Source organism: Eurytemora carolleeae, unplaced genomic scaffold (genome assembly GCF_000591075.1).
Source record: "Eurytemora carolleeae unplaced genomic scaffold, Eaff_2.0 scaffold548, whole genome shotgun sequence".
In the NCBI taxonomy this organism is placed as follows: domain Eukaryota; kingdom Metazoa; phylum Arthropoda; class Copepoda; order Calanoida; family Temoridae; genus Eurytemora; species Eurytemora carolleeae.
The window spans coordinates 1-72,089 of NW_019396440.1; the positions used below are offsets into that span (position 1 = coordinate 1).

The 72,089-nt window shown below is 32.1% G+C and overlaps 3 protein-coding genes and 1 long non-coding RNA gene across 4 annotated transcripts in view; 1 reads left to right on the top strand and 3 right to left on the bottom strand.

The window, feature by feature from the left end:
- Positions 1-4,529: 4,529 nt before the first annotated feature.
- Positions 4,530-37,153, top strand: LOC111703365 (potassium channel subfamily K member 1). The gene is made up of 13 exons (XM_023475284.1): positions 4,530-4,619; positions 7,837-7,937; positions 9,792-9,860; positions 11,221-11,326; positions 14,817-14,824; positions 14,902-15,087; positions 17,325-17,431; positions 22,202-22,300; positions 25,787-25,904; positions 28,586-28,660; positions 29,307-29,413; positions 34,750-34,818; positions 36,266-37,153. The coding sequence occupies exons 1-13, from the start codon at positions 4,558-4,560 to the stop codon at positions 36,371-36,373; spliced, it is 1,215 nt and encodes a 404-aa protein (XP_023331052.1). The 5' UTR covers positions 4,530-4,557; the 3' UTR covers positions 36,374-37,153.
- LOC111703369 (uncharacterized) lies at positions 19,535-19,819 on the bottom strand. The gene is made up of 2 exons (XR_002765606.1): positions 19,718-19,819; positions 19,535-19,640 (listed from the first exon to the last, which is right to left on the bottom strand). It is a non-coding gene; the product is annotated as an uncharacterized LOC111703369 (long non-coding RNA).
- Positions 37,154-41,770: 4,617 nt separating the features above from the next.
- LOC111703371 (uncharacterized) lies at positions 41,771-59,676 on the bottom strand. The gene is made up of 16 exons (XM_023475289.1): positions 59,621-59,676; positions 59,020-59,063; positions 56,559-56,642; positions 55,953-56,034; positions 53,113-53,154; positions 52,607-52,711; positions 51,013-51,080; positions 49,178-49,267; positions 48,013-48,057; positions 47,708-47,764; positions 45,980-46,062; positions 45,167-45,218; positions 44,152-44,184; positions 42,777-42,857; positions 42,671-42,706; positions 41,771-41,785 (listed from the first exon to the last, which is right to left on the bottom strand). Exons 1-16 carry the CDS (start codon positions 59,649-59,651, stop codon positions 41,774-41,776), a joined length of 945 nt encoding a protein of 314 aa, XP_023331057.1. The 5' UTR covers positions 59,652-59,676; the 3' UTR covers positions 41,771-41,773.
- A 7,524-nt stretch (positions 59,677-67,200) lies between these two features.
- LOC111703370 (serine/threonine-protein phosphatase PP1-beta catalytic subunit) overlaps positions 67,201-72,089 on the bottom strand; it is a 13,507-nt gene continuing 8,618 nt past the window's right edge. The window contains exons 7-11 of the mRNA XM_023475287.1: positions 71,328-71,429; positions 70,820-70,866; positions 69,554-69,658; positions 68,709-68,843; positions 67,201-67,804 (exon numbers count right to left, since the gene is read on the bottom strand). Coding sequence (XP_023331055.1) covers positions 67,694-67,804; positions 68,709-68,843; positions 69,554-69,658; positions 70,820-70,866; positions 71,328-71,429 — 500 coding nt within the window. The 3' untranslated portion in view covers positions 67,201-67,693. The remainder of the gene's footprint in view (positions 67,805-68,708; positions 68,844-69,553; positions 69,659-70,819; positions 70,867-71,327; positions 71,430-72,089) is intronic.

Genomic DNA, 72,089 nt, shown 5'->3' on the forward strand with positions numbered 1-72,089 from the left:
TATATTTTTTAGTTATTTTTTAGTTGTATTTTTTAGTTATATAAGTGCTCATTTAACTTCATTGTGTATACAACTAAAACTTTTGGTAAATACAAGGTTAAACGTTTCACAGAAAATTTTAGAATAATTTGCTTTCTAACAGTGGGAAAACTTTTAAATATGTAGATTGTAGATGTCATTTTGTGTGACCTGTTATTTGAAGATGCGACCAGTTTAAACCTTTTTCAGAAGGGTGAAGGAGATATTCTTATTTTTCTATTTAAACATTGGTAAAAATGTGTTCTGTCAGTTCCGATAGCATGGGGTCATCTATATATAAATTTGGCTTGTCTGTCTGTTTGTCTGTCTGTTTGTATCCAATAAACGTCAAAACGGCTGAACCGATCGGGCCCAAATTTGTTGTGGGCCATCTAGGGACCCCAGGGAAGGTTTATGAATGATTGAAATTCTAAATATTTGTCCCCATCAAAATTCGATCTTCATTAAATTTTTTAAAATTTTGAAAATCCACGAAATTGTTTGTGAAAATCCGCGAATTATTTTTGTTTTGTTTTACTATGTACACAAAGAGAACATGTTCACTATTAATTTAGAAGATGGGCGCTTCGCCCTCTAAGGCTAGTAAATTAAATTGTTTTCCATGCGATCACATCAACACGTTTTTTTTTAAATCTTAATAATGGTTACTTACTTTGAATGCTAATACATTTACGAAATATTCATAAAAAATGTTGACTTTTATGAATACCATGGTATAGGATCTAAACCTATATTTAAAAAACTACTGAAGCGCCATAGTCTAGAAAATTCCAATCAAAATGCAAGATGGCCGTCCTCTATCTTTATTAAAACGCTATTTAGATATCAATAATTTTTCAACTCCGATTTTTTTTTTAAATGACTTAATTTCAACAAGAGAAAAATAAAATTAATAAAGCACAATCTTCTTAAAAACTCTATCTTTATTGAAAACGTTATTTTATGAACAATAAAAGTCTAATCCAGCTTTTTTATTAGTAAAATGTCAATGTCTTTTACATCTGCATACTGTTATAAAAGCTGTTTTTTAAAGACTTGACAGGCATTGAAAAATAAAGTAATTGGGTCTTTGCCACAATCTTAAATTTTCCAATCCCAATATCTTTGCAACCTAAAGATATTAACCTTTGATATTTCAAATTTGGATTATCTGATTATCTAATAGAATTCATAGTTTGAAATATCTAAGGTCCACGACATTGGGTTGGGGAGTTTGTGTCTTAAAGACTCAATTCTTTTGCAGCGAATTTATACACTACCAAAAATATTTGATAAGAAACAAATCAAGCAACTTTTCAGATGATTTTTCAACATCCTTTTTATTATTCACAGTGCACACCCTGTAGATATAATTTACCCTCTGTACATTACTCACAGTGCACACCCTGTAGATATAATTTACTCTCTGTACATTATTCACAGTGCACACCCTGTAGATATAATTTACCCTCTGTACATTACTCACAGTGCACACCCTGTAGATATAATTTACCCTCTGTACATTACTCACAGTGCACACCCTGTAGATATAATTTACTCTCTGTACATTACTCACAGTGCACACCCTGTAGATATAATTTACCCTCTGTACATTACTCACAGTGCACAACCTGTAGATATAATTTACCCTCTGTACATTACTCACAGTGCACACCCTGTAGATATAATTTACTCTCTGTACATTATTCACAGTGCACACCCTGTAGATATAATTTACCCTCTGTACATTATTCACAGTGCACACCCTGTAGATATAATTTACCCTCTGTACATTATTCACAGTGCACACCCTGTAGATATAATTTACCCTCTGTACATTATTCACAGTGCACACCCTGTAGATATAATTTACCCTCTGTAAGTGTGTCCTGCATGCCTTATTTTTGCACACTGAGCCAATCATAAACTTTATTTGCGTACAGTTTACATTAGAGGTAATGTACACAAACTCTATCCCCCCGAACCTTTAGTTGACATACCTTGATTCCCCTTATCTTTTAACCATTGATAAGTCTGGGGCGAGGGATGAGAGTGTCTCCCTTTTATCTTTTTCTGTAAATCTAAAAATAGCTTTTCCTTTATGTTTATTAGTAAACATTATAATTATGTTTACAATACAAGAGCAGTTTATATATAATATATATAATATATTTACTAGTTATATATTTATCATACAACATATCTTGATCATTACACCCGACTTTATATATATGAGCGTGTATAGGGAGAGAACAGAGATAAGAGAGTTACAGAGATCGATTAACACCTATAATTAATATGCGATATTTTCCACAGCATGATCTATTGTGTACAAGTCAGGGAGCAAGGAATAGAAGGGAGAGACAACTGACGCGGTTCGCCCTACCATATGATTATACATGCTTTGCAGACGGTACTCCATTTTATATCGAGCTGTTTGGTTCTTTAGTAGGGCCCCACAGGAAAAATATGTTTTGGCTCAATTTCTTTGACCAGTTTCGCCAATACATATTTTTTTCTGTGGGGCCCTACTAAAGAAACCAAACAGCTTGATATAAAATTTTATATCAAAGAAATTTAGCCAAAACATATTTTTCCTGTGGGGCCCTACTAAAGAACCAAACAGCTCGATATAAAATGGAGTACCGTCTGCAAAGCATGTATAATCATATGGTAGGGCGAACCGCGTCAGTTGTCTCTCCCTTCTATTCCTTGCTCCCTGGTACAAGTACTGTACACTACCAATCAGGAGACATCTGTATTCAGGGATATTTAAGGTCCTTTGAATAGGGGCACCCCATGGTAAAACTGATAGGGTGGTCGATTATATACATCGCGATATGTTTACGTATCTTACAATGAACATTGTACAATTATGCCTAGATGTATATGAAGATCAATAGTTTTCATTTAATTGGTTTAAATATTTATTGGAAAAACTTGCTTTTTTCTTCCTTGTCCTTCCACACCACTTCGCCATTTCCGCCATTTAGTTCCGCCTTTTCCGCACTTCCATTAATCTTCGTCTACTCTGCCCTCTCCACCTTACCTTTTCTCTCCTCTCTTCTCTCTTCCCTCATTTTCTTCTCCGCCCTCTCTCTTTCTCCCCCCTTACCTCATTTTTCACATTCCCTTCTTTTCCACCCTTCTATCCTTCTCCACCCTCCCTCCTTCTCCGCCCTTCTCTCCTTCTCCATCCTCAGTCCTTCTCCATCCTCCCCTCATTTTCCACCTTTCTTCCTTTTCCGCCCTCTTTCATTCTCCGCCCCATTCCTTCTTTAGTGTTCCACGAATACTAAAATTTTTCAGCATCTTAAATACAAAACTTCATCTATTTTTAGAGAACAAACCTCGAAAATTGAAAACGTATGACGCACGCCGTGGTCGTGAAAAAAAAGAATGTTGATTTAAATCTAGATTAATTCTTTATTGACAGCCTTTGAATTAAATTTACTATTTTAAAAATTATTTTTTTAAAAGTTATTCAAAACAAATTAAGTGCTCAAAAAACATTTAATTGAGTTTTGTTCCTCCTTGAACATCTCTTTCTTTGCATTAAAATATAACCAATCTTAATCCAAAGTAATATTTTACAATTACATTTTTTTTATAAAAAAAAACTTAAAAATAATGATCTATTCATGTATTAAAGTACACGTAGAAATTAATATGGCAAATTAGAAGAGTTATCGGAAATGTAATTATGCAATTATTAAAAAGTTATGTTAATAACAATTTTTATATAAAACTTATATTGTGAAAAGTACTTTCACTCGTTTAACGTTACTTTCAAAAAGTTTACAATACTGATTTTAAATTTAGAGCTCTTTTAACCATTTTCTGATTGGAAAAATTTATTCTGAAAATGTGGAAAAAGAAATGCAAAGTACAATTTTGATTATATTTCGCGAAAAAATGCGCAAATATTGTACCAAAAATATGCGAAAAAAATACTCAAATTGCAAATGAAAATTGATGCAAAAGTTTCGAGCAAAAACTGCACGCATGAAAAAATGAATCAACAAGAGATTATATATATATATATATATAATTCCGCAAAATTATTTTTCGTGCAAAAAGGCGGAATAACCAAGAAAATTTGTGCCTTGTTTACGTAGCGGTTTTACTTCCATTCTTGGTTCCATTAATTTTTAAGCTTGTTTCTTTCTTTGCTAAATTATTTAGTTTATCATTTACCATGTTTTTGGGTAACGCTGTATCTCTACTATTGTTTATTAGATAATGGCAGGGGGCGGAAACGTCATGTATGTGTGTCTATACCGACGGCTAAGAACCAAGGACACGAACTAGTAATACCGAACCGAAAATGGTTTGGATTTGTTGTAAATAAGAAAAACAGGATAGATAACAGACTTTAAATGATTGTTCACTAATGATTACACAGGCACTGGCACTGGCACTGTCCCTTTAGCTTAATCCAAATTTTAAAAAATCGACAGAAAAAAGTTAAATTTTTAATGATTTATGTCAATATCTTTCACTGTAGTTTTCAGAATATTATGAGTAGGTTGTATTGATATGTCCAAAATTGTTGAGACTGATCTACTCAAGCTTGTCAAATCTGAAGCTACAGCACGCAGGTAATATATCAACTGATCTACTCAAGCTTGTCAAATCGGAAGCTACTGCACGCAGGTAATATATCAACTGATTTACTCAAGCTTGTCAAATCGGAAGCTACTGCACGCAGGTAATATATCAACTGATCTATTCAAGCTTGTCAAATATGAAGCTACAGCACGCAGGTAATATATCAACTGCTCACCTCAAGCTTGTCAAATCTGAAGCTACAACACGCAGGTAATATATCAAGTGTCATGTCCGATTCACAACGGTACCGATAAAAGCTTTCCATAGTTAATAAGAAATCCAAGTTTTAAAAATGATTATTTACAATTGTGGTTTCTCGAAAAAAGTGACTTGTGGTTTTCTTCTTTCAAATTAAACTTGTTTTTAAACTAATTTAATTTGGAAAAAGTGCGCAAATCACTTTTATAGAGGAACCCAAATTGAAATAATCAAATTTCTAAAAGAGAAAAATGGATGGCTTATTCATTCTAAATCAGAAAAAAATTTTGATTACGTTTAAATTCAAGGGTGCCGTGGATAATCGGGCATACCACTCTTAAACTTGGGGGCATTTGAAACTGCATCAACGTTCTCATTTAAAGTCAAGAGTGGTAGTTTTTAAGTAAAATTAGTAATAAAAACTGTTTTGGGCTTAATAACATATCGAATAAACTTAATATTAAACATTAAAAGGTTAATCTTCAGGTGATGTTTATCAGTTTAGATGAACTTCTTGATAAATATAAAAAGGACCAAAATAAGGTCTTTAATCAATCAATCGATTAATAAAAAATAACATCATGGGCCTTCCATCCTCCCCCCCCCCTATTCAACGCCATGTTACGAGCACTTTCCTTGCAAATCGTTTAGTATTACAAAGCATTGTAAAAACCATTAGAATTTACTTTTTATCTTTGCTGTCAGTCATGCAATTCTTCTTTCTTATGGATTTCCATAGAAATCATTGGGACGAATTATCAAGTAACCCTCGAGGAACGAAATATGAAGTAACCCTCGAGGGACGAATTATCAAGTAACCCTCGAGGGACGAAATATCAAGTAACCCTCGAGGGACGAAATATGAAGTAACCCTCGAGGGACGAATTATCAAGTAACCCTCGAGGGACGAAATATGAAGTAACCCTCGAGGGACGAAATATGAAGTAACCCTCGAGGGACAAAATATGAAGTAACCCTCGAGGGACGAAATATGAAGTAACCCTCGAGGGACGAAATATGAAGTAACCCCAGAGTTGATACACTTGAATTCACAGTTTGATTATCGATGATCTAGAATTTCTTTTTTTTCAGGCGGAAATATATTATATAGTGATTTTGCTAAATCCACGAAAAAAAATTGATGAAAGAGCAACAATTAAAATTGAAGATGGTCGCGAAGCGCCCTGGAACTGAAAGTTTTGAATGATCACACCCAGGTTTAAATTAAGCCCATGGTCCCTTAAAGCAGTATTTATGATATTCTTTTAAACGCTGAGCTTCTGTTTGTAAATTTATAGTTTATGAACAAATTTATTATAAATACAAAATCATGTTTTATTATTTATTCTTTTATTTTAAAACTTCAAAAATTCGACAGCTTGTACTTTGGGACCTCTATGGAAAAGAGTTTCCTTCTATTTTCTCTATGGTTGGAACAATAAATGGATATTGTCACAAAAGAAGAGAAATTGGAGATTGGAGAAAAATTAGATTAGTTTCTGTATATTTCATTCTATTCAGTTTATTCATGGGTGTTGGATCAATTCTTTAGACATACATTTTATAGACAGGACATTACATAGATAGGTCATTTCATAGATAGGACATTTCATAGATGGGACATTTCATAGATGGGACATTTCAAAGATAGGTCATTTCTTAGATGGGACATTTCATAGATGGGACATTTCAAAGATAGGTCATTTCATAGAAATACATCATTGACAAATATTATTAATAGAAATCACTTATCCATTACAAATTTTATCAAAATTTTAACTGGAGTGCTCGGCGTTGCCCGAGGAATTAAAAAAATTAGCCTATGTTACCCCCAGGGTACCCGTGGGTTTCCTTAACAAATGTCAGCCCATTCGGTCCAGCCATTTGGCCAGCTATAGCTGACATGTATATATGAGCGAAGAGCTTTATAAATAAAAGTTATCTATTGACAAATATGGTAAAAAATATGGTAGCATGGTAGCATTTGATAAAAATTTATAAAATTCCTGAAAGCCAAATTATTCAAATCCAGGAAATTTTATGAGAAAATTCATAAATCATTCAAACCAAACCAAACCAAACCATACCATACCATACCATACCATACCATACCATACCATACCATACCATACCATACCATACCATACCATACCATACCATACCATACCAAACCATACCAAACCATACCATACCAAACCATACCATACCATACCATACCAAACCTCAGATCAGCATCAAGATATTTATATATAAAGTTAAACTCTTTATGAGACAAAAATTAAATAAAATTAAACAAATGTAATGATTTAAAATACAAATACAAGTAAAAACCAATCGTAGAAAAATATCAAATCTCTGACCCGCTATGTAGTTGAACTTTTTGTAGAACTTTTTTTACATCTTATGTCGTCGTTATTTAATAATTTAAAAAAAACTAATTCTGAAAACGTATCCATACCCAAAGTAGGAATTTTGAACGTCGACCTTGCGCTCAAACTCAGGATTTAAGTTTAATATGTCTCAAATGAATCCGAAAGAAGTTTTCCATAACACTGCATACTCAGTTCAACTACCTTACATAGCCCATTACTCCCTTTAAAGCAAATAGCTTTATTCTAAAGTTATTAAATTACTTATAAAGTAAAATGGGTCTGTTTACATTGCACGATTGCTGTGCCTCATATTCAATTTTTTAAGTCTTAACTTGAGTTTAAAAGTAGACTTCCTACTCCAGAGTTTTCTGGTTATCACTGTATACTTTTGAAAATTTCTGCTTAGTTTCTAGAATTAACACTCAACAAGATGGAATATCTTCCACATTATTGTTCTGATAAAGGTTTTAAGGGTACCTATGTGAATTGGACTGTCCTTTTGAAATTTTAATAAAGTTCTAAAAGTAAAATATGTCTTTTTTGTGAATTCTAAAATTGCGAAAATGATTTGAAATGCATAAATGCGCCACTACCAATATCAATTTGAAATATGCGCAACTTTTGAATTTTGTTTTAGAATGAACAGTTGTGGCTGGAGACTGGTTGCTTTGCTGCTCCTCTACTTGCTCTACCTACTGCTAGGAGCAGCAGTTTTCTCAGCTATTGAAGCTCCCATAGGTAGCTTTACAGATCCCGTTTCTGGAAAATCATAAAAAATTTTGTTTTTAAAGGAACTGTACACTTCAAGGGAACTGTATACACTCAAACACTAATTTTTCCATCCATTATCTTTGCAACCTGATGATGTGTTTGATTATTAGATCTATATTTTTATATGTTTTTTTTCTTTCTTGGAAACCATGTTAATACTCTCTGTAAAACTAAAAATTTCTGTGAAATACCTCCTCTGGCTCTCCCGTCCCCCTAACGAAAAGGAAAAGAATACTAATCTTTTTTAATAGGCCTCTAGCTATTCAGCGTTGGTCTTATTCATTTTCTAATTCTTGCAAGTATCAAGATACAAATCAATTTTTATTTCTATAATGATTGTTTGGCGCTGAAATATTATATTTATTATACGTAACAGTGGCACACATTTATCTGTGGAATATTTTAAAAAGTCTTAAGCGTATTTGATGTTGTTTTACCAGTAGCGTTAAAATCAACTTTTGGAGTCAAATAGGTCATTGTACACTTCACAATAGCTGTGTTTCTTCTTCACTAGAGACTTATTAGAATCATATTAAAAGTCGTCTTCCTATGACACAGTTTATTTGGTCAAACTGTGTTACCATTTCTAAACAGAAATTTCCAAATGTTCGCTGGATGGTTTAGAAATGATGGAAAATATTGATTTGGGTAAAAAGAGTAAAATGTCGCCTATCAAAACTCAATCTTACTTTTCTAAGCGGGGGGTGCACAAGAGTGAAGGGGGGGTGGCACAACCCTCTGGCTACCCCTAAAGAATCAAAAGGGAAATTTTCTGGTCAAAAACAGGGGAAATGGTAAAAGCGACATGGTTTTATCAAAGAAAGACTCTAAATTCTAGGATTTCATTTTTTCTCAAACTTAAATTTTCTAGTCCCTATATCTTTGCAAACTGATGGTGTAAACCTTTGATATTTCAAACTAGGACAATTTAATCTAACAAAATTCATAGTCTGAAAAATCAATGTAAAATCTTTGCCAACGGGTTGGGTGTGTAAGTTTCATGATAATTATTAGATAATTATTAATTAGAATATAAATGAATAAAGTTAATTTAACACAAAGAATTGTACTGTGAATTGCAGACAGATAGATGTAACAACTTTTTAGACAGACACATAACATACAACTCCACAACATGAGTGCAAATTTACAGACAGAAAGAAAGAAATATAGACACCTTTTTAAAGAGTTATCTAATATGTGCAGATTAAAAACAAGGTGTAATTTTTGTCTATATTTAAATTTCAATATTTTTAAGTGATGTTTCAGTTTTGATTAATAGATATGGAACACTTGTTATGGGAAGATTCTGAGTTTTAAATATTCCCACATAAAATCCGCCAAAAAATGGTTATGGAAGGATATAAGTCAGAACTTCTGTAATGAGAGTCTAGGAATTATGCATGGATAGGTTGCATTTTATGCAGATCTACAGATTAATTTAATTCCTTAGCTTCGGGATCCCCCGATGGTCATACCCTGCATGGATAGCTTTAATTGAAGCTCATCTTTAAAAGAGTCCACATTGAATATCGAGATTAAGCGTTAAAGATTAACAATTCCTGCAAAAAAATTCTAGATTACATTTTCCATATTTTTCTTTTTAAAGCTAGAAGCATTTTATCAAAAAAAACGAAGAATGTGATAAAAACAACTTTCAGATACTTTTTTGGTTTGACAAAGCTCTTGCCAAAAACTCTGATTTTTTATTTCTATTGTTTTTGCAACCTGATGTCACCGTTCTGAATCTATGATTCCCCTTAAAAAAGAATTTTACATGAAAACTGTTGAATAATTTAAATCTATACTATCGTATTTTAGAAACTGAGATATTAAATGAGTTGATGGAGAAAAAGGAAGAGTTTTTGGCCTCTCATCCCTGCGTTCAAGGTAGTTTATAAAAACCTTGTTATAGGAAACTCAAACATATTGTGTGACGTCATTTATTATCTTTTTCTAAAAAAATTTAAATAGATTCTTATAAAACTGAAATTATTTAGAAAAAAGGTTTGCAAAAACATTTTTCAGTACAAATAACAAATCGGCGTTTCGCTTTACAATTTTGTATGTTTGTATGTTTCTACTCTTCGTATTTCTAAAAACACCGTTAGGTTAAAAAAGTAAAAATGAAACGAGAAACGATGATTTTTCGGTCGTTTATGAATACCATTAACATCACTAAAAATATATCTATTAAAAATAATATTGATATTATGTTTATAAGCCTTTTCAGAATTTTAAATAAAGAAAGTAAGTTTTAAGTTGTTATCCCACAAAATTGAGTGGCCATAGCAAGGTTATATGCAAGGAAAGTTATTTTAGAGGTTTACGCATGTTTTGTACTGCAGTGTACTTACTATCTCTGGTCGATAATGTAATCACAAGACGGATGTCACAGCCTGACATGGGATCCATCTTTCACATAAAAATCAATGAAACTACTGTGTGAATTATTTAAATTTAATGCTTTTATCCTCCACGGATACTAAACAAACACTGATGCATCTATTCTTGTTTACGAAATCCGCCCAGAGAGAACTGCTTTCAATTTATACGCAGAGTATACGCAACTGCAATTAACTTTCCTTGCATTAAAACCTTGGGCCGTAGTAAAGCCTTCGAAAAATCAGAACCACCATATGTACAAAACTATGAACTATGGACTATGCAAATTAAATAACAAAGCAACATCAAAAAAGTGTGTTGAAAACAAGAAAAGTATACTTATGCTAGATTAAAAACCTGCCAAAATCACTTCAGAAATTTCTAATCCATAAAAACTTTATTAGAAATAAAGTTGCAGTAAAATGACAATAATGTTGTACAAAATAGTTTTAAAAGTGGAGACATCTATGGTTGAATTAATTATTAAACTGTCCGTCTCTAATGTTCATTTGATTTTGTTTTTCATTTTGGAGATTCTCGCATCTTTAGTTTTCAAATTGAATTAAGAGTAGAATAATTATAGTACAGGCATTCAATTAAAATGTTGTATAAGTATCGATTTGACGCAAAAAATGATGAACTAAGAAATATCAAAGAAATATTAATGAATGAATGAAATAAAATATGAAAGGATCTGAATGTTGTAGGAAAAATGAATGAATAAATCTTTATAGAGAAAGTATGAATGATAAAAATTTTCTCTAAAATATAAAAAATATTAGTCTGTTTACTCTGTAGGGCGTCAAATTCAAAGAAAACTTTAGAGATCAATATTTTAAAATCTAACTTTTTATTTTGTTTTCAGAGGATGATTTGGATGATTTGTTGGATATTATTGTTTACAGCAGCAAACGAGGAGTATATGCTCCCATCAGGTTTATGTACATTTACAATGGATCCCCTCAAGAGACGTATGTACAGTGTACAAATAATATTTTCTTTAAACAGCTTTTATCTGACATCATGCAAAATTATTCATAAACCACAGAGATGACACTAAATTAAATCCCAAGATCGTAAATTTACGTCGTTATAAAAGTCACATTCTTTCTGAATGTGACTTTTAAATATATTTTAAAGTGGGATCAAATATTTTTTATTAAAAAGATATATTTTCATTTTTTAAAAAAAGATTGATGAATGCATAACCATATAGAAAGAGCTAAAGTAGTTTACAAAATCATAGAAATGATTGACAAACTCATAGAAATGATTGATAAACTCATAAAAATTATTTACAAACTCATGAAATAATTGACAAACTCATAGAAATGATTGCCAATTAAATCATAGNGTATAAAACAATGATACTATGAATAATGAACATGTATTGGTATAAAACAATGATATTATAAACAATGAACATGTATTAGTATAAAACTGTGGCGGCTATGAAAGTCGTCTTTCCTTAGAGAACTTCTCGCGGCAAGGAGAAAGAATAGGGGAGTTTCCAGAAGCCACGTAGAGACAGGATGTGATATTAAAAACATATATATTTTTCTAACTTTGTAACTTTATATTTAAAATATAGTTAGTCGTTATCAAATCCTCGTCTTATTGCTATCCGCCAAAAAACAATGATTTTATAAACAATGAACATGTATTGGTATAAAACAATGATATTATAAACAATGAACATGTATTATTATAAACAATGAACATGTATTAGTATAAAACAATGATATTATGAACAATGAACATGTATTAGTATAAAACAATGATATTATGAACAATGAACATGTATTGGTATAAAACAATGATATTATGAACAATGAACATGTATTAGTATAAAACAATGATACTATGAATAATGAACATGTATTGGTATAAAACAATTGTATTATAAACAATGAACATGTATTAGTATAAAACAATGATATTGTAAGCAATGAACATGTATTGGTATAAAACAATGATATTGTAAACATTGAACATGTATTGGTATAAAACAATGATATCATGAATAATGAACATGTATTAGTATAAAAAAATGATATTATGAACAATGAACATGTATTAGTATAAAACAATGATACTGTGAGCAATGAACAGTATTAGTATAAAACAATGATATTATGAATAATGAACATGTATTAGTATAAAACAATGATATTATGAACAATGAACATGTATTAGTATAAAACAATGATACTATGAATAATGAACATGTATTGGTATAAAACAATGATACTATGAATAATGAACATGTATTGGTATAAAACAATGATATTATGAACATGTGCTGATATGATACAATGATATTATGAACACTGAACATGTAAAGACGACTTAAAACTTTTAAGTAATAACAATCCCAGAGTTAAATTACGTGCTTTAAGTAGAAAATAATCTTTGTATAGTTTAATAAATGATTTGCCATCATAGAATCATGAACATAAGAATCGTTCAATTTAAATTCCGTACAGTCGTCTCTGAATTCTCATGCTTTGTGGGTAACCCTGTACATCCTGAAAAATCCTTGTGCTTCTGCTGACATGCAATTTATTCCACTGCCATGGTAGAACTAGTATCAAAGCTTTGATAAACTAGCTTGCATGTTCGCTAATATTTATATTATATTTTATTGTATACCACTATTTATTTTTGTAAATTATTATTCTTATATTTTGTTGTGTTATAGTGTATCATATATTTATTTCTATATATCTATATTCTTTCATTTTAAACTCTTACTACTGTAATAACTTTAAGGTCACGTGATATTCTGTAAACGTGCAGTACATTGTAAATTATAATTATCTATGTTTGTAAACTACTACGTAAAAACCATTTTTTATTTGAACTACGTTTCAAACGAATACATAGCATGGTTAGCTTAAACCCTTTTTAATACCTACAATCAACTTATACACAGGCAATTTCTCAACTTGTATAATTAAACGAGTACCACTACCAAAGCTTTCTTTCAAGCTCACTTATGCTTCTGATAACTTTATCAAACGCAGAGTCTCATTCAACTGACTTTATTTCGTAGTTCATATTAGAATTGGGTTATTTACAGCGTAATTACAAGTTATGAGCGGTTAATGTACATATACATAAAAGGCAATCATATTGTAGCTATACGTGTAACTGTGTAGCTGTTTGAGACATTGATCAATTGATTGCTAGTGTCCGTAATGACACAGATAGCTAACAAGATCGTGCCCAGTAGTAGTGGCGTTGATAGTTCACAGGATTGTAGCCGCGTGGATCATGTTCTGTTTGATATTCATAGCGGACGGATTGTACCTGAGATGGAATTTAAAGAATTTGAGCCGCGGTTTAAATCCACCAAAACCCGGTTTAAATTAAGCGCCGGCTTAAATCTTGAAACATTTGATACAATTTTAAGTGGAACCAACCATATCTAAACTACGGCTTAAATTTGGACTGGTACATATGGAAAGAACTTTTAAGAGTACGGCATTTACTACAACTATACTACAACTACTACGATGTGTACTTCTAAACTATTTTTATAGACAACATAGAAAAAAAAATTGTGAAGCGGAAATTAAGATGAGATTTCATGACATTTTTTTGGTATAGTCTTGTTATTGAATAAATGAAGCCAAATTTCAAATGACCCTCCATTCAAAGATGGCAATGCCCGGTTTAAATTGTACCTTGTAACCTTAATCTGATCAAAAATGTCGAAAATACTCTCGTTTTTATGACTCTAAAATTTTCCCCATGCTTCTTGAAAGCCGGAAATGTGCAATTAACTTTCGCAGAGAACCCAGCCCGCAAATGAAAAAAATAGTCTATAGAGAAAACACATGGATTTACACTTGATCAGACGAAGCTTATAAGGGTACCGTTGTAAATCTGGCATTTGAATCCTTGCATGAAGGATCACTTAAAACTACACTTACAGTCCCTTTACAACTTGTCCCTTTAACCATGGCGTGGTGTTTTTTTACCTGAGATGGAATTTAAAGAATTTGTGCCGCGGTTTAAATCTGCCAAAACCCGATTTGAATTAAGTGGCGGCATACATCTTGAAACATTTGATACAATTTCAAGTGGAATCAACCATATTTAAGCCGCGGCTTAAATTTAAACCGCCGCTCCAATTCTTTAAATTCGGCCACTGGTTGCCGTTGTGCTTACTTTAATTTTGTAAATTGTTGTTCCATTAAATCTCAAAATTTATCACCAATTCAACCCAATATCTTTAGATAATGTTTTAGGTTTAAAATCTTTATATTAATCTTTTTTAAATTACAGTCACGGGCAGCCGTAGTACATTTGAATTTCCGAGCCAGGTCAACCTTTCCGGTCCCAGTTTGTACTGTATCGCCCGGACATTTGATAAATAAACCAGACACTCAATAGGACTAGCCGGTGCAACAAGTTTGACGCGGTCAGACTTAGGTTAAATTTACTTTTAATAAGGGTCAGAGGTGCGTGCAGTCAGCACCTTAAAACTGGGATCGAAAGAGTAAGATGACTGTTAGGCTCAAGTTATGATTATAAAAAGAATATTTCACACGAAACAGAGCAATTGTGCAATGTTTTGATGGGAATAATAATTATTTTCAAATGTGGATTCTCATAAAATGGGATTTGTGGATTTGTGGCAGCCAAGACGGTGAACAAATTTGCTGGAATAAAACACTTTTAAGAAAGACAAACAATGATATCTTCCTCATCATAACTTTACTGGGTACTGTTGTAAGTCAGAGATGCCGCGCTGCACTTTATAAAGAGCGTGGTACTGTAAACAATGATTGATTTTTCCCGTACGTGAAAAATAACGTTCTAGTATATATATTTTAGTGTGAATGCATGTGACAGGATAATTATGCTTTTACTTAAAAAGTAAATAAATATGTTTGGAGATGAAAAATATTGGATTAATATTTAATCCTGATAACTAAATCTCTCTATCCATTGTGGACTCTTTTGATTTTCTAATTAATCCTCCTCCCTGCTGGATTCCTATCAATGAAAGTTCGCAAAAGGAATCGAGTCTTTGCCACAAACTCTGATTTTCTTATCACTATATCTTTGGATCCAAATGTTGCAGACCTTAGATATTTCAAATTATATCTCTGCAATCTGCAATGTCGGAAATCTTATTTATTTCAAACTAGGCATTCTGTCAGATCAAATAATCTAAGTTTGAATTATCAAAGGTTTACAACATCAGGTTGCTTAGATAAAGAGATTGGAACATTGGAGTTTGTTGCAAAGACTCAATTCCTTTGTCGGCTTCCATGATTGGATGTTCAGTTTCTACAATCATTACTTTGAAATGGTTGAATTTTACATAATAATGTAAAATTGATTTAATCTTAAAGGGAGTGTTCGCGAAAAGTGAAAGGGGGTATAGGCTTAATGCGATAAAAAAGCGCTTTTGATTGCTACTAATCTTACTTCTATCTGTTGCGTCTATAAGAAGAAAATTGTTAAAGACGTTTGAGACCCTTCCAACTGTGTAATAGAGAGACGAGAATTAATCAATTTTATCAATTTTATGATGTGTCTTTGATGTTGTTTTTAAGCTTATTATTTTTATCATTAGTTTGAAAATTAAGATATTAAGTGAAATGTCTGTGAACACTGCACAATTGATGTTTTTAAGTTGATTAGACTATTTGAAATCATACCTTTAATCCATCATTTCACTCTTTTTGTGGTCTAACGTAACAATTATCAATTTATTAAAATGTTTCTCAACGTTAGACCTAATAAGGGTTTGCAGCCTGTTTATATTTCACTAATAATAATACTCATGAGTTTAATGAAACTCTTAATTATAAATCTGATGATATTAATTTTATAAAACTATTTGTATGATGACAATTACAATTATAAGTTTCACAATAATTATGATTAAATCTTTCATAACAAGGATAAGTATGATTACAGGGACATGGACAAAGGCAAGGACAAGGTCATGGACAAACATAAGAAAAAGTATAATTACAGGGACAATTAAAAGGGCAAGGACAAAGATAAGAAAAGGTATAATTACAGGGACAAGCACAAGGACAAATACAAGGCCAAGGACAAGGACAAGGACAACGACAAGTAAAATCGCAGGACAAGGAAAAGATCAAGGACACGGACAAGAAAACGTAAAATGACAAGGACAAGGACAAGTACAAGGAAAAGGAAAAGAAAAACGACAAGGACAAGGACAAGGGCAAGGAGAAAAAAATGATAAGGATATATGTATGTCCAGCAGTAAACTATATTTTATAAACAAGAGGAAATGTTCTGAGCTTAGTTTAAGAAGATATATATATATAAATTTATTTGTGCAGGATATGGAGAACAATCTCCTCTATCTGAGCTTAGTTTAAGAAGATATATATAATTATATATATTTGTGCAGGATATGGAGAACAATCTTCTCTATCTGAGCTTAGTTTAAGAAGATATATATATATATAAATATATTTGTGCAGGATATGGAGAACAATCTCCTCTATCTGAACTTAGTTTAAGAAGATATATATAATTATATATATTTGTGCAGGATATGGAGAACAATCTCCTCTATCTGAGCTTAGTTTAAGAAGATATATATATATATATAAATATATTTGTGCAGGATATGGAGAACAATCTCCTCTATCTGAACTTAGTTTAAGAAGATATATACATATATAAATATATTTGTGCAGGATATGGAGAACAATCTCCTCTATCTGAACTTAGTTTAATAAGATATATATAATTATATATATTTGTGCAGGATATGGAGAATTAGAGCTTAGTTTAAGAAGATATATATATATAAATATATTTGAGCAGGATATGGAGAACAATCTCCTCTATCTTAACTTAGTTTAAGAAGATATATATAAATATATTTGAGCAGGATATAGAGAACAATCTCCTCTATCTGAACTTAGTTTAAGAAGATATATATAATTATATATATTTGTGCAGGATATGGAGAACAATCTCCTCTATCTGGACGTGGCAAGGTGTTCTGTATGTTCTACTGTATCCTAGGAATACCTTTAACCCTTCTCCTACTCTCAGCCTTAGTTCAGGTATGGAACAATTTAAAGGAAGTGTTCAAAAACAATTTAAAGGGAGTGTTCAAGAACAATTTAAAGGAAGTGTTCAAAAACAATTTAAAGGGAGTGTTCAAGAACAATTTAAAGGGAGGGTTCAAGAACAATTTAAAGGGAGTGTTCAAGAACAATTTAAAGGGAGGGTTCAAAAACAATTTAAAGGGAGGGTTCAAGAACAATTTAAAGGAAGTGTTCAAAAACTATTTAAAGGGAGTGTTCAAGAACAATTTAAGGGGAGTGTTCAATAACAATTCAAAAAGATTGTCAAGAACAATTTATAGGGAGTGTTCAAAAACAATTTAAAGGGAGGGTTCAAGAACAATTTAAAGGGAGTGTTCAAGAACAATTTAAAGGGAGGGTTCAAAAACAATTTAAAGGGAGTGTTCAAGAACAATTTAAAGGAAGTGTTAAAAACAATTTAAAGGGAGGGTTCAAGAACAATTTAAAGGGAGTGTTCAAGAACAATTTAAAGGGAGGGTTCAAGAACAATTTAAAGGAAGTGTTCAAGAACAATTTAAATGGAGGGTTCAAGAACAATTTAAAGGGAGTGTTCAAGAAAAATTTAAAGGGAGTGTTCAAGAACAATTTAAAGGGAGTGTTCAAGAACAATTTAAAGGGAGTGTTCAAGAAAAATTTAAAGGGAGTTTTCAAGAACAATTTAAAGGGAGTGTTTAAAAACAATTTAAAGGTCGAGTGTTCAAGAACAATTCTAAAACAGTTTTTAAGAACAATTTAAAGGGAGTGCAGTTAAAGAAAATGTTTAAAGGGAATGCAGTTATAACCAGAATACTTTAAAATGATCTTCGTTTTTCTTTTTAGTGAAAACTGTTCTCAGTCTTTCAGATTTTAGGGTCAAATAAGATTCTTCAGAAGTAGTGTCTTCTGTTTATGATGAAATTATAAGTCATTTTATAATACTTTTTGTTTTTTGGAAGCCCTCTCTTTAAAATGTCACCCTCTTCTTTTCCATATTTTTGGTTGAAGTGAACATTTTGCCTAACTCTAATCATGAACTAAAGCAAATGTATTTTTATAAAGTATTAAAAGAAGCATTTATATTTATTCAAAGCTTATTTCAAAGTTCTTTTTCTATTTACATTAATGATTTATTATATTTTTCTTCCCCTTAGGATATGCTGACATCTAAATAGTTTTTATTGTATAAGAGCTTAGAAAGTTTCTTTATATAAGAGGGAATTATATAATTGCATCAGCACAATGGAACTTTATCCTCTACAGTATACAACTTTATGATCTACTCATCTATGTTTTTAGATCAAACACCTCTATAATAATATAACTCATCTTTGATCACCTCTGTAATCATACACCTACATGATCTAACACCTCTATGATCTAACACTTCTATGATCTAACACCTCTATGATCAAACACCTCTATGATCTAACATCTCTATGATCTAACACCTCTATGATCTAACACCTCTTTGATCTAACACCTCTATGATCATATACCTCTATAATCTAACACCTCTATGATTTAACACCTCTATGACCATATACCTCTTTAATCTAACACCTCTATGATCATACACCTCTTTCATCTAACACCTCTTTTATCTAAATCCTCTATGAAACATCTCTATGATCTAATATCTCTCTGATCCAACGCCTCTATGATCTTACACCTCTATGAAACTTCTTTTTTAAACACCTCTATGATCTATCACCTCTATGACATAACACTTCTATGATTTAAAACCTCTTTTACCTAACACCTCTAAGAAACTCCTCAATGAAACACCTCAATGATCCTCTATAACCTAACACCTCTTAGATCTAACACCTCTTTGACCTAACACCTCTATGAAACTCCTCAATGAAATACCTCATTGATTTAAAACCGATATGATAGTACACCTCTATGACCTAACACCTCTATAATCTAACACCTCTATATGATCTAAAACCTCTGTAATATAACACCTCTAAAGTATTACACCTCTATGATCTAGCACCTCTATATTCTATCACCTCTACAATCTATCACCTCTATAATTGTTGACAGATAACAGCAACACGCTAGACAAATCCGGATAATAGGCCGGTTAGGATTCTGAAGGGGGGTGTTTATTATCCCCAGACGATTCTTTCCCGATGGCCGAACAATACACACACAACAGAGTAACCCCGTCACAGAAATTCGATAACAAAATCTTTATTTCCTAAAAAATAACATAAATTATAGGTCATGGTTACTTGTACAATGTTATAATGAATGTTAATAGTAGAAAAATCTTACGAATTATTTAAGTATGGTCGGGGTTGACTTATTTGTTGATCAGTATTGAAATACGTTTTTTAACTTCTGAAAAATTACAGTTGAATATTTAACGAAATTCACTTATGCTTCTTATGAAAATATTTTGCTTAACTTTAATGATTTCACAACAACGAAAATATTTTAAGCTCCGTCGGAGGAGGACAATGGAATTTGCGGGCTGAAAATTTGGTTTGGCTGTCTCCGACAGGAGATTCCAGTAGAAGACGACATTTTATATAGGTTTTAAAATTAATGGTTAACAATAATCTATCACCTCTATAATATTACACCTCTATTTTATACTTCTCTAAGGTCTTATCCTCTGAACTAGACTGATTAATATTCCTCTTGCATTTCTATTGCAGAACAGGGTCACTCAGTTCAACCCCTAAACCTAAATATCAGCAGTTCATGAATTTACTCCTAAACCTGTATATCTGTAGTCCCTGAATTTACCCCTAAACCTGTATATCTGCAGTCCATGAATTTACCCCTAAACCTAAACATCAGCAGTCCATGAATTTATCCCTAAACCTAATTATATTTTCAGTCCATGAATTTACCCCTAAACCTAAATATCAGCAGTTCATGAATTTACCCTAAACCTAATTATATTTGTAGTCCATGAATTTACCCCTAAACCTAAATATCAGCAGTCAATGAATTTATCCCTAAACCTAAATATCAGCAGTCCATGAATTTACCCCTAAACCTAAATATCAGCAGTCCATGAATTTACCCCTAAACCTAAATATCAGCAGTCCATGAATTTATCCCTAAACCTAAATATCAGCAGTCCATGAATTTATCCCTAAACCTAAATATCTGCAGTCCATGAATTTACCCCTAAACCTAAATATCTGCAGTCCATGAATTTACCCCTAAACCTAAATATCTTCAGTCCATGAATTTATCAATCTGAAAATGTAGAAGAAGAAAAACTGACTCACCCTGTAGGAAATATCTATTTCGGGAAATCAATTCAAAGTTTTAGATTGAAAACTTTTTTATTGGTTCTCGGAGCTAGTAACTCAGAAGAGAAAGATAATTTTATTCAACCAAAAAATTATCAATTGTTATTATTCAAGAAACGTCAAAACGGCAGAATCAAATTTTTTGGGGGAAACTCATTCGGCGAAGGCCAATCAGAATCACAGGCAGCCGTAGTACGTTTGAATTTCCAAGCCGGGTCAACCTTTCCAGTCCCAGTTTGTACTGTATCGCCCGGACATTGGGTAAATAAAGCAGACACTCAATAGGACTAGCCGGTTCAACAAGGTTGACGCGGTCAGACTTCAGGTTGAATTTACTTTTATTGAAAGGTCAGAGGTGCGTGGAATAAAAGAAATTTCAAAGACGAAATGTCGATGGAAAAAAAATCGACTTTTGACAGTGAAACAGAAAAATCAGCAAAATTTTAGTTAAATGTACGTTAGAAACATTTGTGGCGGTAAAAGCAACTTTTTCAAACAAGAATCTTTACAAGAAGAAGAGGGCGCGTCTAGCATTAAATATTTACAAACAATAAACCATAAGATGGATATTCTATCAAATATCTAAATATTAACATATTTGGTTTTCCACTGATTTTGTGAGAAAACTAACGAAAAGAAAGTCGGATAAAAAAAATATTATTATTGAAAGTTTAACAACGTTTATTTAGATATATAGAATATACAGTAATGCAAATGAATAATTATTTTTGGGCGAAATGCATAAAATGTCGCAAGGTCGTACCACTATTTCTGCATAGAATCGAAAATATTTTTTATCTTAATGTTAAAAGTTTAAGTTCCATTATCACCTAAGCTGAGATTTTAAAAGCTTAAACCCGAGTAAAACCCAGTCTTAACGTCTGCTAAAACCCAAGGCTCAAGTCAAGACCCGGGTTTTGGATGGCCTTGGGGTTTTCGCTCTTTAAGAAAATAATGTGTCTACGTAAAGTTAAAATTTTCAAAATTACATCTTCTTGTCACAGCTGATCTGACAGCAATCTGTCTGCTACAGAGAGAAAGCTTTCCAAACGGTCTCTCATTGGTCGAATCAGAACCAATCCTGACTTGGGTTCTATCTGAGCTCGAGTCTGGGCTTTACTCGTATTTATAGAGACTACTGGAACCCGCAAACAATGTTTAATATTTATAGAGACTACTACTGGAGCCGGAAAACAATGTTTAATATTTATAGAGACTACTACTGGAGCCGGCAAACAATGTTTGATAATTGTAGAGACTACTGGAGCCTGCAAACAATGTTTAATATTTATAGAGACCACTGGGGCCTGCAAACAATGTTTGATATTTGTAGAGACTACTGGAGCCTGCAAACAATGTTTAATATTTACAAAGACTACTGGAGCCTGCAAACAATGTTTGATATTTGTAGAGACTACTGGAGCCTGCAAACAATGTTTAATATTTGTAGAGACTACTGGAGCCTGCAAACAATGTTTAATATTTGTAGAGACTACTTGAGCCTGCAAACAAAGTGCTGATGTGGTTGAACTCTAAGCTGGGTCACCTCTACCAACCACTGTATATTCGACTGCTACATCTCATCATGGTAATACACACTTTTAATCAATTCTAAAAAATCAATTTTTTGTGCTTTTTTAAAAAACTTATTTTCAAACTATGCTGATATACAGGGTTACCCACAAATTATGCATATCATGTTTCATTTCTAGTGAGTAACCCTGTGTGTTCTTTTTTACACGGTTACTCACAAAGTAAGAAACTTTAATTCCGATCTGAAACTCTTAATGCCGATCAAAAAATTTTAATGCTGATCTGAAACTTTTAATGCTGATCTGAAACTTTTAATGCTGATCTGAAACTTTTAATGCTGATCTGAAACTCTGAATGCCGATCTGAAACTTTAATGCCGATCTGAAACTTTTAGTGTCCATCTAAAACTCTGAATGCCGATCTGAATCTCTTAATGTCGATCTGAAACTATTAATGCCGATCTAAAACTCTGAATGCCGATCTAAAACTCTGAATTCCGATCTGAAACTCTTCTTAATGCCGATCTGAAACTCTGAATGCCGATCTGAAACTTGAATGCCGATCTGAAGGTGGAAATTTTTATAACATTTTCTTTATACTTAATAATTTTGAATTGAAAGATGCAAGTATTTAGTTGTAAGAAGCCCTAAATTTAAGAAAAACAAATGAATAAATTACGTGAGTCGTCTAAAAAGTCTAAAAAGTCTAAAAAGTCTCATCCTTTCAGGGTAACCTTGTATGTAGTTATTTAAGTATATTCACTTGCCCGCCAAGAAAAAAAAACTATTTCGGGAACCTTCCAATCCGTTCCAGACGGTGAAAACCTTCCAATCCGTTCCAGACGGGGAAAAAATGGAAATGCTATTTCTAGAGAAAAACACATTAAATTCTACTGTGGATTCTTCAGCAGAGTAAACAAAGTTTATTTTCTTTAAGATTTATTTTTACTCGGATCAAAGTGTAGTAACAGGATGCGACAAAGTACAAAACTATTTACATTAAAAAACAGGAAGCGACAAAGTACAAAACTATTTACATTAAAAAACAGGAAGCGACAAAGTACAAAACTATTTACATAAAAAACAGATGCGACAAAGTACAAAAATATTTACATAAAAAACAGGATGCGACAAAGTACAAAACTATTTACATTAAAAAACAGGAAGCGACAAAGTACAAAACTATTTACATAAAAAACGACAAAGTACAAAAATATTTACATAAAAAACAGGATGCGACAAAGTACAAAACTATTTACATAAAAAAAACATTTTTTTGAGAAATACCTGAGGCAGCAATTTAAATAAGAAATTTAATAAATTGAGTCTTTGCCACAAACTCAAATGTTTTAATCGTTATAACTTTGCAATCCAATGTCAATAACCCTTTATATTTGAAACTATGAATTCAGGTAGATCAAATAATTTAGGTTTGAAATATCAAAGGTTTACACTATTCAGTTCTAGGGATATATTATTAAGGCTCCAGCCTTAATAAATGTTGCGCGTAATATTTTCCTTAAAGTTTAGTCTAATTTATACATAAGTAGATTTCTTAAACAAAAATACTAAATCTAAGTATGTACATTGAAAATTTTGAATTAAGACTCAGGATTAAGTTTAAATCTCGTCCCCTGGAAACTTTTGAATCCGTGGAAATAATTAAAATCCATTTTAAATCCCAGCCGGACTGGTACGAACTTAGTAAAGCTTTCATAATCCCTGTCATGCTGAGATGTCAGTGAAGCTTAAAACTTTATTTTTATTTTGTTTAGACAAAGTTGAGAAGCCCGAACAGTTTAAAATGGTTGTTGTGGTTTTATGTTGAGAACTTTGTAAAAAAAACTGAATACAGGCCGCCAACTTTAGTACTTATAATGCAGTTTAAATCTTAGTTTCCCTCTGACTTAAGTCAGTGATTAGTCCTGCAAAATTACACAGAGAAAACTAACTAAACTCTGATATTTTTATCCCTATACCTTTGAAACCCAAGTTGTCGTAGAACTTAGATATTTTTTTAAACTATGAATTATGTTATATCAAATAATTTAAGTTTAAAATATCAAAGATGTTGACCGTCAGGTTGCAAAGACATAGGGATTAGAAAATTTGAGTTTGTGGCAAAAACTCAATTCCTTTCAAAAACCTCAGTAACGTTTAAGCCTGAGACTGAAACTCGATTTTTCTTTAAAAGAAGTATTTGTCAAAACTCAAATTGAATTTTTGGGATCATGCATGGCGTGCACATTTGAATTCGCGGAGATGCAGTGAATGCTGGGTAAGCAGTGTCCGAATTTAATGAATTTACGCCGCGTCTTAAATCAAACAAAAACCGGTTACAATTGAGCGCCGGCTTAAATCTTGAAACATTGAATACAATTTTAATTGAAACCAACCATATTTGAGCAGCGGCTTAAATTTAAGCCGCCGCTCAAATTCTTTAAATTCGGTCTCAGGACAGGCAGGCTTGAAACAGTTTCGAACTCGATCAGAGTTTTTAAAAACATTTAAACATTAATTTAGGCCAATATTTAAGCAACATAATTTTGCTTTTGTTTAGAAAAACAAAAAACTATTTCCCTGTCTATGAAAAGATTAATGAAAGTTGAAACTGAGTTAAATTCCTTAAAAACACAAAGTTTGAAAACTTAAAAGTTTTATAATTTCTAAAATAGTTTTTTTGATAAATTAAAACCAGATTTAGTGGCTAGATTAAAAGGAGTGTTCTTGGGGTTTTTAAAAAGTTGGTTTATGACAAAGCATGATTAAATCATTGATGCTCGTCACGTTTATGCTTCGATTTCGACCCCATATTCTATTCGGCCAGCTAGACGACAGGTCGTGCCGAGCCAATACAATTATCGTTCAACGGTACTTTGAGAGTTAAGAACCATAGAACTGTGGAATAGGAAGACGACTGATAGTTGGACTCAAGTTTATGATTATAAATGAACATAGTGTTTATTTTCCTTGCGTTTTATATATATATGCAAACATGTTTATATATATATATATATATATATATATATATACATATATAAATATATATTTTTAACTTTAATAATTTATTTTGATTAAGGGGTACGTAAGCACAAGCTCACGGATACAAAATAGAACGATACATTCAAGAATGTAATGCAAGGAAAGTTAATTGTAGTTTCGTATACTCTGCGGACATATTGAAACCTGGTCTCTCTGGGCGGAATTTGTAAACAAGAATAGATGCATTAGTGTTCGTTTAGTATCCAAGGAAGTTAAAAGCATTAAATTTTGATAATTCACATAATAGATCCCTATGACCAGAATATTTCATTGATTATTTTTATAAAAGATGGATCCCATGTCAGGCTTCGACATCCGTCTTATGTTTACATTACCGCCCATGAGACAGTACACTGCAGTACAAAAGATGCGTGCACCTCTGAAATAACTTTCCTTGTATTAAATCCTTGGATACATTAATAAACCAATTTCCAGTTTGTTATTGAGGTCTAACACTTATTTTGTTTTGCTGTATATGTATTATATAAACATACACTTAGGTGTTCCTGATAATATTCCTTGTGTTCCTGGTAGTCCCTGCGTTCCTGTTGAATGAGCTAGAAGAAGATTGGACCTGGTTTGATTCCTTCTACTACTGTTTTATCTCCCTAACTACAGGAACAGTCAAGATTTATTTGAAAAAAAAGAATTTTAACTATTTTTAGCCAAAGGTCGGATTTAATGAAATGGTGAATCAGTTAAACTAGGTCAGGATAGTTTAAAAGTGTTACCCACTGTATTTCTCTTTTGCACTCTCAGTCATAATAGAGAAACAGTTCAACTTTATGTACATGGTTTAACTACTTCTTGCATTTCATTTATTTCGACCTCTTCAGTCTACGTAAAGAAGAAAGGATGCAGGGGAGAGGTAATTCAACTAGATACGGAGAGTTTAATAACTTCTGCTCACCAGTTCAACTGAGTCCCTCTCTATTTATAAAATTTCATCTCTGTTTCAAAGGACATTTTAAAATATTGGACAGATTTTCTCCCTCTTTTCACCACTCTTATTTTCTCAAATACATTTAAATTTTTGATGAGGATTCATGCATACGTAAACATGAAACATTCCAAAACTTTAGACATAAAACTTTAATCAAGAGAATGGTTTCTCAGGAGTTCTTTTTTACCTGAATTGTCAAGAAGATTAGATTTTACTTTAGCTTTTCCTCGGGTGGTAAGGTTATGCCAAAAATACGTTTTTTATAATTGTTTTTTTTATTTTTAAATAATGAACAGGAAGAAGAGAAAAAATGCGACTTTAAATCAAAACAAACTAAATTTGGTAAAAATAAAATTTCTAGATGGAAAAACTATTTTTTCAGTTCTACTCAAATTATTTAAACTTGAGCAAACTAGAAAAAATAAAAATTCCGGCAACATTTTTTCGCACTTAAAAATACCCATTACAATGACATAAATAGATATTTTTGCACGGAATGTGGCGCATTAGTAGGAAAACTACTCTTAAATTAGGCCAAAAAGAGTTTAATTTTACAATTCCCATATGATAGCATAACTGGAGACAGTTAAAGTCTTACTTGAATTAGCTTTTTCTTAGAATTTTTGGATGAATAAAAATATCTATTCATTGATAACTAATGAGTCTTAATTGGTTTATTATTCATAAGTAATAAATTCGTTGTGTCAGAACAGGCTGCTTAATGAAATTGTTTCAGAAAATCGAAAAACAAGATGTTTAATCAGTCGCTACATGAAAGTAACCTAATTAATTCTTTATTAGGATATATTACAAGGTTTATATTGGTTTCTTATGAATTAGCAGTACGATATATCAAGGTCATTTCCTGTAAAGAAAACAAAATATTATACTCAGGCATAAAAAACCGTGCTTTTATTTTTGAGAATGTGGGGATAAATATTTTTTTTTAGAAAATATGCACCCTTTTTTATCTTCAGTATTTAAATAGTACAATCATATATTAATAACAATACAGATAAAACACAAGATGTCGTCTTTTTAAGATTTAAGGGTTTTGTCGCTCACAATACCCCTAAGACATAAGCTCAAAAAGTTCCGCGCAGGCGGCGTTGAATTACAAGACAGAGAGTGAGCATGCGCGTAACTCCTTCGGGCCTCTGCCTCAGGGTCATTGTGAACGAAAAACCACTAAATCTTGAAAAGACGACACATAGTGTTCTATCTGTGTTGTTATTAATCTATGAGTACAATTTTGTACAATATTGAAACTCTGGCGTAAATCAGGATAAAGATTTTTTGTTCTGCTGTGTACTATCTTTGGGCGGAAAACTAAACACACAAGACGGATCTCACAGCCTGACATGGAATCTGTTTTCACAAAAGTAATTTATGAAATATTCTGGTCATAGGAAACTATTATGTGAATTATCAAAATTATCAAAATGAAATGCTTTTAACCTCCTCGGATACTAAACCAACACTGACGCATCAATTCTTGTTTACAAAGTCCGCTTAGAGAGAACTGGTTTCAATATGTACGCAGAGTATTCCCGACCGCAATTAATTTTCCTTGCATTATAACCTTGCCTCAACTAAGATATCGGAGTGTATTACAATGATTTGCAGTACTCTAACTGAAGAAATAATAGGGTTCGTTTAAGATTGTAATTTCGTTTTCCATTTCATTTTCAAGTAACCTTTATTCAAAGAGCGACAAGCTCGATTAACATCGGTTCCCATTAAAACTTTATTAAATAAAAGCTTGAAAACCCATCTTTGACCGAAAATATTAGCTTTTCCATACATTTTCTTAGTTCTCAAAATTTGAGGCTAATCGGTCAAAGGGTTCGTGAGTTATGATCGGACACACAAACAGACATCAAACAGACATAAAGACATCCTGCATCTTTAAGATATAAAGAAGGTAGACCATGTTTTCATATTTTTAGACTAACTATCTATATTCTTTATTTATTTTCAATGTCGACGCACAATTCCCATGATTCCTTAAACTAGAAAGGTTGATTTAAAAAAATATTTTTTAATCTTATTTTCTAAACATTATAATGATGGTATTAGTAAATTCTGAGAATCATTTAGAGAGAAAAACATTTGAACAAATTTTCTATTAAACCTTTCTTTATAATACAATTGTTTATTTGATCTTTCTCGGAAAAGATTGGATGGAAATGGCTTTAGAATTAAGAGTTCAATCATTCTATCATATTGGTCAAATATTTTAAACCTTAAAAATCAAAAGTGCACGCTCAAGCTCAGAAATCTTCGGAGTCCAGGGGTGCCTAGCTCCCAAAATGTAAAATATGTTTTTTAAATATAACCTTGATTCTGAGAATAGTTGGACTCGGGGATTTTATCCCTGGAGATAATTACGGACAACAGAATAGACCTCTATACAAGGCAGCCATTACAGGTATAAAAATTTATAGATGGCAGCCATTACAGGTAGATAGATAGATAGATGGCAGCTATTACTGGTAGATAGATAGATCGATCGCAGCCATTACAGGTAGATAGATATATGGCAGCCATTACAGGTAGATAGATAGATAGATGGCCGCTATTACAGGTAGATAGATAGATCGATGGCAGCCATTACAGGTTTATAGATAGATAGATGGCAGCTGTTTTAGGTAGATAGATAGATAGATGGCTGTCATAACAGGTAGATAGATGGATAGATGGCAGCTATTAATGGTAGTTAGATAGATAGATGGCAGCCATTACAGGTAGATAGATAGATAGATGGCAGCTATTACAGGTAGATAGATAGATAGATAGATAGATGGCAGCTATAACAGGTAGATAGATAGATAGATGTTAGCCATTCCAGCCTTCCAGGTAGATAAATTGCTACTGGGTCTGTTTGGTATGATGCTACTAATAATAATATATTTAGTATACCTGCTACTGGGTCTGATTGATAATGCTACTAATAAAAATATATTTAGTATACCTGCTACTGGGTCTGATTGGTATGATGCTACTAATAATAATATATTTAGTATACCTGCTACTGGGTCTGATTGGTATGATGCTACTAATAATAATATATTTAGTATACCTGCTACTGGGTCTGATTGGTATGATGCTACTGATGACAATATTCACCTCTATCCCTGAACTAGATTGCACTGTATGGTTTCTTCCCTCACTAAACTACCAGGTACAGATCAGGCTAGTTTAACCCGATCTTGGTTGGACTTTTTTTTCTAACATAGATTGGAAGGGGGTGGATTCCACCTTCACCACCTCCCCCCCCCCCCTTTGATTTGCCAATGGAGATAGGGCATTATGATACGTGTACGTCACTAGTCCAATTTTGGAAGGTCTACTCTTCTTTGAACATTCTAGATCCGAGTTTTTACACTTTACATTAAAAATCTCAATTAAGAAATACATCATTAAGAACCTTTTTATAAATTGTTAATTTTCTTAACTTTTCTAATCGAATTGGATGCATGGGATACGAAAACTATTAAAAAGAACATTAAATGCTTTAAATGCACAATTCTTGTTTGAGAGGGTAATGCCTGATTTAGAACGGTATCCTTAAAACCTCTTTTGTGTTCGTCGAGTACAGAGATGTTTGTGTAAACGTATCTTAAACCTCTTGTATGATCAGCTGCAAATTCCGCTGTGCGCTGCATTGATTTCAGACTTTACACAGTGCACATAGGAATTTTCAGAGGATCAAACAATCGGACATTCTACTCTTTGCATGGAGGGTTCCTTGAAAATACGCTTACATCACCTATAATGTCGTCTTCATATTCCAATGTTTTCTGGTTATCACCGTTTCAATCTTTAAACATTAATGAGATACTTCTAACTTCAATGTTTCAAACTGCTGCTATTTCATTTCTTATTCATGCGTAGTAAAAAACACTCTTATTATTATAATTTTTAGCGACTTTAAGTTGATTTTTAAATGAAAAACATCAACAAATTTGATTTTAAAAAGTAAGTTATAGAAAAGTAAATCTACAGGATCACCCAAAAAGAGTGAAACTGTAAAGACGTCCTGAACCGGAAATCATATTGCGTACATTGTAATATAATATGTGAACCGGAAACTATAACATACATTGTAATATAATATGCAAAATATGTAAAACCGGAAACCATATTGCGTACATTGTAATATAATATGTAAACCGGAAACCATAACGTACATTGTAATATAATATGTAAACCGGAAACCATATTGCGTACATTGTAATATAATATGTAAACCGGAAACCATATTGCGTACATTGATATAATATGTAAACCGGAAACCATATTGCGTACATTGTAATATAATATGTAAAACCGAAAACCATATTGCGTACATTGTAATATAATATGTAAATATGTAAATGAAATATTTTTTTATTATTACTAACATTAGGTGGAAAAAATAATCAAAACAGCCAAGAGCTATTTTCCACCTGATTGCTTTATACTTGTACTGTGAATATAATCATCAATTTTGTGATTGTAAACACTATCTGTATACAGATACATTTATTTTAGCAATAAACGTTATCTTATCTTATCTTATCTAAACCGGAAACCATATTGTGTACATTGTAATATAATATGTAAAACCGGAAACCATAACGTACATTGTAAACCAGAAAACTGTGGAATAGGAAGACGACATTAAAGCAATCTTTAAGTGTAATTGATGCTTTTACAATAGTTTACTAGCTTAAAAATTACATTTTTAAGTGGAATTACTAATATCTGTTTACTTGAAAACTCCCATCCAAGATACCAGAAATATATATAATTGATTATAAGAAAATTCTTATCTGACACTGCCTGGAAATAAAAGCTTTTAATTTGTTCCGAGACGAAAAAGTGACTTTTCATTTCCGGTAAAACAAGTTTTTCTTGGGTTTTCAGAATTATTTACAATTATATAAAAATGAAATCCCATGTACAGTCTAAGTACAGTCCAAGTACAGTCCCAGTACAGTCTAAGTACAGTCCAAGTACAGTCCAAGTACAGTCCCAGTACAGTCCAAGTACAGTCCAAGTACAGTCCAAGTACAGTCCAAGTACAGTCCCAGTACAGTCAAAGTACAGTCCAAGTACAGTCCCAGTACAGTCCAAGTACAGTCCCAGTACAGTCCAAGTACAGTCCCAGTACAGTCCAAGTACAGTCCAAGTACAGTCCAAGTACAGTCCAAGTACAGTCCAAGTACAGTCCCTTTTAATCCTGTATTTAGTATCTACGTCATTGTTAAGTATAAAGTATAGGAGAAGTTTCAAGAGTTTTTATCTTTACAGATTTCACAGATTATACAAGACTGTAGTTGTTAGTTTACAGATTATACAGATTAGACAAGACTGTAGTTGTTAGTTTACAGATTGTACAGATAAGACAAGACTGTAGTTGTTAGTTTACTGATTATACAGATTAGACAAGACTGTAGTTGTTAGTTTACAGATTATACAGATTATACAAGACTGTAGTTGTTAGTTTACAGATTATACAGATTAGACAAGACTATAGTTGTTAGTTTACAGATTGTACAGATTAGACAAGACTGTAGTTGTGTGTTTACATATTATACAGATTATACAAGACTGTAGTTGTTAGTTTACAGATTACACAGATTAGACAAGACTGTAGTTGTTAGTTTACAGATTACACAGATTATACAAGACTGTAGTTGTTAGTTTACAGATTTCACAGATTAGACAAGTTAAGACTGTAGTTGCTAGTTTACAGACTACACAGATTAGACAAGACTGTAACAGATTGCACAGATTAGACAAGACTGTAGTTGTTAGTTTACAGATTACACAGATTAGACAAGACTGTAGTTGTTAGTTTACAGATTTCACAGATTAGACAAGAACTGTAGTTGTTAGTTTACAGATTACACAGATTAGACAAGACTGTAGTTGTTAGTTTACAGATTTCACAGATTAGACAAGAACTGTAGTTGTTAGTTTACAGATTACACAGATTAGACAAGACTGTTGCTGTTAGTTTACAGATTACACAGATTAGACAAGACTGTAGTTGTTAGTTTACAGATTACACAGATTAGACAAGACTGTAGTTGTTAGTTTACAGATCACACAGATTAGACAAGACAGTAATCTGTATTCCTTCTGTGTAATCTGTGTTTTATTCTAAAATATAATGTCTTAAATTCTCCGAAGGAAGGGGGGATAGTGGGTAAGAGTATGAGGAGGGGTGAGGGGTAAATATCTCTAGAAACATTAAATATTTGTAAGACAGGAAAACTCTCTGAATCTACTAGGGTTTCCTCGAAATAACCATTTTTTTGAGCAAAACTTGCAGAATTTTCGCGCAAATTTTTTAATGCAAATTTTTGCGCATCTTTTGCTTTTAAAGCGCAATAAGCGCTTTTGTGCATTTTTTTAATTACTTGCGGAAAACGCAAAAATAATATTTTACGCAAATTGACCAAAATTGAGAGGTTCAGTCGATTTTCAGCACAGAATCAAACAACTGAAGGTTTATTACAAAAATTTACATAAAAACAAAATTATGATTAGGCTAATCTGAATTGGTTACTTTTGTCACAAAAACTTCAAATTGAGGGACAAAAATTAATAAAATAGAAATAAAAAATTGAAAGATGAAAATATATGTGAAGTTTTGTTTAAATGTCTGAATCTTTGTATGGTGGCAACCATAGATATTTCAAATGTTAACTACTTCTGTTGAATGCATATGATGATTAAAATAACATAGGGTTATGCTGACTGCAGAGATATAAAAAACCCTGAGCTATCAAATTTCTATACAGCCTCAACTTTGAAGTGTCTCAACGCCTTGGCTTTTGGTTGTACCCCACAAATCTTTTTTCCTTTTCTTCTAGGCTTAGACATTTTAAAAATACTACATGTCTGATTCTAGCTAGTTTTAAAGGAGTAGTTGGCAAAATACTGCTAGATTTTTGTGTGAGAGCGTGCACATCTTGATTTGAAGTGTGCCATCATGCATCAGGTTGCAAAGCTAAGTTTTGGCAAGTTATCAGTTCGCTTTTTAAGCATAGCAAAAAGTGCAATCTCATAGATAATTAATGTATACAGTCAAAACCTTTAATTAACCTTTTAATGAGAATATGTTCCGTAAAATGCGAAAACAGAATAACGCAATTTTGCGCGGAATGAAGTTTACAAATGATTGCGCAAAGCTCAATTTTTTCGAGCAAACATTTAGTGCAGTAAAAGCAAAAAAAATCGTTTTCCTTCGAAAAAATTGCGCAAAAGTTATGCATTAAAGAATTAAATTCTTTTTAAAGTTGTTTTCATGAAAAAATATATTTTAGATTCAATTCTTTGAAAGGATTGGAAAGGAATTGAGTCTTTGGAACAAAATCAAATATTTAAACCTCAATAGCTTTAGAACTCGATGTTCTAAACCTTTGATATTTCAAACTCAGATTATTTGAGCTAACAGAATTCATAGTTTGAAATATCTAAGGTCAGCAACATTTGGTTCCAAGAATATAGTGATTAGAAAATCAGAGTTTGTGGCAAAGACTCAATTCCTTTGACTGAAGAAGTAGATTAGAGTTGAAAAAAGATATTAATATATTTTAACAACTTTTACACAAATGTATTGTTGTCCTGTTATATATATCAATTTAGCTGGAACAAATAAAAAAATCGATTTTTAAAATAAAATTTACTTTTCTAACCTATGCTATTTCTTGGGTACCTCTAAGTTTCCTCAAAAATTTAAGCCCAATCAGGTCCAGCCGTTTGGCCAGCTAGCTGCAGACATAATATTTATGAGCCACGAGCTTTATTATATAGATTAATCTTACTATAGGAGGAAATAATTCATTTGGTGCACTGTCCCATTTTGCCTGTATGTAAAGATGCTGAACAACTTGTTTTAACCGCCTAGAAGTCTGTTAAGTAATCCTAAAGATCGGAAGTTTACAGGATATTGTAATTTTGTTTGAAAATTTGAATTTATTTGGAATTTCTACTTTTAAGATGTTGAGATTTATTTGGAAATAAATCATTTAAAGAATTGACATAACTCAACTACTGAATGAAGAATTCGATGTACAAATTAACTGATTAATTGATTAACTGATTAATTGATTAATTGATTAATTGATTAACTGATTAATTGATTAATTGATTAATTGATTATAATAATGTAAAACTACTTTACAAGGAAGCAGCGTAGTTTCGCTAAAACTTCGCAGAGCGGGAGGTTATTTTACTTGAATATTCCAAGGGACGTTAAATAGCATTACATTCCGCTGGGGGGGGGGGGGATCATGGGTTGGAAATATTGGTCAAAAGGTGGTAATAATAATTTTTACAACTACTTTACATAAAAGTTAAGAGAATTTTACTTAACCAAGGGTTTCCCAAGGTTCGAGGAAGTAAATTATTTTTAATTTCCCACTTCGCAGGGTGGGTGGTTATTTTTTTAATTGTCCCAAGGTAATGTAGGTAAAAAGGTGGTAAATTAACATAATGAATTTGATTTATTAATGTATCAAGGATGACCCTGAGCGCCAACGTCTGCACACTGGAAGTACAGGAACCCTGTACAGTACACAAGATGCACAGGTATAGTGTGTACAGTACACAGGATGTACAGGTAGAGTATGTACAGTACACAGAATGCACAGGTATAGTGTGTACAGTACACAGGATGCACAGGTATAGTGTGTACAGTACACAGAATGTACAGGTAGAGTATGTACAGTACACAGTTTGCTCTGGATAGTGTGCACAGAACAGTACACATGATGCACAGGTAACGTGTGTAAAGCACTAAAGATGTACAGGTAGAGTGTGTACAGTACACAGTATGCTATGGTATAGTGTGCACAGAACAAAGATGCACATGTATACTGTGTACAGTACACATGATGAACGGTATAATGTGTACAGTACACAGGATGCTCAGATATAGTCTGTACAGTACACAGGACGCTCTGGTATAGTGTGTACAGTACACAGGATGCTCAGGTATAGTGTGCACAGTACACAGGACGCTCAGGTATACTGTGTACAGTACACATGATGAACGGTAGTGTGTACAGTACACAGGATGCTCAGATATAGTATGTACAGTACACAGGACGCTCTGGTATAGTGTGTACAGTACACAGGATGCTCAGGTATAGTGTGCACAGTACACAGGACGCTCAGGTATAGTGTGTACAGTACACAGGACTCTCAGGTATAGTGTGTACAGTACTCAGGTTGCACATGTTTCGTGTAAATTACACAGAATACACAGGTATAGTGTGTACTATGTACAGTACACGGTATAGTGTGTACACTGTAAAGTACACAGGATGCACAGGTGTAGTGTGTATTATGTACAGTACAAGGTCAATACCGTATAATACCGTACATTCACCCTGTACTGTGTAGTGTGTACATTACAAAGATGTACAGGTAGATTGTGTACAGTACACAGACGCACAAGTAGAGTTAAATATTAAAATATTTTGGAAATGTCATTTTTACTGATCAAATTTCTGATCAAACTTGAGATCAAACTAAAAGTAAATATACTCTTCCTGATTAGAACAGTTTTTAAGTAGACAACTTCCATTCCAATTTTAAAGGGACTTTCAACGGATTTTCATGTGCGATTCACATTCGTAAATTTTTGTGAATAAATGAAATATTTTTGTTTTCCTGTTTGAAAATTGATTATTTTCTATACATAAGTGACACATAAAGGAAATTTTTTAAATTTAAAATTTCAAAGATAGAAAAACTATGATATCTTCCTCATTGCTACTCTGATAGAGATTTAAAAGATATCTTTACGAATAGGACATGCCACTGTTTTGGAGCCATTTGAAATTACGTATACAGTCCCTTTAAGATAAAAAAACAAGATGTTTTCTTAGCTCTTTCCCACTTTACAAAATTAAAATTGTTTTTTTTTCTCACTAAAGAAATAGAATGTGATGAGTACAAAGAGAGAAATTTATTTTATTCTTTTAGTGAAGAAAGTTTAAAGAGATTTTTTTTTTATTCGTCATATTTCTAGGAGACCCTACGAGTAGTCCGGGCCAGGTCACGAAGGGACGACGAAGCTGAATGGGACGATTCTAGATCTACCTGCGGGGACGAAACTCCGGGACATGGTCGTCCTTAGACCTGAGGACATGGTCGTCCTTAGACCTGAGGACATGGTCTTCATTAGACCTTAGGACATGGTCGTCCTTAGACCTGAGGAAATGGTCGTTCTTTGACCTGAGGACATTCGTCCTTAGATCTAAGGACATGGTCGCCCTTAGACCTTAGGATATGGTCGTCCTTTGACCTGAGAACATGGTCGTTCTTAGACCTGAGGACATGGTCGTCCGTAAACCTAAGGACATGTTCGTCCTTAGACCTGAGGACATGGTCGTCCGTAGACCTGAGGAGATTCGTCCTTACATCTAAGGACATAGTCGCCCTTAGACCTTAGGATATGGTCGTCCTTTGACTTGAGAACATGGTCGTCCTCAGACCTGAGGACATGGTCGTCCTTAAACCTAAGGACATGGTCGTCCTTAGACCTGAGGACATGGTCGTCCTTAGACCTAAGGACATAGTCGTCCTTAGACCTAAGGACATGATAAGGTGGGTTTTTGTATGGTTTATCATAGATCTGCCCCCCCAGATCTGCCCCCCCCCCATATCTAATAACGGATCGAAATAGTTATGCTTCACAATTTTTTTTTTTGTTAATCTATTATAGAAATTGAATGATGATGAAAAATTGAAAATGCGTTTTTTCTACGACTAAATATTAGAATTTTTCTATTTCTGGCTAATTTACATCACAATATTTTTCTACTTTAAATTCCCAAATATAAAGTTCAACTTTTATGTCAGAAAAAAAAATTTAGATCAATTTATTTTTTAGACAAATTTTAAGTTGCAGCTTCTAGTAAGATTTGTATACTTTTTAATTTTGCAAACGAATAATTTTGAATGAAACAAACATATCGAATCTTTTGATACCGGTAATTATCACAAATACAACGCTTCTAAAACCAAAAAACGCGAAACTATTACCTATGAATTTTCTTACAAAGAATGTTTTTCTATATATGGAATATTAGAAAATATCATTAAAAAATCCAATATCTATTTGAATTACCGTAAAGGTATTTTTTTTAATTTAAAATTTTTGAAGGAATAGAGTTGAAGGTATTATATCAATGTTTGCATAGTATACACAGATAGGACAAGAGAGTTGAAGGTATTTATATCAATGTTCCCACATAGTATACACAGATAGGACAAGAGAGTTGAAGGTATTTATATCAATGTTTGCATAGTATACACAGATAGGACAAGAGAGTTGAAGGTATTTATATCAATGTTTGCATAGTATACACAGATAGGACAAAAGAGTTGAAGGTATTTATATCAATGTTCCCATAGTATACGCAGATAGGACAAGAGAGTTGAATGTATTTATATCAATGTCCACAAAGTATACCAGATAGGACAAGAGAGTTGAAGGTATTTATATCAATGTCCACATAGTATACGCAGATAGGACAAGAGAGTTGAAGGTATTTATATCAATGTTCTCATAGTATACACAGATAGGACAAGAGAGTTGAAGGTATTTATATCAATGTTCCCATAGTATACACAGATAGGACAAGAGAGCTGAAGGTATTTATATCAATGTTTACATAGTATACACAGATAGGACAAGAGAGTTGAAGGTATTTATATCAATGTTCCCATAGTATACGCAGATAGGACAAGAGAGTTGAAGGTATTTATATCAATGTTCTCATAGTATACACAGATAGGACAAGAGAGTTTAAGGTATTTATATCAATGTTCGCATAGTATACACAGATAGGACAAGAGAGTTGAAGGTATTTATATCAATGTTCCCATAGTATACACAGATAGGACAAGACAGATAGTGTTTGTTCATGATAACATTATACAGTACAATCTCTTCTGGAATTAGTTTTGTGGATTTAATCTGACGGGAACATTTTAGTTTTAGGTTACCCTATATTTGGAGAGTGCCATGCCCGATTCTCAATGGTAAAAAATTTGAAAGATGTATTTCTAGCTTGAAAGTGTTTAATTCTCACAATTTCCTCCGTTGCTTTGTAGTAAGAAACCCGCAAGTCGCTTTTGTATAGAAAAATGATGAAAATAACGATTTTTTTAAATAAAAAACAATTTTTTTATCAGAGAAAGATTAAGGGTACCGTTGTGAATCGGACTTGCCACTCTATTCATAAGTTTAAAGTGTATTTGTAATATTTAAAACCATGTTGTAATGTGCTTAATGTTAAATGTTAGAAAACATTAAAGAAAGCGAATTGAATATATATGCATGTTAACATTTATACACAACTGAACAAATATTTCATAAAAATGTAAAACTAAATGTTTCTCTAGAGCTTGTTTGTAGATATAAATGTATGTATAGCATTTTTACATAGGTTTTATAAATGTCAAATTTCACAAATTAGGCGTTTCAGTAGTAGCACATCAGAAGCCATATCAAATCAATGTTTATTTTAATGAAGGATGTGTTTGATTTTGAAAGGAAACTAGAGGAAGGAAAAAGATGAAAAGGCCATTTTAGTTAATCTTCAAGTTTTGACTTTTGAGACAACAAGATGTTCTGAACCAAGGTTATAATGCAAGGAAACTTATTTCAGAGGTGTACGCATCTTTTGTACTGCAGTGTACTGTCTCTGGGTGGTAATGTAAACAGAAGACGGATGTCGAAGCCTGACATCTTTCACATAAAAAATCAATGAAACATTCTGGTCATAGGAAACTATTATGTGAATTTTCAAAATTATCAAAATTTAATGCTTTTAACCTCTTCGGATACTAAACGAATACTGATGCATCTATTCTTGTTTACAAATTCCGCCCAGAGAGAACTGGTTTCAATACGCAACTGCAAATAACTTTCCTTGCATTATAACCTTGGTCTGAACACTATTTTCCTTCCATGGATCAATTTTCATTATTTCTCTTAGTCACTTTTTTACTTTAAATCTGTTAAAAACAACAAAAAATAGCTGCACTATTTTTTATTTTCATGGATTGTACAGTAGTTTTTTTCCAATCGTGTTAGTGCAACTAAAGATAGAAATGGCATACTAATGTACACCCCTATATGATGTACAAAAATTGGAATTAATATTTATTTTTCGATGTAATAACGGAATTCGTGTAATAAATAATCAAAAAAACTTGTTAAAATCATTTTTTAGAATTTAAAGTAGTGAATGAAGTGATTGTATTTGCAGGGGCGGGGATTCTTTGGATTTGACCACTGAGAGATCAGTCACCCTAAACTAATCTGGAGTACACTGTCCGAATAGTTAGTGGGTTTTAGTGGAGAGTTTAGTTTATACCCCCTAGGACTCTGAGTATAGATTGTGAATTCATTCTGAGCTGGTAACTTTAGAATTAAACCATCAACCTCGATCTCTTAATCTGTATATACAAAATACTCTTTCTTTTTAGATATTTTCACCAGGTTCCTTCCAATTGCACGCAAAATTTCGAATTTCCAGGTTTCTGATTGGCTATTCAGGATCCTGTACACGCCACTCTGATTGGTTGAATTCTATAGACTTTTCTGGATACAAACTAAAGATCAAATTAATCTTGAGATTAATACAAAGAGGAGATAAAGAATTGATCTCAATATCCACAAATCTAAAGTTGTCAGCTCAGAAGCCGAATTTAAAGAACTAGGCTTTTAGATAGATCTTCTATTTAAATTGTGAACATGTTCTTTTTGTTTACATTTTAAAACAAATAAGAAAAAATTTTGCAAATCTAAAAAAAAATCGCGGATTTTCAAGAATTCAAATTTTTTTTACAAAATTAAAAACCTTTAAAACACATTTTTTAAATTTTTATCATTCATAATCCTTCCCTGTGGTCACGTGATGTCCCACAAAAATTTGAGCCCGATCGGTTCAGCCGTTTTGACGTTTATTGGATACAAACAAACAGACAAACAGACAAGCCAAATATGGATAGTTCCACTTAAAATTGTATTCAATGTTTCAGGATTTAAGCCAACGGCGCTCAATTGAAACCGGTTTTTGGCGGATTTGAGACGCGGCTCAAATTTATTAAATTCGGACTCTGTTCATTTAAAAATTCTCAAAACGCAATTTTTTTTAAAAACGGGGGAAATTGTCCAATCCCGGCACCAATGACATATTCAACATTTAATCTAATCGAAGGGGCAATGGACTAGTTTAAAATTCAAAAGTTTTCCCTCTGTTCTAAATGCTTCAGTACTCATTCATCGAGTACTATAAGTGGAATTTTACCAATTTCGTGGTCGGACTTGCTCTGGCCATATTTTCTTTAGGATCTCATTATAAAAGTAATCAAGAATTATATTTATTTTTTTAACATGGAATTGACAAAAAGTAAATGGAAATATTTTACAGTTTTTAACCTTAAGGAACTATTAACTGTTAAGGTAAAAAGAAAGGGTTATAGACAAGCCAAGAAATTTCGAGAGTTAATCGAGACCAAGAGAAATTTTTCATTTTAGCCTAAAGGGAGTGACTGGCAATGTATGGTAGTTGAACAGAAAATGTAGGATTATGGAGAAATTTTTCAGAATTCATTTAGACAAATAAAACGTTTTAATTATGTATAATTAATGAAATTTGAGCGCAAAGTCGACGTTCCAAATCATTCATTTGGGGGGAAACGTTTTGAGAATTTTTTAAATAGAATTTTCGCCTATATAGACTTACATACACTAGCTGTATTCTTGAATTTTCGAATAGCAAAGCCTATAATACCTCACAAAGTTGTTCTTAAGAGCCAGAGAGCTCTATACGTTATGTATTATTTCTTAATCCATCAAAAATAAGTTTTATTGTGAATTTCGCGCATTTAGTTTCTAGTTTCTAATCATAAACTGGACATATTGTGGATATTTAAATTTTTAAATATGTGATACTATTTTCCGTAAAAAAACACAAGACTATGACAAATTTGCAATTAGCTTTTATGAGAAATTAGATCTTTAATCTTTTATAAGGATTCAAATTTTTGGATTGAAGTATTTGTTTATATGCATGCAACGTTTTATCCTTTATTATTAGTAAAAAGAAGAATAATCATTTTTTGTAATTTTATTTTATTTACATTTTAATTTTACAAAAATTTACATTTATTTAAAAAATTTTTTTTGAGTGTGCAGATCAAACTATAAAGATAAACTTCAGTTTTTTGAGTTTCGATTTATTGTTTGCTTTTGTCATTAAAAAAGTTTAACATAAGATATGTATGAAAAAAATACAAAAATCTCTAGAATATTCAAAGTAATAAATATAAATAATTTCCTTTTACTATTATTCGAACACCCTGTCGAATATACAATGCATTAGTCTATAATCTTTATTAAAAAATAAGATAATCTTTATTGAAAACTATTGAGACACCCTGTTACAGGATATTTCATAATGAAATTAATATTAATAAATTCTTATTAAATATTCGGAAATCATTTTCTTCTTTTTTCCTCTTAATCCTCATACTAAACATATTATATATCAAAATAAATAGTAATTTTGATTATTTTAATCGGACCGTGTAGGCAAAACTTCAAGTAAACCTTTATTTATAGATATTAAGTATTTACAACGCTACGCTTAAAATCTCTTTCTGGTCAAGAATGTAATGCAAGGAAAGTTAATTGCAGTTGCGCATACTCTACGTACATATTGAAACCAGCTCTCTCTGGGCGGAATTTGTAAACAAGAATAGATGCATTTGTGTTTGTTTAGTATACGTGGAGGATAAAAGCATTTAATTTTGATAATTTTGATAATTCACATAATAGTTTCCTATGACCAGAATATTTCATTGATGATTTATGTGAAAGATGGATCCCATGTCTGGCTTCGACATCCGTCTTGTGTTTACATTACCGCCCAGTGACAGTACACTGCAGTACAAAAGATGCGTACACCTCTGAAATAACTTTCCTTGCATTAAATCCTTGTTTCTGATGAAGAATAAATACGTATTCTGTGTGGTTACTCTACTGACTGATTGCTGCAGAGACTTGTGGATGCAATTTATCAGGATTCATACTTTTGTGATTGGAAAACAACGATATCGTTCTCATTGTTACAATCTATCTATCTATCTATCTATCTATTTATCTATCTATCTATCTATCTATCTATCTATCTATCTATCTATCTATCTATCTATCTATCTATCTATCTATCTATTTATCTATCTATCTATCTATCTATTTATCTATCTATCTATCTATCTATTTATCTATCTATTTCTCTATCTATCTATCTATCTATCTATCTATCTATCTATCTATCTATCTATCTATCTATCTATCTATCTATCTATCGATCTATCAATCTATCTATCTATCTATCTATCTATAGCTATCTACCTCTATTTCGGAATCGTCATCTTTGATCGGCAAAACCTGAAATAAAATAAAAATAAAACATGAAAATCATCAAATTAGAAAATAAATTACTTTTTAGAATTTATACCTTAGTTCTCTCTTCGTCCAGGACTTGACAGATCTTTTTTCTAACTTCATACCAGAACTTACTATTCGTCACTCCAGTACCCTGTACAGTGTACTACTGTGCATATATATAATTATACAACTGTTTAGTGAACTGTGTACATATGTAATTATAAAACTGTACATTGCACCAGTGTATACATGTTGTAATCTGTAAAAAAAACTGTCTACAGCGTACACTACAGTGTTTGTACTATGTACTAATGTGCAATTATTTAATTGTACATTGTACAGTTTACATACATATGTCACAATCTGTAAAAAAATGTAAATACTATGTAAAGTGTACACTGATAGAAGACACCCTAACATTGTCTTCGGAATATCGAATATTTTGTGAGAATTCGGAACAGAAAGTTAGGTTTATCTAACATTATTTTAGCTGGACAAAACTTGTGTTAGTTAGATGTGTGAGAATTAGGATTTTTTAATGCATATAAAAGTTTCTGCTACAAAATCTAATTTTCTAATCCTTATTTCTTAGCAACCACATTGTCATAGACCTTATATATTTCAAACTATGATTTCTATTAGATCAAATACTCTTAAGTTTGAAATATCAAATGTTTACAGCCTCGGGTTGCAAAGATTTAGAGAATTTGAGTTTATGGCAAATATTCAATTCTATAAAATTCTGATCATTCGAATATTTAACTATAGAGAGAGAGAGATTTTTTTGGCTTTAACAACTTAAATAGATATAAAAAGGACAGAGGAACTGGAAACTCTTTATAAACTCTTCTTTACAATTTGATGTTTACGATTTGATGTTTACAATTTGATGTTTACAATTTGATGTTACAATTTGATGTTTACAATTTGATGTTAAAATTTGATGTTGCAATTTGATGTTACAATTTGATGTTTACAATTTGATGTTTACAATTTGATGTCGTAAATATTTGAGAAATTAAAGCGGGTTTGAATGGTTTTAACGTTTTTGAATTGAGTGCTTCAAACACAGATCTTTTTATAAAAAAAATATTAGTCATAAATCTGCGGTTTTTTCTTCAAATTGTAACTTTATACTAATCATTTCTTAAGTGACCTTTCATTTCTAGAGAAGTATGTTCGATGCGCAACGGTAATCTTTAAAGCTTTGTTGGATCATGATTGAGATTTTCAGTTTTAATTTGTTTATTAATTTGTTTATATCATGGCTTCTCTACAAAATCACTTGCGCATTTTCTCAGGGAGGAAATGATAATAATTAAACCTTATTAAAGGGTTAAAGAAAACTTATGTGAATTGTACATGCCCCTCTTTCTATGAAAGGTGACTGAAGATTACTTGAATACAGATTATAAAATTTAAAATTTAAAAAATCATTATTTCACCTCTTTCTCCTTCTTTTTCAAGAACTGCCCAACCTGGGAATAAAAATACATTTTTATTTGTAAAAATATTTCACAAAATCATTTCTATCAGTCCAGCAAAGGAAACTTTAATTACTTGCCGAAAATTGAAATTGCTCATCTCTGTATTATTGCAACTTTTAATTAATAGCTTGAAATTTCAATTATTTTAGATAGCGCCATTAAATTATATCAAAGTCTGATGCTGGAATTTTAGATGTTTTTTTTCTAAGAAAACTTGAGATAAAAAATATTATATAGATCTCTATTAAATTATCAGTGACGTGTAGGAAGCCAAACATGGAAATAGAAAAATATTTTTCTTCCAAAAAGTGCTAAATATTAAATATTAAAATACAAACTAAACAAACTATACAAACTAAAGATTAAATTAATCTTAAGATTGATATATTTTCAGATCAGGACAACTTTTTAGTTGTCTTTGATTTTCGAAAATGAAAAAGTTTCAAAGTTTTGGTTTAATACAAAAACCACTTGTAACACATAGAAAACACCAAAGATGAGAGATATACGTAGAGAATTGATTTTTTTATTATAAATCATTTTCAAGATAATGTTTTTCTAAACTTCCAGTGCATATATATATATATATTCAGTCGCGCTGTCCAATCTGGACTACACAGTGTAAAGTTGACCCAGCACATTTTATGCAAAAAATGTAGCCTGCATGGCAAGATCACAGTGTTTCAATACAACAAAACGGCGGCTTAACACTTTTTGAAACAATAATAATAATGTATTTTAAGCACGATTAAACACGATTTAACGATTAAAAACATAGATTTAACGATTTCTAAAATTTGGGTACAGTATAATTACAAAATACTTTAATTTTAAACACTTAATTCTCGAAGCACCCAAACATTTGAGGCATATATTTTTCAAAACGCCAGAAAGGTACAAAGCATCTAAACTTAAACTAAAGCTAAATAATCTAGGTGTTCTGTTTCTCTTTGGTTTTGATTAAAGTTCTAACCTCTATCATATGTTCGGTTAAAAACAGGGTGGAATCATTTTCATCAGGGAACCTAACAACAAAATAAATAATATAATACATTCATAAAAAGTTCTGCAATAACTTATCGGTTCTGAGCAGAAAACTTTAAAATGGTGGATATCAAGATTAATGCTTAATCCTCTCTTTTTGCTAATTTGAAGACTTTTTTACTCTTAGATTAACTTTTAGAGATTATAGATGCGCTCTTTAACTTTTGAAAAACCGGTTTTTAATTTTTCTGCATTTATGGTGTCATATCAATTGGACTAGTGATTGATTGAAAGAAAGTTAAGTTTTGGATTAATGTTATTAAGACTAATGTTCAAAAGGACTATAGTCCTCAAATATGATAAAATATTTTTTTTTAAATTTCTTGTTCACATAATTGAATTTATATTTGTTTAAATGCTGTAAAAGCCGGTTTGTGAACAGCTGACTTTAGTTCAATCGGATATTAGTCCAATCGATACAGCATCGAATTGTATTTGTTATCAAGCATATCTTTATTACATGTAGTAGGTAATGTGATATCCAACAAGAGTGGATTAAAAATATAATTAAAAGTTTCCACCTGGGATATTCATACTAAGCGATTAGGATTAAGGGTATCCAATTCTAAAGTTTCCAGCTCTGGTAAAACAATGACTATATCTTAATCGTATAATTGTTACGTAGAAAGAGATTGAGAGGATAAAGTTGCTATTAGGAATTCTAATCTTTAAATGGAGGGCCAATTGTGTTTACGTCTAAAATCACTTAGGTTAATAATTTGTAATTAATTGTTTATCTCACCTTGGCTTCTTGAATTTTTCAAAAATAATTTCGGCAGATTCTTTCAAGCTAGCATCTAGTACAGTACACCAGTTCTCAAACATCTGTACAACAGAAACATTAAACATCATGTACAGCAGATTCTTTCAAGCTAGCATCTAGTACAGTACTCCAGTTCTCAAACATATGTACAACAGAAACATTAAACATCATGTACAGCATATTCTTTTAAGCTAGCATATAGTACAGTACACCAGTTCTCAAACATCTGTACAACAGAAACAAACAAAAACAATCATGTACAACAGATTCTTTTGATGTTTAATCAAGTACAGTAGACCAGTTCTCAAAAATCTGTACAAGATTAAAACAAACAGAATCATTAAAAAGTAAGTAGGTTCATACAGTACATGTACAGTTGTACACATATATAATTAATCACAAATAAGGTGGAAAAATACTTCAAGCGGAAGCAAACATTCGCGCAATTCCGTGCATTTCCACACAGATTTTTTTTTCCTTTTCAATACCAAATGATGCCAGATTCCGTGCAAAAAAATCTCGCAAAACTAGTGCTGCAACTGCAACAAAATTGCACACAAAAACACATTTTACCACGTGAAAATCTCTACTTAGCGCTTATGTAGTTACCATACTACAATAGAGGATTTATTTCATTGTACAGAAGTTTTTGCCCTAAATTCGACAACATTTTTCCCTTTCAACAAAGATTTTTTAACCGGGCTATTTGCACTGTGCTGTGGAACAAAAATTTTTGCGCAAAATGCGGAATTTGATTTTTCCCTTCCGCTACTCCGAAATTGGATTTTTCCCTTCCGCTACTCCGAAATTGGATTTTTTCCCTTCCGCTACTCCGAAATTGGATTTTTCCCTTCCGCTACTCCGAAATTGGATTTTTCCCATCCGCTACTCCGAAATTGGATTTTTCCGAAATGCTGTTTTTATTTAAAAAGGAAACTCTTTGCTTTTTATGTCGGCTAGTCGGCTTGTATCATCAAATTAAATATCAAACAAATATATAAATATAATGATTTGATTCATTCTGATCCGGGCTTTGATCATTTCAAGGGCCATAAAACTTTATATTTCCTGTGATTATCATCAACATTATATTCACAATTTAATCATTTCAAATTTTGATAACTTTTGTTAAAGTCTACTGGTAAAGTTCTTAGCTGGGAGCTTTCGAATTGGATAAATAGGATTAATATAAATGCCCGATATGGACACTTTAAATTTCCTGCTTAATCCACTCTCTTGGTTTAATTTTAAAAACTTTTCAGACTACAAACTAAACAAACTATACAAACTAAAGATTAAATTAATCTTAAGATTGATATATTTTCAGATCAGGACAACTTTTTAGTTGTCTTTGATTTTCGAAAATGAAAAAGTGGCCTAGAATGTTTTCAAAAGTTTATAGTTCGCAAAGGCTTTTTAAAATGTGGTTTGTCTATTTTATTTATTGCAGATATTTAGACATTTTTTATTTCGTTTAATGAATCTGTGCTTGTGCTACTTCATATTTACGTACTATTGTTGCATGTTCAATATGTACCATGGATGAGTTTATTATGTACCAGTACAACTGCTAGTTATGTACTAATACTGATGTTCTAATAATAAACTATAAAAACTGAGCTAAACATGTACAGATCGAACTTATCGAAAACATTGAGAAATTTCGAATATTTTTTTATTATTTGCATAACTTTATATTTTTCTTACAATTTCTCTAATCTGTCCTCTCCATAACGGAAACACTTGATGGGCATCATGAACTATCTACAGATGGAAAAAAAATCATAAAAACAGAAAAGTTTTTATAAAAAATATTCATCAAATCAAACTGAAAGGAATAAAGTGTTTATCTATTAATATTTACTAGCAACGAGCAAGAAGATGAAAAACTATACTGTAAATTCGTCTTCTTTACCTTAGCCCCCCGCCCCCTCCCATCCATCCACCTCCCCAGCCCCCTCTACTAGTTGTGATAAGTACTGAATGACTTTTTAACAAATATAATTCTTTTCCTTTGTAATTGTAGACCTCCTCTCCGGACCTGCCTCTAAATGATCCTAAAAAAAGTCGTCATTTATTTTAGATTGATTTAATTGTTAATTTAAAGAAAAATTCTCTGTTTTTTAAAAATGTTTTTCAAGTTATCATTATCATAATAGTTTTGAAGTTATCATAATATTTTTCAAGTTATCATAATGTTTTTCAAGTTATCATTATCATAATAGTTTTGAAGTTATCATAATATTTTTCAAGTTATCATAATAGTATTCAAGTTATCATAATAGTTTTCAAGTTATAATAATAGTTTTCAAGTTATCATAATGTTTTTCAAATTATCATAATAGTTTTCAAGATATCACAATATTTTTCAAGTTATCATAATAGTTTTCAAGTTATCATAATAGTTTTCAAGTTATCAGAATAGTTTTCAGGTTATCATAATATTTTCAAGTTACCATATTAGTTTTCAAGTTATCATAATAGTTTTCAAGTTATCATAATAGTTTTCAAGTTATCATAATAGTTTTCAAGTTATCATAAAATTTTATCATCACAATGCAAAAGCTTTAATACTATCAATACATTAATTTAATTGATTTCATAACCATCATTCAAATCTACCTACAGGGTGTCACACAAAACATGACAATTGGTGAATAATTTAAAATGTCTTCTTCCATAATTCGTTAAGTTGTTTGACAGCTAAAAAAAGAACATATGTTATAATGTCATATTGTAGTAAAATGTATTTCAAAGTAAAATATATTTGAGTAAAAGATTTTTTCTAACAAAATTAACAGCAAAAAGTCTTTAATAACTAAACTGTACATATGGAAGAAGACAAAACTATTCTCCAACTGAACTGTCATGTTTCGTGGGACACCCTGAATACATATAGGGTGTCCCACATCATAATGGCTCTAAATTACGATTTTCGGGACTTATCAGATTCAAGTAGAATGAATCATTTTGGAAATTGTATAAAGATAATTAAAAATAATAGCTTGTAGAAAATGCTAGGTTTTTCGAGTATTATGTGCGTATTTTAGCGTTTAAGCTTGGAAATAATCCATATGATATGGGAAGCTCTGAACAACAAATTTTATGACTTTCGAATTTCAAAAGTTCTATAAATGCAGATCAGTATTGTAAAAAAACATAAAAATATTTTCTTACTTTTAGGACAAGTCTTAGCTGATTTCGTAGTCGCTTCTCTTTAACCCAGGGGGATAGAATAAACTGACGTTCCAACAATCGATCAATCACCTAGAAATAATGTTTTATAGATTTAAATCAATTTTGAAAAAAATAGATTATTTATTCGATTTGATTTTTAAGAGAACAGATGTTTTTTCACATGTTTGCCTCGTTCTCATTAACCCCTGTTAACTTTACTTTAGAATATGTGTTAAAGGGACTGTTATTGTAATTTCAGGAGATTTTTATTTTATATCCAATTCACTACGGTGCCCTTAAACCCTTTATTTGAGAGTAGATTGAAATTTGACTCAACTCTAATTAAGAGAAATCAGCTGACCTATCTATCTATCTAATAGAATGAGATTAACCTATTCCGCCCATTTAAAAGGTCCGAACTCCGGTATAAAAAAAACAAGTTTAATGTATACAAGGCTGAAATATGAAATAAAATCTGTTTGAATTATTTCTGACCAGAAGAATATATTTAGCTACAATATTAAACACGTATACAAGTAGAAAAATGTCCTTTTACGTAATTAAAAGTGAGTATTTTTTTAATTTTGGAAAGTAAAAATTTGTGTTCAAAGCTGGGAACTTTTGAATGGTGGATATCGGGATTAATGCTTGATCCACTCTTTTTCTTAATCTCTAGATTAAATAATGCTTGTTCTCCTCTTGTTACTAATCTCCAGATTAATTAACTGATCGGGATTAAGGATATTTCATTCTAAAGTTCCCAGCTCTGATGAAATAAAGCAAATATTGTTCGTAGACTGATTCTTGTAGGGATTGTATAGTGAAGACGTTATTAATGCAAGTAAGCTTCCATTTATTAAGTTGGCATATCCCAGTCACAAGGTACCCTTGAAACATTTATCTGTTTAATAATCTAATTCTGATAATTTCTTCATTGTTTGCCTACAGTCTCTTTAAAAGTGAAAATATAAACGCATATATTAATGTTTAAAGGGACTGTAGACGTAATTTCAATTGTCCTTCCATTTAAAGAGTTGCATTTACGATTCACAACGGTAAAGGAAAAGGGTTTATTTCTGACTATTTACTTCTTTGTCTCAGCTGCATAAATCTACAAATCACTTTTATAAACAACTCAACCCCATTCAGTCATCTTCATTTGCTTACATTTTCTCTTTGAATACATTGTAAAACAAAAAACAAAAATTCGCGAATATTATAAAAAAATCCTGGATTTTCAAAATTATTAAAAATCATTGTGAGGTCCCACAAAAATTTGGGCCCGATCGGTTCAGCCGTTTTGGCGTTTATTGGATACAAATAGACAAGCAGAGTAAATATTCATTATAGAGAAGATAAATGACATGAAAGAGGAGTGGATGAAAATGCTTTTTGGTAGGTTCTACATCAAAAACTACCATGCCAATTATAATTCATATTTTCCCCTGAAAGTTAAGGGCCTTATAGTGGAAAAAATATTTTTATGCATGCACATTGCACAGAGACTGCTTTTGGAGCAAAGTGTTTCTCATGAATTTTGTCAAAATCACCCAACGTAAATTTTAAACTGATGAGTGAGATCGTTTTTTCTAAAGCCTCTATTTATAGTGGACACCTTTATGATATATTCACTAATTACATTAACTATCTACATTACTTCTGTAAAATACTACCTTTTAATGGTAACCATGGACATGAAGAATGAAGATCAAGTTACTAAACGGGGATGTCCCCAAAATTCTAGGGGGTGGGATAATTACTCCCAAGGATTCTAGGGAAGTAACTCCTATAAACCCCCTTATTTACGCCACTGATCCCTGATACAATCTTATTACCATTTGAACCTCGTCTGATGGTTCCCAGGGTTCAACTTCAAGGACAGGGATATTTCCAGATTTTCCAACTAAAGTAAAACTAAATTTATAAAGAAATTATTTAGGATAATCTAGATTAAATTTGATGAAATTTACGTAAGATAATTTGTATAAAAATTTGAAGAACATTTATTTAACATTTTGGATAAAATATTTAAAGAAAATTAACTTGAGATATTTTAGATAAAAAGTGAGAAAAATTTGAAAAAAAATTATTTAAGATTAGCTAAAATTAGTAAAGATATTTATTTGAGATATTTTGGATAAAAACCGGAAGTGAATTTTTATTTTAGATGAAAAAAGATGTTTGACAAAATACATATTTTCTGTAATTAACATTGTTTGCTAATTCTTTTTTTTTCATCTCTTTTAAACACACACTGATTAAAGACACAAAAATTTCTCGTTCGAGCCACATTCTTCTTATTTTCTTGTCCGAGTCACTTTGAAATGCTTGTTTTTCAATAATAATTCCTGGAAGAGCCTGATCCTTGCAGATAAACTATTTTAATAAATAAATTATCGAATTTTTGTAAATCGAAATTGGAAAGACGAGGATTTCGAGGTGGCTTGGGCGAAACATTATTCAAACTTTTTTTTCCTAATATTCAAATTTCCTGTAACCGTAAACCACCGTAAACTTCTGTTCATTTCAAATACCGGGCCGACTGTTGACCAGCTAGAGCAAGCTGTACGGTACAATTAAAGTACCGGGCCGACTGTTGACCAGCTAGAGCAAGCTGTACGGTACAATTAAAGTACCGGGCCGACTGTTGACCAGCTAGAGCAAGCTGTACGGTACAATTAAAGTACCGGGCCGACTGTTGACCAGCTAGAGCAAGCTGTACGGTACAATTAAAGTACCGGGCCGACTATTAACCAGCTAGAGCAAGCTGTACAGTACAATTAAAGACTGTTTAAGGCAGTGAAATTTGGGTGGAAAGGCAGAAGACTTATAATCTAAGAATCGTCATACTATATAAGTTTTAGGTCGTCTTTACAGTCTCATCCATTGTGGGTAACCCTGTTGTATAGTTTTGCAAAGGAAAAAGACCAGAGCTCCGCTGCAAGGAATGAAAGAAAAAAGGACTGAAATAATTCTAAATAATTCTCTGCAGTCTCATTCCTTGTGGGACACCCTGTATTACTATACAGGGTGTCCCATCATGGGAATTCAGTGACGATTTCAACATCATCTTTGTTATGAATTAGCATTGTAATACCTAATTTCAAAAGCCCTTATATTATCATGTCTGCTAGAGTTTATTTTATGTAAACGGTAATGCTGTAAAAATGTGTCTATAATGTCTCCGCAAGATGTACAGTGAATACGGACAAGTTTACTCTGTTTGTATACTGCAATTTTCTTGTTTTACTAAGTACACCTTTATGCAGTCAAAACATAAACAAACAAATTGTAAACATAGCAGACGAAATTCTTACAGATTACAGCTTTCTCAATAGGTATTACTATACTAAATCAAAGAATTATTTGAAAAGACGATGTCGAATTCGTCACTGAATCTCCATGTTTATTGGGAAACTCTGTACGTACCTAGTAATATATCCGTAGCTAAAGATCGTCTTCTGTTTGCCCCTCGTCCACACAATGTATTCTCAACAAGTAGTGAGTTTCGTCTCCCTGCACCCACCCCACCTCCTGGAAATATATATTTCAAATATTACGGTGCATGAGATCCATAAATGTGTGTAAAAGGAAAACGACTTTTACGCAATTTAGAGTTGAACAACAAGTTTTACCAGCAGCTGGACAAATCAACTTATTAAATAATTTAGCTAGAAAATTGCTGTATTTCATTTAAATTATAATTAAGTATAACAGTCGTCTTCCTATTTCACAGTTTTATGGGTACCACTGTATGTGCTTTTCTCAGCATCTAATTTATTCCTGTCTCTGATCAATGTTTTAAAAGTTTTTACAGACAGTTGTAAATTACTTCAGAAGGTAAACAAATTTACTGGATATCAATATATAATTTATCAAGATTTAGTATTTTTTGGGAATATAAGATTAAACAAAACAAAAAAATTCTAATTAACCTGGCACTTTGACTGTAGAGTCTCTAAGCGGTATACCTGACCCTAAAATCATTTATTTGATACAGTGAGATCAAGAAAACTCTGGAATATGAAGAAGAACTGTAGACACAAGATATGACTTTATTTAGTCAAAAGATGCAGAGCTGCATAGCAATTGGGCAGTATAAACAGACCCGAGCTGAAAACTTTAGAATGTGATATCCTTAATCCCGATATATAAATTAATCTGGAGATTAATAACAAGAGGAGAACAAGAATTATTTAATCTTGATATTGAGAAAAAGAGGAGATCAAGCATTAATCTCGATATCCACCATTCTAAAGTTTTCAGCTCCGGGCATTTCACTAAATTAATAATTTTAAAAGTTTGATAATTGTTGTTTTAATGTCGTCTTCCTATTCCACAGTTTTCTGGTTTTCACTGTACATGATATTTTTTAAATTTCTTATTGTAATTTTATCTTTTTACTAGCTTTAAACATAAATTAAAAGTCAACCCACTCAACTTAGAATTTTTAAACTAAGCTAAGAACATGTCCGTGCTTCCTATCCGAGTATAATTTGAGGCAAAGCGGTCAAGGAATTCTTGAACAATAATCGGACAGAGAAACAGACAGACAACCCATATATATAAAGACATATATAAACATGTACAAAATACAGTCCTTCTCATCTGAAAGTACAAGGAGGGTAAACCAGAGCCCGAAATTTAAAAGAGTATCGTTGAACGAAACTCCCGAGTTTCCTTTTTGGGGTCTTGGCAATTGTGTAAATTTTGATTTAAGAAATTTTAAAAAATGAAGAATATGAAGAAACTTAATAAAATAATATTTCACAACAAAAATATTGATATCCACAAAACTGCTTAACCCCATTCTTGAAACCCGGGTTTCAAAACTGGTTTTCATAACGATACCCTGTCTTAAGTTTTGGGCTCAGGAACTCCAATATCTTTGTTTACATAATAAGTGTACTGCAGTTCCTAGCAGGAATTTAAACAAAACTCACGTTCAGTTTAAGTAAATTTTTTAAATCATAAGAGATATTGAGAAGAACAAAAAGGGTTTGAATTCGCCTCTCTCCTACATGTGCTTAAAAGCAAACCAAGAAGAGCTACGAGGTCACATATTCAAACCAGAAATTTAACTTTTTTCCTTTTGTCCATTTATTAAATTATGGTCTGAGCAGCTCTAACATATTTTCTATGGATCTATCTGATAGTTCCTGAGATATCTTTCATGGATCTGTCTGATAGTTCCTATTGTATCTTCCATGGATTTATCTGATAGTTCCTGATATATTTTCTATGGATCTATCTGATAGTTCCTGAGATATCTTTCATGGATCTGTCTGATAGTTCCTATTGTATCTTCCATGGATCTATCTGATAGTTCCTAATATATCTTCTATGGATCTATCTGATAGTTCCTGAGATATCTTTCATGGATCTGTCTGATAGTTCCTATAGTATCTTCCATCGATCTATCTGATAGTTCCTATTGTAAATTCCATGGATCTATCTGATAGTTCCTATTGTATCTTCCATGGATCTATCTGATAGTTCCTGATATATCTTCCATGGATATATCTTATAGTTCCTATTGTATCTTCCATGGATCTAGCTGATAGTTCCTGATATATCTTCCATGGATCTATCTGATAGTTCCTATTTTATCTTCCATGGATCTATCTGATAGTTCCTGATAGATCTTCCATGGATATATCTTATAGTTCCTATTGTATCTTCCATGGATCTATCTGATAGTTCCTGATTATCTTCCATGGATCTATCTGATATGGATTTATCTAATAGTTCCTAATGTATCTTCCATGTATCTGTCTAATAGTTCCTAATGTATCTTCCATGTATCTATCTTATAGTTCCTAATGTATCTTCCATGAATCTAACTGATAGTTCCTGATAAACCATCCATGGATCTATCTGATAGTTACTAATGTATCTTCCATGGATCTATCATGATAGTTCCTGATATATCTTCCATGGATCTAACTGATAGTTCCTGATATATCTTCCATGGATCTAACTGATAGTTCCTTTTATATCTTCCATGGATCTCTCTGATAGCTCCTAATGTACATCTTCCATGGATCTATCTGATAGTTCCTGATATATCTTCCATACATCTAACTGATAGTTCCTGATGTATCTTCCATGGATCTTTCTGATAGTTCCTGATTATCTTCCATGGATCTATTTGATAGTTTCTGATATATCTTCAATGGATCTATCTGATAGTTCCTAATGTATCTTCCATGGATCTATTTGATAGTTCCTGATATATCTTCCATGGATCTATCTGATAGTTCCTGATATATCTTCCATGGATTTAACCACTATCCCCAATTACATATTTAAGAATTATTGTTGTTTTCATCTTTTAAATGAAATTTGATATCTCGCTTAATATCTTCCACTCTGCTTTGATATTGAAGAGTTTATTAAAGGGGTTATCAACATTATTTTCAAGTTAGCCTTCTATCAAACAGGGTCATGAATAGTTTACAAGGTTACAGGGACTGTTAAACCTGGTGATCTTGTCCCGGTATGGGGGGGGGAGACTATCTATCCTTAGGGGGGAGGGGGAGTGGGGGTAATACAAGTTAAAATTATTAGTCTAACTACTGAAAAGTAAAGATACCTTGTAGAAGATTTTAACTCCTCAAAGAGAGCGGGGGGGGAGAGGGCGTAATAGAATATAAAAATATTAGTCTGACTACAAAAAAGTAAATATGCCTAGTGCAAGACTATCCCTCCTCAAAAAGAGGGAGGGGTAATTAAAGCTAAAAATATTAATTCGACTACAAAAAAGTAAGTATACCTAGTAGAAGACTATCTCTCCTCGCCATACCAGAGCTTAAACCTGCCAACTCACTTCTAATCCCGGTCATTAATCTTAATATCTAAAAACTTAAATTATTTGAATGAAATCAATGAGATTTAGATTTGAAATAATTTTTAAAATAAAAAAATTGTAGATTTTGATTAGATTAAGTTTTTGTTGAAATTTTTTTACAGTACTGTAATACACTGTACTGTACTGTAATATACTGCGCTGTACTGTAATATATTGTACTGTACTGTACTGTACTGTACTGTACTGTACTGTACTGTACTGTACTGTACTGTACTGTACTGTACTGTACTGTACTGTACTGTACTGTATTGTACTGTACTGTATTGTAATGTACTGTACTGTACTGTAGTGTACTGTACTGTGCTGTACTGTTTTTGCCTCAATTGCAATGCCTTGGCCTTTGATTTTTAACTCACTAACTCAGATATAATTTTTGAAGCCCTAAACATGTACATTTTATAAATTTAAAGAACTTCTTTTTACTGCTTTAGTTTATAAGAAGTAATTAGCAAAATTCTCATCGATTTTTGCGTCAACGCTTGCAACCTTGATTCACTGAGTACTGCATACCTCTTCCTGTTTCCTCTCGACAACACTTATCCTGGCTGATATACTGCTAGAGACTAGCTCACGGGTCAACTCAGTTTGACCCATCTAGAAAATAACACTCAGATCAAATATATATTAATATATTAGCTATAATAGCTGGCCAAACAGCTGGACCAAATTGACTAAAATTTTTTGAAGGAACCCATCGGTACCCGGGGGGGGGGGGGAAATACAGGCAACAAATAGAATTTATTTTCTTCCAAAATTCGAAAATAAATTTGCAAGTGTTTTTTTATTCCACGGGCAACGCCGGGCACTTCAGCTAGTATTATATAATAGGCATATTAATCTCATTAGAAGGGAAGGATTCATTTGGTGTACCGTCCCGTTTAATCTTCGGCCTGAAGTCAGAACTGTTGTATTATATTTGGTGTACTGTCCCGTTTTATCTTCAGCCTAAAGTCAGAACTGATGTATTATATTTGGTGTACTGTCCCGTTTTATCTTCGGCCTAAAGTCAGAACTGTTGTATTATATTTGGTGTACTGTCCCGTTTTATCTTCGGCCTGAAGTCAGAACTGTTGTATTATATTTGGTGTACTGTCCCGTTTTATCTTTCGGCCTGAAGTCAGAACTGTTGTATTATATTTGGTGTACTGTCCCGTTTTATCTTCGGCCTGAAGTCAGAACTGATGTATTATATTTGGTGTACTGTCCCGTTTTATCTTTGGCCTGAAGTCAGAACTGTTGTATTATATTTGGTGTACTGTCCCGTTTTATCTTCGGCCTAAAGTCAGAACTGATGTATTATATTTGGTGTACTGTCCCGTTTTATCTTCGGCCTGAAGTCAGAACTGTTGTATTATATTTGGTGTACTGTCCCGTTTTATCTTCGGCCTAAAGTCAGAACTGTTGTATTATATTTGGTGTACTGTCCCGTTTTATCTTCGGCCTGAAGTCAGAACTGTTGTATTATAGATCTCGGGATCAAGCATTGATCTCCAGTTTATACAAACCTACGCATTTAATGCGTCCTCGTTATATATGTTATACTGTAACTAAGGGATAAACATGTTAAAGGTGAAAACATTGGATATCAAGATCAAGAGTTCAAGAATAATAATATCCACTTCCACACAATGGTTTCGACCTATAGTACTTCTTTATATGAAACACTCTCCACTACTCCGCAATGTCTTCGGTCAGTTTACTGAAAACCACTGCAGAACACAAAGAAAGATTAATTGAGGGTGGAAATGGTAAAATTTCTACAATGTTTTGGTCAAACTGTTTAGGAAGGGATAAATTAATAATGAATGTCAAAAATACTAATTAGGAATCAACTTAACATAAAAGTTTTCATCAAATTAAGAAAAGATATTTTTCATATATTTTTTCCTAAACTTTAGATAACGAGACAATAATCCAATTTTCTTATTTTTATATCTTCGCAACCAGATGTCGTAGGCCTTTGCTATCTTAAACTAGGAATTCAGTCAGAATAAATAATATAAGTTTAATATAACAAGAATTCAAGAATTCAATTCCTTGGTTCTCAAGTTTAAAAAATGCAAGGAATATTGTTTGGTTTGCAAATAAAGAGTCGTCAACCTATAAGATTGTGCAAAATACAGGTTTCTTAGTTGCTTAGAACTGAAGGAACAGGTTATTAGAACTTGAAAACAATTAGCAGAACTTTGAGAAATATCGGCGGACAACAACGTGACAAGTAAAAATTAAAAACCATTCTAAAAATCAAAATCGTTTTAATTTAACTTTTTAAGTTAAATAGTATATAAAAGAAATCTAATAATTGAAGCAAAAATCATAGCGAGGGTTAAAAATCTCATAAAAAAAGTCTCGAACCCTCTCAAAAAGAAAAGTTTTTGGCTCAAATACTTTATACCTCGCCTCCCTTCAACCAGTATAGGGGTATAAATAGTTACACTAACACTGCAAAACATGATTTAACTGTATCATGGCTACTCGCGCTACAATTACTCCGAAAATGATTTCAAAGATTTTCCGGATTTATCATTTTTCATTAGAAACCCCAATAAAGGGATCCATATTATATTATCTATTTTATCTGACAAGGCAAAAGAAATGAGTTTTTGCAACATAATCTTATTTTCTAATTTTTATATCTTCTCAACCAAATGTCGTAGACCTTAGATATTTCAAACTATGCATTCTGTTAGATCAAATAGTCTAAATTTGAAATATCAAAGGATTACGCTAATAGGTTGAAAAGATTTAGAGGTTTAAAAATTTGAGTTTGTGGAAAAGACTCAATTATTTTATGAATTTATGAGATAAAAGTCTTTAAAAAAGTAAAACGAGTCAATCAATCTATCTATCTATCTATCAATTAATCTATCTATCTATCTATCTATCTATCTATCTATCTATCTATCTATCTATCTATCTATCTATCTATCCATCCATCTATCTATCTATATATCTTTCTATCTATCTGTACCTGTAAAGTAGATATTGACTGCTTTAGATCTTCAACCAGTTTTTCTGATTCAGCAAAACTTTGTTAATTTTATTTTGCAAATTACTTGGTGTCAAATTTAAAGAAAAAGGGACTGTTTTGCAATTTGGATGTGCATGCAAATATCAGGATAATTATGGGACACGACTTATGAAGATCGGCTTTGATCTTCACAAAATAAATTACAACAGTTGAACGAGATTGGAACAAAATGAAAACCTGCACAATATTCTTTTATCTCCAATAATATTAAAAGGGCAGACTACGTTTTGAAATTCCCAGGATATGACTATTTAACGATTATTGTTTCAAGAATCATATTTGGAAAATGAAGTTCATAAAACTATGCCGCGGTATATTTCAAAATGCGACTTTTTTCTTCTTTAAACTGTCATGTTTTGTGAGACGCACTGTATATATATATATATCTGAATTATTTGTATCAAAGATTTTACGAAAGAAATGACTTTCGTAAACTAATTATAAGACGGGATAAAAAAAAATGTCATGATACAGAATTCTTTTTGACATGAAATAATTACAAATTAGATTTATAGAATCATAAATCATAAAATGTTTTTTCCTAGATCTGAAATTTGTTTCGTGTTTTCCATTTTATTCTAAAAGTTAAAACAAAAAAATAATCAAAATAAAAAGTGAAAACATTTGTTTTCTATTTAATCATCATTTATTTCAGGCATATAAGTAGTATAAATCATGAAACAAACAAAACTTCTCAAAAGATCCCATTTGATATTCAGAAATTAGATTTAAACAGAATTCAATTTTGAGAATGACAATAGTAGACAATCTACATGCAAAATATGTCTTTACTAGCCTCCATGCAGGTCGCTTTTAGATTTTTTTGTGCAATTGGAGTTACTTTTCTCAAAGGGGATTAACCTATAAAATAGTTTTAATTCCCAGTGTAAAAAAACCTTTGGTCAGAGCAAATCAGTTTTTCACTTTAAAAAACAAAAAATTTACTCTTGCTTATTTATTTTATTTTTTAAATTAAAAATCATGCAGATTTTCTTATTTTTATTTGGTGAATTTAAAATCTGATTTTTTTTAGTTTAAACCGTTTTTAGGAAATCCTAAATGTGACCCCAATTGAAGTTTATTTGCTGTAAACAAACATAAAGATTCAAATGTAAAAAAAGTAACAAACAAGCAGCAACAAAAATATCCACGTGTAGTTGATTTAAGAATAGATATCAATAATAGTAAAATTACACAATTACAGAATTTAACAAATTAACTTAATAGATTTGATCGATATAATTGAGTCATTACGCGCAGCTATTGATTTAACGATTTTCTTCTCCGTATTAATTAACAACATAACGTACACAAAATAGAAGAGGAAATGGGACAACCCCCCCCCTCACATCTTCTTTAAAATTAGATTATTTATTGTGATTTCAGAAATAAATTGTATATTTTCTTATTTTTGTTCAATGAAAGGAAACCTCTCGAATGGAAAATAGAAAATATTTATTTATGTGATTAATGAGAAAAATAAAGTAAATAAAAGACAAGCTTATTCATACTCTTTCCTTCAACTTTTACTATCGTTTTGATCAAAATAGTTTTGATTATCATTTGATATTGCTCCTCGACTGATTTTAAATACCAAAAAATGATTTTTTTTTAAATTGAAGAAAACTTTTTTTGTGTTCATGGGCATATATCTATAAAACAACATTTATAGGTTTATATATTAATTCCTTCAGTGTATGTATCGGGGGGGGGGGATGTTCTACCCTAGAAATTATATTTTCCCCTGACTTACACCGGGGTGATGCTTTTGTCCCCCCCCCCCCCATCTATATTATTCTTTGCTTGTAAGCGCTGATAAACGTAAAAAACGACTATGATTAGCTCAAAGTTTTTGAGTCAACTCACGTGACCCCAGGACCGGTATTTTAATTTTTTTTTAACTTTGAAAATCCACGAAAAAAAATGTATCAAATCCACGAACCTTTTAATTATTGTTTTATATAGTATTTGGTAGCACTTAATACAACTTGACGTACCGGTTGACTTTACTTACAAGGGTGTCCCAAGAAACATGATAGTTGAGAGATGAAATTTGAAGATCGTCTATGATCTTTGAGATTATTTGCGGCGTCGGTGTCAACCTATTTTTACCATTATGATTCTAAAAACAACAATTACAAAATCCCGTAGTAGTAATAGCAATTACAAATTGTTCTATGCCTTTTTTGCTTTTAGAATTAACGGAGCAATTAGGAATTTGGTCCAATTTTAATTTATTAAACAAAACCAAAGTTGTCTAAATCTGAACAAAATTCTTCACATCTTCTGTGATTTTAAAAGTGCCAGAAAAGCAGACCACATTTTGGAAATGCCTTGACAACTTATTTTCAGTAGACTGTTGAAAGAATGCCGCAAATTATTTCAAAGATCAAAGACGATCTGTAAGTCATCTCTCAAATGTCATGTTTGGTGGGGCACCCTGTATACTAGAATAGATTGTTTATCTAGGAACTTGATTCACTTACGCGACGGTGCTTAGACAACTGAAGCAGATCATACGCTAAACAATTCAGTTCTGTAGGGTTGGACCAATTCTGCTTATATCCGTCGAAAAAAAAGTTTAAAAGATGAATTTATATAAGACATTTCGTAAAACATGAACCCAGTTTGAAAATATTCACATACTTTTTTTAAGCGTTAAACATTTTCTCTTTTATCGACCTTTATTTTTCATTGTTTTAAAACGTTAAATTTAATTTTAATTTTCAATATCAAATCTTTCTTAGAAACAGGTTTTTTTTGATGGTGAATCATAACATTATAGGACTTTTCTTTTTACTGAGAAATAGGAAAAATTAAACTGTTGTTAACAACTGCGATGTCATTCTGAGAACAATTACAATTCTGTGTAATTAAACATTTCATTTTTTTCTTTAGATATTTATTATTTCTTTTTATTTTCATGTTTGCAAAAAAGTGAAAATTGCTTCTTTTTTAACATCTACACTGTTAGAAAAACCCGCTTACAATCAACAGTATTTAGTTCACGCACCAAGCCATGAAGATCCGTTGTAATATATCAACGATAATTCTGCTTGATATAAATTTACGGCCTGTACGCTAAATTCTAATTACATTCACTTGAATTCTACTTACTTCAATCATCAGAAATCGAAGCAAGCATAATCCTGCTTACTTTAATTACAGTGATCCGGCGTTCAGACACGTACCGGCACTCAATTCAATCAGAATACTACTTGGATTCTGCATTAACCAGAATTCTGCTTACTTCAATTAAAATTTGACTCTCTTCAAGTAAATTCTAAGAAAGATCAATAATGTATGTACTTAAAGTATCTTGAATAATACTGACATTGCTTTCTCTCAATTCTCATTTAAAAATTTGATATGATTCTAATTTTACTTATATCAACTAGTGTTTAGGCTAATTCAAGTAAAATCATTCTGACCAGAAAACATCAAATTTCAAACGATATATCAATGAATGTCTTCTATATACTGGTTATATTGGCCTGAAATATGATGATATTGAAAATTTACAAAATGGCATTTCTAACAGTGTAGCGGAAACCTGAAAAGGTTTGTGAAGGAACTAAAAAACTTCGCAGCTTTATGCAGGAGACATTTGATTTTTAAATTAAAAATTCTGTTAGATAAAATAGTATATGCTTGAAATATCAAAGGTTGCAGTATTTATATGCTTGAAATATCAAAGGTTGCAATATATGCTTGAAATATCAAAGGTTGCAGTATTTATATGCTTGAAATACCAAAGGTTGCAGTATATGCTTGAAATATCAAAGGTTTCAAAGATTGAACAAATGTACATTTTGTGGCGAGTGTGTTCATTTCTTTTTACAAAAAAACTTTAAACTTCATGTTCAAACTGCATAAGTCAACAATATCATTCTGTTTAATGAATATTTTACAATTAACATAAAAACAAGATTTGTATTTTGTAGATAAATCCAGAGGCGTATTCAGGGTGGGGGGAGCTTTAGGGGTCAGCCCTCCCCCCTCTTATCGTGGGGTGCTGGCCCCCTTCTAGACAGAATTTTTGCATGGATAAAGTCCTGATTACGCTCCAACATCTGAAACTAACCTTGAATTTAAGATAAAACATCTTTATAGTCATATCCGACAAAACCGACAGCAATTAAATTAAACGTAATTATGAGTATGACTAGCTGAAGGGCCCACGTTCGGCGTTGCCCGTGGGAAAAATTGAAATTTATTATAAATTTTTATCCTATAACACCCACCTGGCCCCCTGAGTGTCCACAAAAAATTTCAGCCCAATCGGTCCAGTCGTTTGTCCGGCTATACTCAACATATATATACGAATGTCTTGTTTTATTATATAGATTTAAAACAATAAATATTAAATGATAAAATCATATTTTGAAAAATTTTAAATATTAGAATGTAAAAAATTTTAATGTTGCAGTTTTAATGAAAAAAATTGTCAAAATTTGTTTTATTTGCAATAACTAAACAATTTAACAAAATATTGAAACTAACATTAAAATATGAATCACTTTATTTTCAAAATTTCTGAATTCCAAAAATTTCCAGTTGACGAAAAAAGATGTTCCGGAATAGACCAGGAGATCCGAAATTCCGGATCCTTATTTATAATAGAAATGTTTTAAAAATCCGGATAATTTTTTCACCTAAAACTTGAATCTTGAATTTGGGGTTTTCATTTGTGATGTGCGCAAAAAAACGCAAAACTTTATCTGTAACTGTAATGAACTGTAACTGCCGCAAAACACATTTGGTTTGGCGGTGATTACTGTTGAGGACTNCCCCCCCCTCCTGTAACTTATCTGTACAAATTCTAAATTCATCTTATTGCATGTGGCACAACAACAAAAGATCGGTTTGGTGGGACAACAGATTTGTTTCCAGTGTCTGTTGTATCCGACATCAGAAGAATAATACAAATATTGCGCATTAATGGGCTAAAACTTACCGCATATCATGTAAAGCATTTTCCCCCAAAGGCCAGTTTTTTATAATTAACTTTTTATTGTAATTCATTACAATTTTGAATAAAAATTAGTCAAACCCTATTTGAAATTTGGTGGAACTTCAAGTAATATATTAACACCCCCTTTTATTAACACTCCATTTTATTAATTTTGATTACACTATCTTGAATCTTGATTAGGATTAATAATAAAGCTCTTGGAGTAAACAGGTTTCAGTTTTCGTCTCTATTGTCTCTATTGTCAAATGTCAAATTTTTTAAACAGTTGGAAAAATATTATTGAGAATTCAAACGTTTTTTAAAGTTTGTATGCTGAGCCTTTCTACCTTTAGTTTAAAAGAAGTTATTGGCAAAATGAGAGCTTGCAACCTTAGGCTCACAGAGACTCCATTAAAATATAGTTAATAAAGGAATATTTCTTTATGTCGGTAAAACTTTTAAATATTAAACTTCAAGTGTTTTAAACTTTAATAATAGTCTTTTTTAATTCGAAGGTTGGCCGTTGGCAATGTTAGAGGGACTGTAATTTCGAGTAAACCTTCGGTTCACAACAGTATCTTTAAATGCTTGTTTGCTTATAGATGACGGAAGTATTCTTATTTTTCTAGCGGAAATTGAGAACTGGGAATCACGATTGTACACTGTACAGTACGTCACATACAGTTCCCAAAGAATCTTAATTTTCGACGAATGAAGATTTATCTTCCTTGTCCTTGATCAGACATAGATTTAAAGACCAGTAGGCAGTAGTGTTGTGAATCTGACATATAACTCTACAGATGTGTGGGTATGAAGGTTAAATTACGTCGACAGTACCTTTAAGCTAACATATTCAATGTTATATATTTGTTGTAGTTAAACTTTATTGCACAACTTGCAAAATTACAAAAACTAAATTCTGCACTAGGTCTAGATGAACTAGATTGCTTATTGCGCCAGTCTTGAATTTTAAATTCAAGGAAATATTTTTGCAAAATGATAAAAACATTAAAATTCAATACTTTCAATTCAATAATTTAAGAGGCTGTAGCTAAACGTAATTTCAAACTATTTATTTTTAGGATGACATGCCCGATTTACAAAGGTACTCTTTAAATATTTGCCTGCACAAAAATGTGGAAGATATTGTCTTTTTTCTAGATATTTATAAGTGTATATTTGATATTAGGTACTTTCCCAAAGGATTTTTTCCAAGTGGCACCTTCCCAAATGTGCAATTTCCCAAGTTTGTCCTAGCCGCAGCGCTCGGTCTGTTCTAACCGCGGCGCTCAGCTCCCTAACCCAGACAATCAGACAAAGATATAAGGGTACCGTTGTGAATCTGGCATTTACACATTTGCATGGAGAGGCACTTGAAAAGTTGAAATAATGCTTCCCTGAATTAGCCCGTTAGAAAAATTAAAAAACATCTCTATTTTTTGAAGAAATAAATCTCATCATAAGACGACATTTCAAAAGCTTGCAATCAATAATTCAGGAAAAACACCTAGAAAATCCATCGCAAACGACAATGTAAACAGGGGTCAGATTCAATAATTAGATGAAGTAATTGCACTTCATTTAAATTGAATCACCTTATAATTCTGTTTAGCTTAGTTCCGCGAATAAAAGAAGTAGTTGAACCGGAGGGAATAGTTTAACCACTTATCGTGATTCATTAAATCCATGTTTCCAGATCCCCCAGGACAGTTCTTATACAATCGTCTCTGCAGGGAGATTTTAGAGTTAAATGACTTTGACTTACACAAATCACGACAGCTTTCTTCTTACGATTTTTTTATTTTTCTGACATTTCCCTCGCTACTTGCTAAAGTTGATAGCCAGAGCCCTTTTCAATTTACACGTTAAGATTTAAAAATGTTAAACAATACAGTCACTACCCCTGGCCATAAATATAATAGTTTTTTTGAGTAATAACACTTTGGAATCCGAAATTTAATTAATTTTAAATTCATAATCATATGTGATAGGGGTTGGACAAAATTTAACTGGATTAAGGCCTTATTTACTATCTAAAATAACTTAGAAATAGTGTCTAAAAACATGGGACGTTTGATCAGTGCAACACACATTAATTAAATTCTACGAATTCTTAAGTCCTATAATTTCTAAAAAGTTGCTTGCTCTTTTTTCCTTTAAAAACTGAGGAGATATTAGAAAATTTCTCTGTCCAGACTGCAATTCATTTAAAAAAAGATGTATCTATAATAACTTTCGTGATTTTAAAATGCCTAATCCCAATTTTTGAAAGCTCACACGATGAACTTTATTTTTGAAAAAAAAAATGTCGAAGTCCATAGAATCTTCATACCCCCGTTTATTGGGACACCCTATAGTACAATGCATATCAACCAGCTTAACAACTAAAAATATATATCCAAAATTAAGAATAAAAATGGCTGAGCCCCATTTTGTAAAGCTTACAAAAGCTACAAAGTCAGTATGATCTCTTAATTCTCCTGTTTATTACTGGACAGTGGACACCTAATAATTATAAATATGAAAGATTTCACCAACATCAAGGTATCTGCCTGTCCCTTCACCAACATCAAGGTATCTGCCTGTCCCTTCACAATTTATATTTCATAAAAGATTAATACAAACAAGGTTATAATGCAAGGAAAATTAATTGCAGTTGCGTAAACTCTGCGTATATATTAAAACCAGTTCTCTGGGGCGGAATTTGTAGACAAGAATAGGTGAATCAGTGTTCGTTTAGTATCCGAGGAGATTAAAAGAATTTAAATTTTAAAGAAGAGGGATCCAATGTCAGGCTTCGACACCCAGTCTTGGGTTTACATTACCGCCCAGAGACAGTACACTGCAGTACTAAAGATACGTATACATCTAAAATAACTTTCCTTGCATAATAACCTTTAATACCCCTAACCTACACAGCGTTACCCACAAAAAATGAGACAAAGACGACATTTTTAGAATATAATGATGCCAATGTTAAATTCTTCTGTTTTAAGTTTAATCCTTTATTGGCTTATTTAATAATTTTACAGTTCACAATTGCAGGTAATCAGGAATTTAATGAAACTACTTTACTAATTCCCTACAGTCGTCTCTTGGAGTCTCATCCTTTGTCGGTAACCCTCACACCTAACAACTCACAAGTTGAAATAAAAAAAAAACAAATATTGAAGAAATTTCAAGGTTTATTCTAAGGTTTTGTATTATTAAATCCATTAATAGTATTGTTTTTGAGTCTGCACAATGGTTCAGAAAGTTTCAGCTGGTTTATCTCTCTTTAAGGTGTAGGGTGGGTACCGGTTGTCCAAAAAATGGCACGATCACTCCACAGGGTGTCGGGGAAAAAAACTTAAAATTTGCTGAGATCGGAAGAAAACCTATTGATAAAGAATAATTTAAACAAATAAAGACACCTTGTGTTCATAACTTCTACAGCGCGCATATATATACAAAGATACAGATTACAGATACAGAACGTATGAATGTTGATTAATGATGAACCGTCCCATTATAGGATGGAGGCGGGGGTTTAGGGCCTCCCGTCTGTTACAGGTGGAGGTTGACGCCCCTCCGCTTATTAAACCCTGGGGTTAATGCCCCTCCGTCTGTTAAAGGCGGGGGTGAGGCCAACCGTCTGTAAAGCATGATGATGATGTTATTTTACTTCCTCTTGATGTTAGCGGCGTTATTCTGACCAGGTCCCCGGGGGGTCTGGGGTCTGTTTAGACCTTGATACTGATACTTAGCTTTCTTCTCACTCGGCTTCAAGATCTAAACAAGACAAAAATATACAAACGTTGTAATGTTTTCTCCGGAAAATCAAAAACACTAGAAAAATTACAGAAATCTTGAGCTACAATGTGTGAAAACTCTAGAAAAATTACGGAAATCTTGAGCCACAATGTTTGAAAATTTAAGGAAATACTCGGCTAAAACATATTTCAACAACTGGGGGAAAACTTGGAAAAACATTTTGAAGAATCAGTGAAATACTCTGGAAAACATAAACTACAATTGAGGGGAAATTAGATCTGAGCTGAAAACTTTAGAATGGATAAACTTTAATCCTGACTTCTTGATCCGAATATCCACTGTGGAAACTTTTCATTTTTGTCCTTAATCCACTCTTTTTCTCTCTCCTTGGATATACGTTAATTGTTTTCTCCAATGAGAATATTTCTTTTCTCTCATTGGTTGCCCGCTTTTCTCTGATTGGCTGCTACAGTTTCTCAGATGATTAAATATTAATTTGAATTTTATCGTTTTTCATACACTTTTAAGATAATCTTGCAAGATTATGTTAATCTGGAGATTAAGAAAAAGAGTTGATTAAGCCTTAATCTCGATATCCACCATTCAAAAGTTCCCAGATCTGGTAAACTAATTGAAGGTTAAGAAAATATCAGATTTAACATTTTCTGGAGTAAAGTGTCAACAAAATGGAAAAGATTGTTTAAAATATGTAAATTAACCAGAGCTACTTTCAAGATATACCCTTATCATTTTCAATGGTCCTGGGGAAAAATAAAAACATTAAAAATCAACCGGCATTTTTTCCACGCTTTTAAAAACTTTTTACACAAATATTCAAATATAACAGATGTCTGAAAAATGCTTTTCAAGAGGAATGAGGGGGGGGGGTCATTTTCAAGAAAATATTCACCCCTATAATTACCTGGAAAGAACACATGAGTGTTTCGTCAACACTCATCATACCCCCGGCGTTGTCGAACTCCCCGCAGTAGTTGGGGGCAGAGAACAGGGTCACCAGCTGACGTTTCGCAAAGAACTCGTAGCCGTCCTCAACAACCTAAAGATGGGTCAAATATAAATAATAATAATAGATATCTTAGCTTTATGTTGCTGATTTATCTGTCAGTCGTTCGTAAACTTTAAAATAATAATAATAGTTCCCTTCGCGAATCGTGTTCATTGGCGGTTGAACAAAAAATAATAAAATGAAAATTCTTTTTAAGCAAATTTTCATATTTTTGCTGGTCATAAACCTTCGGTGGCCTCAATAGGTTCAGCCATTTAGCGGCTATGACATACAAACAAGCAAAATTAAAGACAATTATTTCGAATATTAACATAACTTTTCAGTTCGAATCAGCTCTTGAGGGAAAAGGGTGAGTGGGAGGAGAGAAAGGGGTTGGGAAGGATAGGGGGGCGGGGGCGGGTTGAACTTGCACTTGAACGTGACTGAACTTGGGAACTTGAATTCTAAGTTAACTTGATTCAGAGTTATATTCGTGATTCATTCGTGATTCTAACTTCACATTTCCAATTGCAGAGGTCATGCTGTTTGGTAAGATCAAGATCATGTCTGTTAAAGAACTAAGGGAGGGGGGTTTCTAACTGTACCTGATGGGTTCTACAGATAAGATCAAGATCATGTCTGTTTAAGACCAAGGGGTGGGGGGTTTCTAACCAGCGTTTCGGATCCGGATCCGGTCGGATCCGTATCATTTGGTCGGATCNTTAAGACCAAGGGGGAGGGGAAAGGGGTACTAACTGTACCTGATGAGCTCTACAGATAAGATCAAGATCATGTCTGTTTAAGAACTTGCTCACTACATCAGCTCCGAAGGTGAAACTAACTCCACGATCATTTTCCCCCCAACCCTGAGATAGACAAAATTAATTTAAACATGTTTTCTTCCTCTTCACTTTTAATATTTAAAATATACGTTAGGTTTCAAGAGAAACATTAAAAAAATCATTCATTTTAATTACAAAGCTTTAGCAAAATTTAGGCACTACTTTTTTAATTATTATAAATAGTGTAGACTGTAGGCAAAATCACCAAGAATTGTACAGTCCGCGAACTCATACTTCTAGGGGTCAAAGTGTATTTCAATGATAAGCGGGGTGGTTTGGCGTTTTAATGGATTTCATAATAAAATAACTCCGGGAATGGAACTATTTGAACATCAATATTTCACTGAGCAATATATCATATTGACGAGAACTGAAGGAGGACATGAGAAGGACTAAACTAACTTAAATTTCTCACTACAGAACTCATGTACATCACAAGTACTCAATGACATAAGAACAGCCAATGTTCACAACCGACCTAGTTAATCTATATAATAGGAATATCTTTAAAACATCTCGGTACATTTATATCTTTCAAGATGAAAAATATTGTCTTATGCGCAATCTATCTTTATCTATGACTGTAACACAGTATACACTGTACCGTTCTAAACATTCCTTTGAAACTGTACACTGTAACACAGTATACACTGCACTGTTCTAAACATTCCTTTGAAACTGTACACTGTAACACAGTATACACTGCACTGTTCTAAACATTCCTTTGAAACTGTACACTGTAACACAATATACACTATACCGTTCTAAACATTCCTTTGAAACTGTACACTGTAACACAGTATACACTGCACTGTTCTAAACATTCCTTTGAAACTGTACACTTTAACACAGTATACACTGTACCGTTCTAAACATTCCTTTGAAACTGTACACTTTAACACAGTATACACTGTACCGTTCTAAACATTCCTTTGAAACTGTACACTTTAACACAGTATACACTGTACCGTTCTAAACATTCCTTTGAAACTGAACACTGTAACACAATATACACTATACCGTTCTAAACATTCCTTTGAAACTGTACAATGTAACACCCTTTAAACTATGCGCTGTACTGTTGCCATCTCTGAACTGTACACTGTACAATAAAAAACACCGCTCTAATATGTACACTGTACAATAATAAACACCCCTATAAACTGTACAGTGTATAATCTGTACCTGAACATCCTTGTCTGGATCAGACCACAACAAATCACATAATAGTCCTGAATAAAGTAACGTTAATCAAAACTAATTTTCTACGGGAAATTAATTTCATTTAATTAGGAAATCAACCTTTTTAATTTTACAAAATCAAACGGCCAATCTTGCAGTATAGATTCTAAGTAAAATTTCAGCTTTTATTTTGACGCAAAACTTTTTTATTTTGACAGGCTATAACCCATCCCTAGGGGATGAGGTCATGCGAGTTGGCACAAGAATTTGGGACTGATTGGTCCAGCAGTTTTTAGGACAGAAAAAAATTTCTCATGATTTTTCCAAAATTCCAGGACAGGAAATCTATTAAACGACAGCATTGGAAATTTAGAGAACAGGAAATTGCTAGTGAGAGGAGGATGACAGGAAATGCAGAAAATGAAGAGGAACAGGAAATCCAGTCCACAGGGTGGCAATACAAATTCTATTGTTGGGGGAGGGGGGATATCCCCCCCCCCCTTTAAAGTACCTGTATCAGGAACATCTGTTGGTCTCATGATTCTCCTGATCTGTTCCATACTCTGGAGATCAGGGCTTAGCCCTCCATGACAACAGAATATCTTCTCATCAACTAAAATCATAATTTATCATTGAACATTTATAAAAAAACTTAAATAAACATTAATCTTTTAAATGTGAGGATTTTTAAGGAAAAAAATATTAAAAAATATCAGTAATTCCGCCAACGTTAATGAATACAAACAAACTTTGTAATGGATGAAAGCAATCCTAAGGAAAACATGCATGAAATTATATAGTTAATTTGTCAAAAAACCAATTAATATAAAAAATGGACTTCATTAATTGACATTAACTTGTTAAGTTACCCAAAATTCATCTAATTTTCACATTTCAGAGATGAAATCTTCTTAAAAATCTTCCTATTGATATAAAAAAATCACTCGTTATTTTTGAAGATGGAATAGGGGTTATACGATTGGAAGGGGTATATATATTGAAGAATGGAAAATGATCTAAAGTTGTTCTTACTTTTTAACACTTTCTATCAAAAATGTTATTTATTTTCTTCCCCAAATTTTTTTTATTTCGTCAAATGCAGAGAATAAAATGTAGAACATTTGTTCAGCGCAAACATGATTTTTGAGGGGTTGGAAAATGAGTAAAGAAAATATATTTACAATGATGCCCCCCCACATACATACTTCTGGAAATATAACAAGAGGTTACATAATACTGGAGGATTAACATTTTTATTCTCACAGGGGTTATT

What these genes read in the sequence shown, in the direction of transcription:
- LOC111703365 (XM_023475284.1), top strand. Translation starts at nt 4,558, where the DNA reads ATGTCCAAAATTGTTGAGACTGATCTACTCAAGCTTGTCAAATCTGAA. An exon ending in TCTGAAGCTACAGCACGCAG is followed by an intron (nt 4,620 to 7,836) that starts GTAATATATCAA and finishes ATTTTGTTTTAG; the next exon opens with AATGAACAGTTGTGGCTGGA. An exon ending in TACTCTCAGCCTTAGTTCAG is followed by an intron (nt 17,432 to 22,201) that starts GTATGGAACAAT and finishes TAATATTTGTAG; the next exon opens with AGACTACTTGAGCCTGCAAA.
- LOC111703371 (XM_023475289.1), bottom strand. Translation starts at nt 59,651, where the DNA reads ATGGAAAACACGAAACAAATTTCAGATCTAG. An exon ending in GAGAGATAGTCTTCTACTAG is followed by an intron (nt 53,155 to 55,952) that starts GTATACTTACTT and finishes AAATGATTTTAG; the next exon opens with GGTCAGGTATACCGCTTAGA. An exon ending in AGCTAAGACTTGTCCTAAAA is followed by an intron (nt 48,058 to 49,177) that starts GTAAGAAAATAT and finishes GACTTTTTTTAG; the next exon opens with GATCATTTAGAGGCAGGTCC.